We start from the raw sequence: 72,089 nt of genomic DNA on the forward strand, positions 1-72,089 counted from the left end.
TTTCATTTTATTCTATTCATGTACCAATTAATCCTGGTCCAGAAAAAATTGATATTCATTGTCAATATTTAACCCTCTCTCAACCCCTCTCAATTTCATCATCCAAATTACTTCTCTTCATCTCAGTTTCAATAATCTATTGCCACCCCTTGGGTCTTGAGTCACATGATCTATCCCATAAAAACTGAATTGATGTTCATATTTATTGTCTAAATTTTGTATATGATGGGCAGCGATTGAGTATCTAGTATCCCCATCCTCTTTGCGGACTATAATACACTTCTATTTCGGTGTGCTTTAATTTGTCACACTACTAATCCAAAACAACATGTAAGATGTTATGACTGATAGGATATATATATTTGGTTACAGCCCTGAGAAAGTCATAGTGTTGTATAACTACACGACGAAACACGTGTTGTCTGATGTACCGTGAACCCATGTTGTGGAAGAATATGGAAATAAACAAAGAAGAACTTTAAATCTGGAGAGTTCTGGACTGATTGTTCATAGAAATTGGGACTGTGACATATGCCAATTGATTTGTGTCAAAACTGTTATCGATCATCCTCGACTCCTCCCTCTCCATGAACCGCCAGTTTAACACAGTCACTTCCACGAGCTTCAACTGCCTGCGCGTCCTCCGCAAGACCTTCAAATGGATCGCCCCTGAGGGCAGAAGGACCGTCCCCCACCCACTCATAACCAGCAGACTGGACTATGGCAGCACCCTATACGCTGGAATAAACAGAACTCTTGTACACAAACTCCAAACCATCCAGAACGCCACAGCCAGACTCATCCTCGGGATACCAAGCCACAAGCACATGACCCAACACCTACGAGACCTCCACTGACTCCCCGTCAAGAAGAGGGTCACCTTCAAGCTCCTCATCCACACCTACAAATCCCTCAACAACATCATACCAAAGTACCTCAACGAGTGAGTCTCCTTCCACGTACCCAAAAGGAACCTCTGCTCCGCCGGCCTCGCCCTGGCAGAAGTCCCCCGCATCCACAGAAACAGAGCTGACGGGAGGGCTTTCTCCTACATCGCAGCCAAGACCTTGAACAAGCTCCCTGTGAACATCAGACGCTCCCCGACCCTACACACATTCAGGAAGTACCTCAAGACCTGGCTCTTCGATTGATCCTGAGCTGCCTCCCCCCCAGCGCCTTGAGACCCCCACTGGTGATTAGTGCTCTTTACAAAGCCCAGATTGATTGAATCATTGGCTCCCAGAACTCCAACAAGGAAAAGGAAGGGTATTACTCCACCATCTCAAGCAACACTTCTGATGATGATGATAGGGACATGGAGTGGACCCGGCAGAGTGAGGGAGATGCCAGGAAAGGCAAGGGAAAAGAAAAGTTCCTGAAAGCCTTAAAATTATGGAAGGGTATGATGAGTAGGATGACAACAACAAGCTAATCATTGTGGAACCTTGTTCAGAGGAGTCCGACATCACTATTCAACAAGCTCCGAGGGATGCGGCACAGGTACCACTCCCAGCTCCCATATTTACAAAACCCCAGTTGAGACCTGCACCAATGCCTACCACAGTAGAAGTATGCATTGCAGAAAGCAACTTATGAAACTTTGACCTACCACCAGTTCTTCTTCAAGCATTGGCGTTGGCAGAGTTATGAGTACTTCTCCCTATTTTGGGACTTTTTTTTACGATTAGCAAAGATCAGGCCAACATTGCAATATGCACCATTTGCCAAACGTGTGTTTGTCGAGGTACGTCTGGTTCACATTGGCACTGGAGGCCAAATAACCCATATGAAAAAACATCATGCAATCCGGAGGGAGGGGAACCTTGAAAAAGTTGCTGAATGTGGTTGTGCTGGTGAAGTTGAGCAGAGCTACAAGCCCAATCATGGTGAGTGGTGATGAGGAAGAAAAAGGTGACATCCTTACGCAAAGCAGCCCTGTCCTCAGCAGTGTACCAGCAAAATCACCCACTTCAGCGACTTTACATGGCACAAGAAGACTCAGAGTCACATGGAGACACCACGGCATACAGTGACTGCCCCACCACAACGCACAATGAGACTACTACCACCTACTTCTTAAAAGTCACCTGTGTCAGTGGCCCCAGAAACCTCCCAATTGCACTTTGGTACAATGGGAAGCTGGCAAAAATGTTAGCGCTGTACCTTCTCCCTTTTTATTTTGAGGAAGGAGTGGATTTCTTGGAATTTGTGGCAGCCAACTGCCTGAAATGGCGACTGATTACATGTGCATCACTGCACACTGGATCTCTTTTGTGGGGGTGCAGCAAAAGCCATCTTTGGGTCTTGGCCTTGAGGAAAGTTTTAAGGGCGTTCAGCGGCATGCTACAGTAGCCATGGAGAAATCACACACAGCTGCAAACATTTTAGAAAACTACAACAACAAGGTGATTCAATGGATCTGACCCAGAGGTCTCAGAATTGAAGTTGTTGCCGCAAACAATGGCAATAACATATTTAAGGCCATGGTGACTATTTCAGGGTCCTGTGTTTGGTGCATTGCATTAACCTGGTTGTGCAGGACTTTCTAAAAAAAAAGACATAGTCAGCAACATGCTGACCACCTGCAGAAGAATCTGCACTCATTTCAGTCATTCTTTTAAATCCCAGAAGCAGTTGCAGATTATTCAGCGTGCTAATAGAGAACCAGCTAAAGTTGTGATACAGGAGGTGCCAACATATTTAGAACTCAGCCTATTACAGGTTGCAATGTCTGTGTGAGCAGTACAGACAGTTCAATGACTATGTATTTCAAAGAGGAGGGGATGCAATTGGGAAAGCTATGGCCATGGATGCATATGAATGGGGCCTAGTTTACTGCCTGACACATACGCTACTCCCTTTTGAGGTTTTCTCATGGGAAATTGGCAATGGGGACAGTACAATTGGCCAAGCTATCCCGTTGTTGCATCTGCTACAGGACCAGCTAAAGACGGTGTCTGAAAGGGTCACACTCAGAGGTGTGAACGAAAACACAGCAGCACATGCCTTGGTTCAGAGCTTAATATTTTGACTTGGCTTGTAATTCAAGGCTGCAAAATGACATAATCTCATCCAAAGAGTACAGCTGTGCAACACTATTTGATCCATGGTGCAATCAATTCTGCCCACTTTCATTCCTTTTTTTAATGTTTTTTAAATAAAAGAGATGGAATGTTGAGCAAGCCAGAGACCTGGAAGAAGAACGACTGGAACTTAGAGACCCTCTCTGCAGTTCCGCGGTACCACCTTCAACTTCTAGAGAGGGCAGTCTTGTCTCACAGCAGCCAACACCAGCCACTAGAACTCCGGCAACAACAGCACCAGAAGAATAGGACCCAACCTCTGCATTGACTTGATTTCAAGTGGCATGTCTTAAGTCCAGTGCAGAGGTTAAGGCAAAAGAGGTCAAGCAAGTGGCAGCATCAATGACCATCATAGGATATTCCAGGAGTATCTTGATGCAAAAGAGGTCTATTTGGATCAAACCCCATTGATGTAATGGTATGAGACAATCCGCCAATGGCCAGAGCTCTGCAGGCAGCAATAAAATATCTGGTTTGTCCTGTAGCCATTTATGTCTGCTGAGCACGTGTTCAGTGCAGCTATCACAGTTGTTACAGTGATAAGACTAGTCCATCACCTCAAAATGTAAAGAGATTGACCATGATCAAAATGAAACCACAATTTCATACCACACAACTATACCATTTTTAAAATAGCACAGGATGAGGAGGAGGATGAATGGTCAGAATTAAATGTGTTAGCTAACCAATGTCTGGGTTAACCACCTGGATTTGAGAACAAACTCTACTTCCCGGACTGAGTATGCCAGTGCCACCATAGAAATTTTGCATTATTTCTTGTTGAACTTCCTTCTTTGCAAAGCAAATGGAACATTATGTCTGTGTCAGATTTATGCTGCTCCACCATTTTTAGTCACATATATGGCCAGGTAGGAGTTGAACCAGTGTGCTGCGAAGAAGCCTCCAAACTTCCTCCATGACATTGGAGATAATGCCTGCCTGCCTCACATGACTATCCTTTTTTTACATCTGTTAACAGGGCTGCCTCAGAAGATCATTCCTTTACAAGAGTGCCATAACCAAATTCCAATATGTTGCCTGCGACAGAGATACAATTGTGTACCTACTACCTAACCTGGCCGTGCTTGGATTGGAAGAGGTAACTGCAGCTATTGCCACAATGAGTGGGTAATTGTGAGTGATGATTGGTGAATTATGTGGTGGCAGACACTGAGGAAAGGTGTACAATTAATAGTAAACTTGATTTTGATGAATTCCAACATTTTGTGCCTAGTAGGTAATCATTTTGTATTAAGATGATTGGCCTTTACAAACTTACTTAGCAAAAATGTGCCTGTACGGTCCACTCCTTTTTTGGGGTTCTTCAGAGACCAGACCAGTCAATTTAGTTAACAAACCTATACAAAAAATGTATTTCTCTTTCTCTACTTGTTCTTCCACAGCTGTGCACTACATGTCTATCTTGCTCAGGTCGGGACTCGGATAGAGTTACTCGGGTCAGGAGTATGGAAGGACTCAAGGCGGGACTACATCATCAACAGCTAGAAGAAAGACGTTACTGACTTCAAAGAGAAACCATGACTCTGAGGCCTAGTACTCAGCTATGTGGAAAGGAGAGAGGTGCGCGATTTGGAAAATGCTGCTGAGTGTGTGTATGTTGCACTGGTGGCAAAAGTGAAACTTCGAGTCCTCTTGTTTTTGCTCTGCATCTTCTTGGTACACTACTCATGAAGCTTGCCTTCTTTCTGTCCTTCTTGACTCTACAATACAGTTTCTGTTTTACAATCCACAGGCCTTCTCCCTTGCAGGAACAAAAGGTGAAAGCTAAGCTCCAGAGGCGTAGCTAGAGCTTGTGGCACCTGGGACTATCTTTCAGATTGCCGCCCCCCTTGGGGGTGCTGGGGAAAAAGGATGGCGAGCACCTGAAAGAGGTCCGAGAGACACATAGTATCACTGCTAATAGTTACTTTGATCATGCAAGTTACATGCACATACATGACTCGGTCCAGGGCTAGACAGCCCCCGCCACCACCTAGCTACACCACTGAAGGAAAAGCAGAAGGAAATCCAAAACTTACATCAGTTATTCCTACCCTGTTTGTCACATCTCAGTCATAACATCACAGCTTGTGCAGGACCCTTGTCTGCCCTGTGCATGACCTCAGCAATGTCTGCAGACCGGTCCACCACACTGTGTTTGACCATGATTCCCCTGGCAGCACCTTCAGGATACTACAGGTGAGTCCAATACACCTGATCACTGGACTAACTTGAGTTCTGCAGTTGAGGCAGTACCAGCCCTACAGTGGAAGCCTTCTCACTCCACCCATGCCCCCATGAGAGCTCAGTAGAAGCCATCCCACGTGCCCATCTCACTACCCACCACCCCGCCTGCAGCACAGTAGGACACTTCAAGGAAATAGGTCCTATCCAGGGGTGTCAGGCACCATAGCTGATTCACCCACCGTCATCAGGGAGTGGTGGTAGGGGTGCCAACAATCCGTGCATTTTCATCACATTCTGCAGCATGCCAACCAAGTGCGTGCAGAGACAGACACATAACTACATACCTTACAGCTGGCTATCACATCACGTCATACTTGTAAACAAAAGGCAACACATAAAGTACATTACAGTGAGCATCCCTCATAAAGATACACTGTGTAGCTGGCTATGAGGGGTGACTAAACCAGTATGAACCAAAGCATGTTACATAAAACATCACTGAGCCTGACTCTGCCTTAGATGTTGAAACCAAGGACGTCACCCTGGGCCTCAACGCTGGACCGAGTTCAAAACCAGAACACTTTTATTGGAAGTCCGAAACTCAATTCGCACCCCACAGCCCTTCACAAGGTCATACACAGCACATCTTTATTCTTTTTTGGAATCTGAAACCTCCCAAACACCTGCTGATACTGACAATGATGAAGAACCCTATGATGGAGAGACCATTGTTTTGGATTTATTTGATGCTAATGGCCTGGACAACTCTTGAGATACTGTCCTTTCTTCGCCCAACCAGGCTATGGTATAGAATAGTCCATCTTCTTTGTCACAGTGATTAGGAGGACGACAGAAGTTTCAGACTTAACCCTTCCCATGGCAGAAGTAAAAACAAAATGTTCTGACCGAGGTGCTCAATTCAGGCCAAACAAGCCAATAACCTCCTCTTCTGTTTAATGAGGCCCTTGGACACATTCTGGTGTGCACCTGGCCCATGCCAGGATCTTTCCTTGTGGTAAATTGATTAATGGCAAAACGGCATGGACCTGCTCCTGGAAGTCCAGACTTTCAGTTCAAACACCCAACTACAGAGGGCTTTGTGGCACAGGCATCTTCTCGTCGACATAACACTAATGCATTCCTCACAACCCTTCCCCCCTCCAAAAGACCATCAAAGTGCATGGAGATATTTGCAAGGGTATGGTTTCTACCAACAGCCTTGCCCTCAGGTTCAGCAATACTAATTGCCTCCGGGCAGGTACGTGCTTGCCCTGTGGGACAGAGTGATGCATAGCTGCCAAGGTTTCAGATTGCCAAGTGTGATATTTTCATAATTTCTGTGAAATTATGAGTGACATTTCAGCGACTATGAGTGACACTTTCTTGCGAGCAAAAATCATGCAATGAAGATGAGGGAAACTTCTAAATATTAGAAATTACAGCCGTTTGAGAAACAAGAAACTCCATGAAGTTCTTAAAAACTACTGCAGAGCACCAGAAATAGAAGGGTGCTGACCCTAGTGCTCCCTCCTGTAACCTGTCTGTACTGTAAAGGACTGCGTAACCATGAGATTAAATAACATGACACTTAGGCCGTAACAACATGCTACAGTCTCAATGACAGCAGGCTGACTCACACAGTGGCCAGAGAATTACGGTAGTAGTACTTACTGTTTCTGTGTGACTTCAACCAGACTGTACTACTATCCGTCGAGTCCAGTGACTGTAGCTGCAGCTGGCACTTCACTGGCTGTGGCAGGCGCCGCCCTGTCTGTGAGCCAAGCACCAGGGGTCATGGGTCAGCAGCCGTGCAGTGAGCCCTGCCTGAGCCGCGGCACTGGGGGTCCGTCGGCGGCCATACAGCATTGCATGCAGCAGTGTGTCTCCCCGCACACAGCGCTGCCATGATGAATTATGCAAGACTCACTCTCACGTCGAATCGATGCTGCCAGTCAATGATGCCAGCTGTCCCAGAAGAAATACGGCCAACTCTACAATCTTAGATGGTCAGGACGCAGCAAACTACTCTACCTGTACTGACCTGGATATGACTGACTGTATGGCTAGGGCAGTTCGAATAAGTGTAGTGCTTTGGCACCATGCCTGTATTCGCTCCACGGCAGCACGCCCTCTCCGTGGCTGCACAGAAAGTAGTGGGCTGCTCAGACGTCACACGCTGGAGCGTTTTGCAAGCAGGTCACGTCACGTGCGCAGGGCTTGCACGTCAAACGACGGCCGGGCGACCCTGGCCTTTTGCGGCCGCCTTAATAATTTATTTGGGTACACTATCTGGCAGTAGTGTCAGTGAGTGTCCCCAAATAGATTATAAAGGCCGCTGCAACGGGCCAGTGCCACACGGCCGCCACCCTCAAAGTAGTGCCGCCTGGGGTAGACCGCCCCCACGGTACCCCCCTAGATACGCCGCTGCTAAGCTCAACACTCCTGCTTACCTACCGGACCAGTCTAGACAGGCACCCAAGAGTGACGGACGTCTCCGAGGAAAATGCAAATGCATCACCCAATTTGGCAATGCAGTATCATTTTTCATTTCACAATCATATTTGTAGTACTGGGTGGGTTCAAGTCACTCCTCCATAATTAGATTTTTTTCAAACCTAGAAGACAGAACATTTAGATATCTGATAACTTGAATCTCTGGGGCAGGACTGGTTGCAATGCATTTAAACTGTACTCTTTTCCTTCATTTCCTTCCACAACAGATTGATGATGATGATGTGCTGCTCATTGCCCGATTGAATATTGTTTTCGTGTTGTGTTTGTCACTACTTTCCCATCCATTCATCAAACCTCCAACCCTCTTTCCCTGGGCTGATTTTTTGGGAGGTTTGTCTTAATATACCCCAAAAAGACCACACACTTGGTGGGGCGGATGTGGTTAAATGCAACACCAACTCACTGCGGGATCTTCTATTACCTGAGCAATAGTCAACCAGCCCCACTTACTCAACAACGCATAACTATGAACATTATTCCTCAACATCAACACCATCTTTAAGGCCTTTGTTATGTGTAAATAAAAGGCTTAACCTTGTCGACAACAGAGTACAGACTTTGAGTAAATTTTCCCTGACTTGAGGATTTCATAACTTTGGTTTACAAATTCCATGCTCATCATTGCTCAAAATAATTTACTATGGCTAGTTTTTGCTATACTATGTAGGAATTGGCATAATCCATAAAGAAGAGATAAAATGTGAGGTCCAACAAAGTGACCTAGATAGCTGCAAGGCACTCTTCTTCACGCTATCAATAACAGAAGAAAACACCATAACAGGCTTCCTTATCTACCACCCACCCGGTCACACTACAACTTTTATGACAAGTCTGGAGGATAAAATAGTCCATCCAGCACTGAGATATAACAAGTTTTTGGTATTTGGGGACCTAAATATACATTTCGACGATACAAACATTAAAGAAGTAAATGCTATCTGCAAAGACCTTCTTGCACTTAACCTTGTACAAAAAGTGGAGTCACAAACACATCAAGGAGGGCACATTCTAGATCCGATATTTACCAATTGCACTGAAATTGAAATAGGAACGCCATGGCCAATTCCGTGGTCCGATCACTATTTAGTCCCTTTTTCCTTACCCTATCAGAGAATGAAGTCACAACATCATAGAGAACCAATCACTACTAAAAAGTGGGCTAAATTTAACTCCGCCTCTTTCTCACATTCTCTTGAGACTCAGAAGCCAATGTTGGACCCTGGCACTAACAAAGCCAACAACCAGATAGAGGCCTGGATCACCGATGCTCTAGATGAAGTGGCACCCTGGAGCACAAGAATACCAAAAAGACCTAAGACAACTACCCCTTGGTACAACGAGGAGCTAAGAAAGGCTAGGAAAACATCAACAAAAGCAGAACGAACCTGGAGGAAAGATTACTGTAATAAATCTAAGGAAGATTATAAAAAGGAACTGAAAGCCTATCACTCAATGATTAAGAAAACCAGGTGTGAATTCTTCACACATAAAATAGAGACAGCCAACAATTCACATAAAGAAATGTTCATCATCCTAAAATCTCTTAAAACTCAAAAAGAAAAAACAGCCGATATCCCAGGCACCAAAGAAAGCTGCAACAAGATAGCTGAATTCTTTTCAAACAAAGTTACTAAAATATATGAGACCTTTCCGGAAGAGGCACGGCTAGGGACTACCAAGCACGCTGGCGAAACAACAACCTCAGTTAAAGTAACAATAACAGAAAGCACAGAACTACAAACCATAATAAAAGGAATAAAATCAGGTTCACCCAGAGTCCCGGCGCAACCTGATAAAATGATGGAGGGGATGGAAACAATCCTACCTTACATTAAGGATCTCATTCTGCGTTCCTTCCAGACGGGTATAGTCCCTAGGAAATGGAAGCAAGCGATTTTTAGACCACTTAAGAAAAACCCCCTCTAGATTTCACCAGACTAGACAAACTGCGCCCAATCTCTCTTCTCCCATTCGTGGCTAAAATTGCAGAAAAAATCACGAATAAACAGCTAGTGGACCACATCAACATGAACGACCTATTACACCCCTCACAATCAGGTTTTAGAATGGCACACTCAACAGAATCAGCACTATTAATGGTGGCAGAGGCTCTGAGGAAACATGTGGATGAGGGACAAACAGCCGCGCTGATCCTATTGGACCTCAGCGTGGCATTTGACACTGTCTCACATCCACTATTACTTCAGAGATTAGAGACCTGCGCCATTGGGAGTACAGCCTTGAAGTGGCTGACTTCGTTCCTAGAGGAACGGAGCTTCCAAGTGGCCCAAGGTACACACCTGTCTGATAGCTACCCTCTGCCTCAAGGAGTACCACAGGGATCAATATTAAGCCCCACACTCTTTAATCTGTATGTGGGACAATTGGTAGACTGTGTAGAGAAACACGAGGTGCCAATAGTATCTTATGCTGACGACACACAACTAATTGTAAAGCTATCCCAAAACAAAGACCAGGCAGCGACTCGCTTTGCTAATTGTCTTAAAGAAGTGGCTGACTGGATGTCTAATCACTGCCTCCGGTTAAATGGCAACAAAACTGAGGTATAAGTGGTAGGGAAGACACCCACCATTTGGTCATCTGCGTGGTGGCCAGAGATACTGGGCCAAGTCCCCTTTCCCAAGGCTGAGGTGAAAAATCTTGGAATTTGGTTAGACCACAAACTATCCTTCGACAATCAAATCCAGAAGGTAACGGGGAAATGCTATGGTGCCATTAAAACCTTCAGGAAAGTTATAGATCTACTTCCAGCCAAAACTAGAAAGACCATAGTCCACGCAGTCATCACCTCACAACTGGACTATGGGTATGTATTGTACCTAGGAGCCTCAAAAAAAGGCCTAGCCAAACTACAACGGGTACAAAATGCTGCAGCATGTTTGGTTCTCAGTCTCCCAAGGAGAACAAACACTAGGAAGGCCCTTGACACCCTACACTGGCTGCCAGTGGAGAAAAGAGCCATGTTTAAGGCAATGTGCTATTGCCACCGCATCCTCTCTCACAAGGGACCTAGATACCTACAACCAGTGCTGACTAAATATATTCCTGGTCGTAACCTAAGGTCCATGGACTTGGCGTTAGTAAAAGTCCCCAGAATCTTCAAAGCCCGCACGGAAGCCCGTTCTTTCAGGTACCTGGCGGCCAAAATCTGGAACACCCTACCAATTTCGCCAAGGTTGGAACCCAGCGAAAGAGTTTTCAGGAAACAGCGGAAGACTTGGCTGTTCTCCAATACTTTTGCGGGAAGACTGTAGGACACACTCAGTAACAGCAGTCACTCATCTGATTATGTATTAGTGCGGGGACACACCGCTGGTGTAACCATGCGCTCTACAAATGAATAAAAAAAAAAAAAAAAAAAAATATTCTTTGATGTGTTGTGGTAGTAGTCTTTCTTCAGGATTTTTAAAGCTATATTATAAAAGTATATATATATATATAACCTTTTTGAATAATTCTGCAGTTGGTGATCACCAAGGTGGGAGCAGGACTTCACTGTGATGCCTTCCCTGTTAGCACATAACCACTACCATAATGAAGGTATCTTGGGAAACCCTCCAGTAAGGTGTTGGAAGATTGACAGAGGTAGCAGCCATGAGGTGAAGTGAACCACTTCACTCAGTACATAACTATCTTGTTCTGCAGATGAGATAACTTAATTGTTTATCTATGTTTCCATAAGCAATATAAAATGAATGTCAGCACATCTCCTTACTGGCATACATTTAAGAAATAGTAAAGACATGCTGCGCAAAACGGCATCAGTGCAAAGTTGAATTAAAACACACAAAAATGTCAGACATAAAGTGGATTATAAAAGATTTTCCCTTTACTAACATATATGTAATAACATATCAAACCCACCCTCTGCACCCACAACAGGCCCACCCCTCTCACACATTTTTTCCCCAACAAATGTCCAAAATAAATCTAAATCGTGTTCAAATTGTCCCAAAAATGCCCTGCCCAAATGCCCACCCTCTCCACCCACAGCTCCCACCAAAACAAAAATATTTAAAAAGCTGATAGAGGGCATTCTCTACGAGAGTCTCCAGATGTTGGAAGCGGTCCTCAAGGCGTGCCATCAAAAGGCCAAGCATGGCAGCTTGTGCAGCACTTATTTTATTTTATTTATTGCATTTGTAAAGCGCATCTATCACCTAAAAGGCATCCTGGCGCTTGCAGACTCAAGGCAGCATAGGAAAGGAGGGCGATATCGTACTAGAGTTTAGGGAAGAGAAGTGTTTTCAATCTCCTCCTAAACAGGGGGAGATCAGAAATGTGTCTATGCTCAGCCGGGAGAGCATTCCACAGCTTCGCCGTGGCTTCGCCAAACGATCTTCCTCCTGCTTTGATTTTCTTAAACCGAGGTATTGTCACCAGCCTAGCAGAGGAGGAGCGTAGGCTGCGGACTGGAACATACCATCTAAATTTCCTTTGTAGGCTAACAGGGCCTAGATCATGGAGGGCCTTAAAGGTCAGACAGAGAGACTTGAATTGTACCCTCTCTCTCACCGGGAGCCAGTGTAGCTGGGCCAAGGCCGTAGAGGAGGAGGCTCTCGTCGGCCACCCCAGAGCTAGTTTAGCCGCCGCAGACTGGACTCTCTGAAGTCTATCCATAAGAAAGCTTGGAGAGTCCAGCAGCAAGGAGTTACAATAATCTACAAAGCAAAGCTCTCGCAACTACAGTAAGATGGCATAGATAAAGTACAGTGACTGTTGAGAATTAATGGACAGAAGCAGATTCTTTTGTGTGTAAACACACAAAAGAATCTGCTTCTGTCCATTAATTCTCAACAGTCACTGTACTTTATCTATGCCATCTTACTGTAGTTGCGAGAGCTTTGCTTTGTACAATTGTTGGTCTGTTGACTTGTTTAGACGGTTAAGGGTGTTGTCCGTCTGCTCTTCACGCACTACACAGCAACAATCCTCATCACACACTGTAACGTACTAACTTAGGCAGTGCGCCCTTCAGCTTATAATTTCCTAAAAACACCTTTCCAGTTACAATAATCTAGCCTACTGAGCACAGTGCAGCGTACCACCTCAACCCGGGCAGGGGGCAGGAGTAGGGGAAGAATTTTTCTCAGAAGTCTGATGACAGCTAGACAGCCAGCTACTAGTTTTGATACCTGCGCCTCCAGAGAAATCTACGTATTGAACATCAAACCTGAGTTACGCACTACCTTCACTGGCTGTACCACTTAGGAGAAATCCCCAGGCCAGAAGTTACAGGGTAGAAGAGTTTGCACCCTAGGCCTAGGGCAGTTTAGCACCTCTGTTTTCTCCGCAATAAATTGCAGTGAGTTGGCTTTCAACCACCCCGCCGCATTTCGCAGACAGCAGGTGGTGATGGTTGAGGCAGTCTGAAAGGAGGGCAGCACAGGGACTGACAAAGGCAGCTCAAAGCTGCTGGCGATGCTGGTGTGGCCTGGAGGTTGGCAGCACAGGCGAATAGCCAGTGGGACTGGGCCCATGAGCTGGGGCATGTGCTGACCCCCCTTGTTCACTAGCCACTGACAGTGGTTCCTGGTGGCCTCCAGTCTTTGCTGCTGGAGCCAGGCTGTGATCTCCTGCTAAGTCGGTGGTGGTGGACCAGCAGGAGTAGCTATATCAGGAAAGAAGAAAAAAACAGACAAATTGTGTAAAGAATGCTCTATATAAACACTTTAAAAAATATATATATAGTGGCACAGTATAAGTACATTTGCTGGTCCCCTGGGGCCATTGGAATTTTTGATGTGAACAATCCATGCCTCACACAAAAGAACTGACCAGCGGAAGAGGCTTCATAATTTTTTTTTTTAGAAAAAGGATTTCCTAAAAAAAGTAAACCACACAGACACTTTGGGGCTTGTTTACAAGAAACTGACATATCTATATAGATGCGCCGTATTTACAATACAGCTCACCATGGAGCAAGGATTGACAGATGTGTCCGAAATTCGGGCGCATCTGTTGTCACAAAATTCACGCAAGCATGCATGACACAACTCCAGCAATGCATTGGGAGGCCTGTTCCTGACATATTGCATCACTCCTTATGCCTGCTCCAAGCAGGAGTAGGGTTTTGATGCAGTGATGTCCTAGAAGTGGTGCAGTGAAATCTTGTCGATTTCACTGCGTCACTTCTATGAGGGTTTCCCACGTGGTAATGCCCACCCTGCATACATTATACCTGACGCTGGTATAATGTGACGTAGGGCTGTGTAATGTGATGCACCTCCCTACATGTGCCACGTTGTAAATGGGCCGCAATGTGGCGCATTGTTAACGCCGCCCCTGAGCCACAAAAAGTAACACAATGGCGGCGCAAAAGTGTTGCATGGGGCTTGTAAATCTGGCCCTATGTGTATAAAAAAAGAAAATTAACTCTGTTTAATGAATATGGCATTACCCGCAATGGAGTACAAGTATTATATTCTTATTATGCTAAATGACTGGAAGTATGCTAGCTAGCACATTGGGTACAAATGTGCTACTCTCTGCAGTCTGCAGCTGGAGCAGATGCAATAGACAAAACTTATCTTTGATTCCAACGGCCTTGCTCTCCTCCAAAAGCTGTTCAGTTCTACCCGGACTACAAAGAGGCAGATGATTATTTCTATGTCACACACGTCATGTATAACATGCAGATAATAGGTATCATGTCTACCATAAGTAGATGTGTGGAAAAAACTATGCACTTCAGTACAGGGAAAGGAGCGGGATGTATAGATTTTATTGGGCATGTTTGTCACAGAGTACCCCATCCGCAAAATACGAAATGACAGAAACGTAATCCCACATTACTTCCTGGCCTCACCCTCAAAACCAATTCATTAAAACCAAGTACATTTGCTTGTCAGTATGGGAATGAAATGTGACTTAGGGACGGATTTAGACTAGAGTTTGGAGACAGGTTACTCCGTCACTATCGTGACAGATATACTATACACCGCATTATGATTTGTAATACAACGGACAGGATATACTTTACGTTCGTGACGGAGTAACTCCCTCCGCTTAACTCGAACATCAGGCCCTTAGTCTGCTGGAGCAGGGTATGGTACAAGGAAAAGTCTTAGTAGGTATGGTAGAAGTTTTGCTATAGAATAGATTGGGGTTGTTCACTGTTGATGTAGCTTCAGCTTAGTCAGTCATGAAGATGGCCGCCTGGTAAGAGCTCTCCCCTGCAGCACCCGGGTCAGGGATTACCAAATCGGTAATAATTCCCTCTGCATACCCGACTAACCACATCAAATCTACAAACAACCTAACTCCTCTAGCATCGGACTACTACTGCAGAGTATCTTACCGCCGGAGATGACCCCTGGTGGCCCGACACTCCCTCCCCGCTCCTCGCCAGGACTGGGCCCTCTCAGCCGTCCTCAGGTGACCTGACGCTCCTGCCTCTTCACTCCGGAGTACGACTGCCTAATCCCCTGATGCACAGAGACAAGACGATTTTCCTTGGTCGGACACACCTCCCTATCACTGGTCGAGCTCTCCCTTGGGCTGGGACATGCTCCCTCTCGTGCCATTCCTGCTAACATCGCGGGGGCATCAGAGTGAGGTCCTCCCTGGTTGCCCCCACTTGCAGGGCTGCCAATGCCTATGTTTTTCCTCTTCTGCTGGCCATCTACAAAGGCCATTTCAACTCGCACCACCACTGGCAGGGCTGAGTATGCGAGCGTCTCTGATTGCCGTGAGGAGCCTTTTGGCATCGACCTCTGCCAGAACTCCGGGGCCTGAGCTGAGGCTCCCCTATGCACAGCTATCTCCCTCTTCCTTCCCTCTCATTGGGCACAGCTCCCCGCTCATCTCCGCTGCCAGGACTTCCTCCTCCTTGCCTTTTCACCAAATTTCCCTGGCAACCAATGCTCAGCGGATCCCGTCGCAACACTGCCGATGCCTCTGTATTTACTCCCCATTGGCCGCAGAGGAGCCGAGCTGAGGCTCTCTCCCCCTGACCCTCCCCCCACCTCTGGACTTGACTGCAGCTGCTTTTTTCCTACTGCTAGCCCGCATACCTCTCCTCCCTTAAGACGTCTGGGACTATTTGGAGGTGTATTTATTTTAATTGATTTGAGAACTACTCTGTTGAACTTTTGGACTAGGACTCATATGCACCCCGCCATTTTGGGACCATCTCCTAAAGACACTCTTTTCCTATTACCCATCTTAGTGACCTTGGCCTGTACATTCGGTCCCGCCGGTCAACAGCTGGTCAACCTTTCGATCGTCTCTCTTGTCCATGGACCTGCCTCGCGTTTGAGAATATTGCTGATTCCCTTGATCCAATCACTCATTTTACATCATGTCTACCTTCCTCAAGTATTCTCATGTTTTAATACCATGATTCTTACTGTGCAACATGGTATTTATTCACTGTAACTCTGTATAACACTCTGTTACCTCCGAGTCTGGCCAATATCCCCAGTGACATTGCCTGTACCTGCCTGACCTTAAAATGGCAGCCGAAATTTCCCCCTGTCCGCATCTTCCCTTTTCTCACCCCAACATTTGTTTCCAATGTTACTGGGGACTCCATAGTCTGCCAACGCTCTCTCCACTCTATGGCCCTTAAACCGTCTTTAATCTACTCACTCACCCTTTTTAGTTCGTGAGTGTAGCTGTTTCTGAATAAGCTACGATCAAAATGGCATCCAACACATATTAATTTATTGGTTTTTTTCCTGTTTCCACCAGCATTGGCTGTATTGGGGCAGCAGTCTCCCAGGCTACTGAACCAGCGTCCCAACTCTCAATTCCCCCAATCTGCAGTGAAGGTCTTTCTCTACCAGCCAGACTGTCCCTAAAATTGCCTCCATGAATGTGCCCCTTGCCAAAGCACTCCTTCTCCCCTTGTTGGGGAGGGATCCAACATTTATGCCCTGGAGTCTCAAAGACCCCTCTGAGAGCATCCACAGCAAAAAGGCAGTCACACATAGCGGCGTTTTGGGAATGTTTCCATTACCGCTGGGAGCACAGCATCGCAAACCGTAACCGGAACCCTCAATGGAACTTTTTGATGATGCCCCCCTAGGTCGAACCTTCTGTATGTACTTCGGTGCCTGAGCAACCTTTGACCGATAACCGGTGGAGCTGCCCTATGCAGCTATAGAGGAGTTTGGCTTTTGGTCCCCCCTCGGCCGTCACCTATCCAGCAGGATGTCGGACACTCGTGGCCCCATTGTGTTCCCTACTTCCTCCCCCTCCTCTTCCCTCCCTCACTCTTTATCTACCTCCCCTATTCCTTTCCTCTCTCCCCTGAATTTCTCTCCCCTTGCCTGCTTTTTTCCCTATGCCTGAGCCATGCTTCAGTAACTCATGTATCTCATGTAACTAAGCTCCAGAAACTGATGTAACTTTGTAACTATGCTTTAAAACAATTGTCCTTCCTCGTGTAAAGTGCTCTGATCCCTCTGTGTCTAGCCAGCTCTATATAAAACCTTTCAATAAAAATGAAATAGTTCAAACTGAAATCTGATGAATGTCAAATTTGTATAGGCATAAATCCATTATGGAAGCCACATGAATCACTTGTCCCGTAACATGTGACGCATGCCATAAATGTTTTTTTTCAATGTTTCTGTTAGGGTGGGACGGAATTTAGTAAGGAATAATGGAATGCCATACTAGGAGGTGAGTGACTGAGTGGGCACTGGGAGGGAAGAGAAAGACACCTTGTTTTTGTTTTGATTTGCAATCCATTGAAAGCTTTGTAAATGCTGCATTAACAGAAGCAGAAGCACATTGCACAGCCAACACTGCAGTGCTGATTGAACCATGCTGCAGTTAGAAATGTGGTCATGGCCATGGGTTGCTACACGTGAAGTGCCATGTGCAGGGAGGTCATGGATGAATGATGATGGGTGGGGTATGCCTCACTTAACAAATACAGTTGTCATACTAGAAATTGTCAATAACTGAGCAATGTGACTTACCACCACCCATCTCTGCCACAACAGAGGCTTCCCCTTCAGCTTCTGCTGACGCACTGGTGTAGCTGGCCCATGACTGGTGGCCTGTGTGGCTAAAATAAATTACACATTATAGATGCCAGAGCACATCTTCATTTCATTTTTAAACAAAATACAACAGCAAGGCATGACCACAGTTCAGTTGCTTTGTAATCAAAACTGCTGAGATACTAAATAATAATACATACAACCCAGCATTGGGGGGAGGGGGGCGGGCCACCATAACCATGGCCACTCTCACATCATTTGAGCCTGAGCGAGAAATAGAAAGTCTTCTCAACAAAGAAGCATAGAAGAGCCTGCTTGGGTCTGCCAACTCTGCAATCTTTACAGTAGACCACCTTAATCTGGTTTCTAGAAAGCTTAAGCTACAAATTAAACAGGAGGAAGTCTGCTACAGAAAGATCGAACAAGAGATAATGCAGGGCGGAAAAACAAGAATAAACATTAAATAGAACAAAGAGCTTTTAAAAAAAGTCACAGTATAAAAGAAAGAAGGAAAAAATGATCTAATGGGGAGAGGTAAAAGTTAGAGAAATAAATAATATTAACGAGAACTTCCTGGGGCCAGCAGAGCCATCTGCCACGGCTCTGGTGGTGGTGGTGGAACTTTCACCCACTGTAGCACTGGTGGCCCCCTCCTCAGCCTGACTCTCTGGTGCCCTCTTCTTGCCCAAAGGTGCTGATGTTAGAAATAAACAAGATAACAAAAATAGATGAGTGATACAGTTAATCTCCTAGAAAATATTTTGACAGTCAAAGGCAAATGCTGGAGCAAGATGGCGGCCGTGACCTCGGCTGAGTAGGCTGGTGCGGAGCTCTCCCGGAACCCTACCACCTCCTGCTCTGGCTGTCCCATCCCGGGCTGCCCGAAGCAACAAGCAATAAGTGAACTTCCATAGAACTACGTGCTTGGCTCTTCTCTTCTGCCGTTTATGGCGCTTACCTCCCGCCTGGAGCATCCGAGAGTGAGACTCTCTTCCAAGCTGCTGTGGAGCTGGTGTGTCGTTCTTCATTCTACCGCGCTGTTCCCGTCAGGATACATCTGGCTGTGCTATCGTCCGGCGAGTCGCGGCAGCAAGAGCCAAACGGCAGGAATGCCGCCGAAAATTGCAGCGAAAGGCGCAGCGACTGCATCGAAGCCTCGCAGCTCCACGCGGAATGCAGCTGAAGGGGAGCCGAAAAACTTGGCGTCTGGTTTGGCTGTTATCTCCAAGAAGCGGAGTGCTCCGAAATCCTTCCTCTATCGGTATACCCTCACTTCCAGCATCAAAGAAAGGGCAGAACATGGACACTCCCGGACCTGTTTAACTTTTCTCTACAAAAACAGAAGACCTCTTCTAAAGGAAAACAAACAATGAAGTCTTCTGCCTGTAAGGAGTCGAACATTGAGACTGATACTTTGTTTCAAGTACCACAGCCACATTCACTGTAATTAATTTCGGATTTAGCGCCTGCAAGCGCCATTGAAATCCCTGACTCTGATTCACAGCCTTATTCCCAGCAGGTTAATTTACTGTTATCCCAGCATTTAACTAACAATGTTTCAAATAAGGGGGCGCAGGCACCGGCTCACACGCTGGGCGATATTAATTCAGCTGCTGCTCTTATACAAATATTAAGTGATATGTCTGGTATTGCACCCATACCTCCAGCTCAATGCATGCTGGGAACTGCAGTTCAGCCATGTATTCAATCTAATGTCCATTCGGTTTCTTTTATGGAGCAAGGTCCTAATCTGTCATCTACGAATGGTACAGTCATTACTCCAGAGTCTGGTCTCGATTCAAGGGGGTCAGAGAGCACTGAGGCCACGGATACATTTTATTCAGTCTCGGATCATTCATCAGCGGAGGAGGATCTAGAGTCTGATGCTGAACTTGAATGGTCTGACTATGATAGTGAATCAGGTGATTGGCGCCTTAGTGAGGCTTCCAAGGATGTCAATGCTGTGAGCGCTGTTAATACAGTTCGCAAAGCCCCCTACCCTAAGGGACTGATAAATACTTACTGTCTACAGAATATAGTGCTAAACCAATCTGTAATTAACAGTGGAGCCACACCTGTTAACCCCTCTAGTTCGTCAACAGAAGCCTCTGAGGAAGTTACCCTCTCAGCAATTTACCAAACTATTATCTCCCATAGAGAGGCTACAAGACAGGAGAATATCCGTACACAGGGGGCCTGCCGCAGAATGCAGAAATCCTTGCGCCGAGTGGTGAAAACATGTACTGACTGCTTCCAGGGTTGGGGAAGCTGAGGAACGGATTTCAGCGTTAGAGGATGCAGTGGTGGCCCAGAAAGAACTTACAACAGAGATTAAGGAACAGCGTACTGATATTCTATGGAAGCTCACGGACTTAGAAAATCGAGCGAGAAGAAATAATTTAAGAGTTTTAGGAATTGAAGAAAATATAGAAGGCAAAGATCCTAGGCAGTTCATAGTCGAGCTTTTTTCAGAGGTGTTCCCAGAAGTTACACAATGGGATTGGAATCTAGAAATACAGCGGGCACACCAGTTTCCATTTCAGCAGCGGCAGATCTCAGCTTCTGGTACCAGTAAAACCTTCCCTCGCGCCATCCTGATATGTTTTAATAATTTTCTTGCACGTGAGAAAATATTTGATCTTGCTAGACCTGATAAAAAGCGGACTGCGAAGGGATGTCAATTTTTTGTGCGGTCTGATTTCTGCCCAGCTACAGTTGAGAGACGATGGCACCTTCGCCAGCTGATGCCCCTGTTTCAGGCTAAGGGTGCTCAAGCCTTTCTACTCTTTCATTCTAAGTTGAAAGTGATATGTAAAGGAAAGACTAAATACTTTACTTCAGAGATATTGGCCAAGGAGTTTTTGGGGACTATATAGCTTGAAATGCCTTACATAATTTATCTTGTTGCACTAAATTCGGACTGATTCAAGATGGGATACTTGTTTACTTTAAAGATTACTGACTTTAGATGACCTGACAGATAGTTTGCTAGGGTGGTTTTTTTGTGGCTTTTTTGTTCATCTGGCGGTCAGGTCTTCCATAGTGCTTCAACGGGGGGGGGGGTCTCGAGTTCCGGGCAGTAGTGGGTCTCACCAAGCTGACCATCAAAAGGACCATTGTCCTGTTGCTCTATATAGGGGGTGGGGGGCAGGGGTATTCGGAAGGTGGGGGTGACCTCAGGGGGGGGTTTGGGGGTTTCAGGGGGGGGTGTTTTGGTGGCGGGGGCTCAGGAGGCTGTTTTTGTTTCTACTATTTTTTTGTGTTTAGGAAACATGATTGATGGGCTAATGACTCAAATATTCTCTGCACTATCTATATTGCTGCTCAGAGATCCAGTAATTTTTGTGTACAGTACTATTAGTAAATCGAGCTTTGCTGGCTAATGGTTTTTCCCTTTTTTGAATGGGGGGGTAGGCTACGCTGTATTACATGGAATATTTGTGGTTTGAACGATCCCAAGAAGCGTAGGATATTTTACAAGATTCTCCAAATTCTACAAGCTGATTTAATTTGCTTACAGGAGACCCATATCCCGTGGACTAAACGTAGCTAGTTAAGATTTCCTGGATACGAGTTGGTCGCCTGCTCTAGACAAACATCTACAATCAGGGGTGTAGCTATTCTCCTTAAGAATGGGGTTGGATCTTTTAAAAGGGTGAAATTGGAAAATTTTGGAAGATGGGCAATTATTGAACTTTTGGTGAATAGATCTCCATTATCAGTCTGCTCAATATACGCTTCTAATCTAGATTATTCGCACGTTTTCAGAAGCCTAAATCTGGAATTATTGGGATGGCCCCATCCAATATTATTCCTTTTTTTGTTATATGTATTGTGTTAATAATTTACTTTTGCTATATGGATTTTGTGATTTAGCTTTATGTGGTGTTCTCAAATAATGAATTTTGTATCGTATCTGTGAAAGCAATGCTAATACTTCAAAGTATAAAGATAATAAATGATATATATTTTTGAAAAAAATGAGAAAAAAATGTGGTTGGTGCAATTCTGTCACTTTTATATGAAGAATTTGATAAATACAGATCTGGAATAACTGAGGCCTAGGAGGGAATTTTTTCTCTTACTGTTTATTTTCTCCCCTCCGTTCCCTGGCCTATACTTAACCTTTTTGAGGGGGTCCCATCATTTTCGCTTCCCCCATCCAATATTATTTAATAGCGACCCTAATATTAATCTCTCTAGTCAAATCAATCTCCTAACTTGTCGTAAATATGTGGGCCGAAAGCCTCAAGAATTCAAGGCTCTCCAAATTCCTGTGTTGGACCATGGTCTTATTGATCTATGGCACTTTCATCATCATGATTTGGATGGATATACATTCTATTCTGCCCCACACAATAAAATGGTACGCCTTGACTATGCTCTTCTTTCGGACCAAAATGCCTCTTCAGCACACATTGAAGTTGCCCCCAGGACCATATCTGATCATAATCCCATAATTATTGATCTCTCATGGGACCGTCCTACTAATCAGATCAGGCCCTGGACTTTCAAAAGAAAGCTCCTTATAGATCAGCAATATCAGGAGCGTATGGCTACTTGGATCCAAGAATTCTTTAATATTAATAGGGGCACTTCTTACGATTCTATCGTCTGGGATACATTTAAAGCGGCCTTACGTGGGGAAACTAAAAACTTTGCCTCTCACCGCTGGAAACAAGCGCAGCAACTCACTAAAGATAGACTCAAAGAGCTGCAGCAAGCTGAACTGGAATTGTGTAACAATATCCATCTGGACCATGATGTATCAAATAGTCAGAAGGCTGTCACTTTAGCTAAATCTAATCTGTTAAAAACTTTGTATCAAGACTTAGCATCCAAATATGTTCAATTTCGTACGCTAATGTATGAGGTTGGGGAAAACTCAGGCAAGGTACTTGCAAAAAGACTACAGCAGAGGGCCATGGCGAACCGAATTGTCAGAATTACAGACCAACAGGGCTGCTTGCAAGACACCCCGGCAGGGGTCCTTGATACCTTTGTGAGCTTTTACACTAAATTATATACAGAAGACCGTGGCATGGTTCAAAACCAAGTTGGTCTAGATGACTTCTTTTACCCCTTAGACACCTTGCGGGTAACAATAGAACAGAATGAAGTCCTTTCGGAACCCATCAGGAGGGATAAGGTAGAAACCACGATTAAATCTTTCTGTAACGGTAAGACTGCCGGCCCTGGCCTTATCTATATTGAGTTTTATAAGACCTTCTCACGATTGTTCAGACAAGAAATGTTAGCGGTTTTTAGAGTTGCCCAACTTGGGGTTATTCCTGATTCTTGGCGCCGGGCCACCATTGTGTTGTTTTTAAAAAAAAGGGCAAAGATGAGCTAAATCCTGCCTCATATCGTCCCTGTTCCCCCCTACTGTTTGCTCTGTTCATTGATCCCTTCCTGAGTATCATTGAAAATTGCCAGGGGATTGCTCCAGCCAGGGTTTGCGGGGTGGACTACAAGGCATTGGCGTATGCCAATGATATTGTTGTATTAACTGACAGTGTTGGCTCATCTTTTACAGCATTAGAGAGTCTTGCGGCTCAATTTGGTGCTTTGTCTGGGTATAAGCTTCATCAACAGAACAGAGGGGGGAGGGTCCAAGGGACAGTTTAACGACCCTGAAGTGCTACTATCCCTATAAACAGTTAAACCAACAAAAAATAGCAAGGGGTCAATTACTATGCAATCCAAATTTCATTACTAAGAAATGACAACCTCATTCCTATGAAGTGAAAAACTAATGGTGTGCTGCTTCAGTCACACATAGGGTCTCCCTCTTTGTGAAAAGATTCCCATCAGTCACCACTCGAATCCGCCCTTCATCATCTGGGATCCTTCACACATAAAGGTAGAATGGTATACCCACTGCGGACTGGCAGATGTTGAAGCCTAGACCTACAAGTGGGACCCAGTGATGGAATTGTAACTGATGAGGGTGACTGAAAGCAGTGCTCTAAGTGTAAAATGAAGAGTGAGAGTACATGAGTGTGAATAACTATAAAATTAGGTAGAGAAGAGAAAAGAATTTTAATATGTTTCTCTTCAATCCTAACGTAATAAAAAGTGCGTAGTGGACTAAACAAATAACCACTATTAAAGATGGAAGGTCGACATGTTTCTGCAGACTAATTTGACCCAAACTGTGTCATGCTGCTTCCTCAGGACCATTTAATGCTACTGCTTTGTGAAAAATTTAAAAAGACAAAATATCACCTGACATGCAGTGATAGCATCTTTCTCCTGACTTCAAAGTTCAACAGGATATGGATCCATTCCCAAAAGGACACACACATAGAAGAAAACGTGGAATGCATATGATTAAACATAGGTCACGGAATTGAGTATTATTTCATATAGACAGTGTTCCAAAATCAGACTAATGTGCTATATTTTAACATCAATCTACTACACATCTATTGTAGATGCTCACTTACCCCTGTTGCAGGAGAGAAAAACCCCACCTCACCTGGCTGCAGCTCAGGTAAAACGGAGCACCGCTCTATAATACGAGATTGGATAAAAAAAGCGAGTTTAGGACACATAGAAGTGTCACTTCATTTAACAGTACAGCTATAAAGCACTCAGCCACCTCACACAGTACCACTATTAATTTATCAAAGCATCATTCCACTCGTATCTAGTGGAGATGGGTTCATACATTCTATCTGGTTACTCAGCATACGTACGAGCGGCAGATTAGTTCAGAAAAAGTGTTTAAGTATATTTGTATTCCAGACACTTCATTTGGATGAATGATTTCATGTGGCCACAGCTCAAACTTGCCCGCATTCATAGGACATCGAGCCACCCCCCAATCTAAGGAGACATTTTAATATATGCAACTGCAAAAGTCGGAAATCGATATGTGAGGAGCCGGCATCCAGTATTGTGGCAGGGTTACGCTGATACCTACATCCGGTATTCTTACAGTTGCTACAACTAATTGCGGCAACAGCGAGCACTTCAAAAAAATTAAGTCGTAAAGAGCGAGCCCCGTTCCGACTCAAACGGACGGAACCAGAAATTATAGTATACCCGCTCACAGCGCTCACCTGTCCGTCGGTACCCCGGGCGTCCCTCTGGGCTGTCATGGGAGGTACCGACACGGCGCAGGAAGCCTCGTTATCTACCCACTCCCTCTCGGCGCGTGTGGTACGTCAGACGTCCGCGACTCCACCAAGGGAATTTGGGAAGTGTAGTTCAACGGACTTATTCAACTTCAATATGGCCTGTCATACAAATACGACTTTACCGAAACCCAGGGAATTGTAGTTTCTAGATATACTAAGTGTTTCTGATAATGATTTATAGATATATCTAATTTTGTTTCCGTTTGCACAGCAAACCTCGTTGTTTGGCCCCTCCCTATCGGCCCATGAATGACATACGACGCCCGCAACTTCTTCAGGAAGACTTGGGACATGTAGTTTGTGGGCTTATCTATATCTTTACTATAAAGCTTGTCATTCAGATGCAATTGTGCAGCGCCCTAGGGAAATGTAGTTTTTAGGAATTCCAAGAGTTTCCGATTGACAACTGTGTGGCTCGGTCTAATTTATCTGAAGTATTTTAATTGATTTATGAGTAAAGAGCAAACCCATATCTGTGGGAAATATCATGAATATAGGGAAAAACGCCCATATGCCAGCTAAATAGACATTAAGAAGTAGCTGAGCCTTACGTCACAATTATGTGTCGACAATAGCTAAAGTCCACTTTGTGAGCAAGATATAGCAACATGATTGTACTAGACTCATATTTCCAGCATAATTTCACCCTGAATTCTTTTCTCATATTAGAGTCAATCAATCAATCAAGACATTTATAGAGCGCACTACTTACCCGGAGGGTCTCAAGGCGCTTGGGGGGGAGGGGGGGGGGGGCTGCTACTGCTCGAACAGCCAGGTCTTGAGCTTCTTCCTGAAGGAGAGGTGGTCTTGGGTCAGGCGCAGGTCGGGAGGGAGTTCCAGGTCTTGGCGGCCAGGTAGGAGAAGGACCTTCCTCCTGTAGTCGTTCTTCGGATGCGGGGGAAGGCGGCGAGGGCGTGACTGGCTGATCGGAGGTGGGGTTTGGGAGCGTAGAAGTTGATGCGGTTGTTGAGGTAGCTCGGGCCTTGATCGTGTAGGGCTTTGTGTGCGTGGGTGAGGAGACGGAAGGTGATTCTTTTGTTGACGGGGAGCCAATGCAGGTCTCTCAGATGTCCGGAGATGTGGCTGTGTCATGGGATGTCGAGGATGAGTCTGGCTGAGGTGTTCTGGATCCGCTGGAGTCTCTTCTGGAGCTTGGCGGTGGTTCCGGCGTAGAGGGCGTTGCCGTAGTCCAGTCGGCTGGTGACGAGGGCCTGGGTGACCGTCTTCCTGGTCTCTGTGGGGATCCACCGGAAGATCTTCTGTAGCATGCGCAGGATGTTGAAGCACGACGAGGAGACGGAGTTGACTTGTCTGGTCATGGAGAGGGAGGAGTCCAGGATGAAGCCCAGGTTGCGTGCGTGGTCTGTCGGTTTGGGTGCGGTGCCCAGGGCGGGGGGCCACCTGGAGTCGGCCCAAGTGGAGGGCGAGGAGCCCAGGATGAGGACTTCCGTCTTGTCTGAGTTCAGTTTCAGGCGGCTGGTCGTCATCCACTCGGCTACGTCTTTCATCCCTTCGTGGAGGTTGGCTCTGGCGGCGGCGGGGTCGTTGGTCAGGGAGAGGATCAGCTGGGTGTCGTCGGCGTAGGAGATGATGTTGAGGTTGTGTTGGCGTGCGATGGCCGCGAGGGGGCTCATGTAGACGTTGAAGAGGGTGGGGCTCAGCGAGGATCCTTGAAGGACGCCGCAGATGACTTCAGTGGCCTCTGACTTGTACGGTGGTAGACGGACTCTCTGTGTTCTTCCGTCGAGGAAGTAGATGATCCATTCCAGTGCTCTCTCCTGGATTCCGACGTTGCTGAGGCGCTGCACTAGGGTGCGGTGGCAGACAGTGTTGAATGCCGTGGAGAGGTCTAGGAGGATGAGGGCCGCTGTTTCTCCGTTATCCATCAGGGCTCGGATGTCATCGGTGGCAGCGATGAGGGCGGTCTCGGTGCTGTGGTTGGCTCGGAAGCCAGACTGTGAGGGGTCGAGGGATCCATTCGTCTCGAGGAAGGCAGCCAGCTGTTTGTTGACGGTCTTTTCGATGACTTTGGCTGGAAACGGGAGGAGCGAGATGGGGCGGTAATTCTTGAGTTCGGTGGGGTCCGCAGTTGGTTTCTTTAGTAGAGCGCTGAGTTCGGCGTGCTTCCAGCTCTCCGGGAAGGTGGCGGTGTCGAAGGAGGTGTTGATGATGTCCCGCAGGTGGGGTGCGATGACAGCGTCGGCCTTGTTGAAGACGTGGTGAGGGCAGGGGTCGGTCAGAGATCCGGAGTGGATGGAGTTCATCATGCGGACGGTGTCTTCGGTGCTGATCGGAGTCCAGGCGCGGAGGGTGGTGGTGGGGGGCGTTGGTGCGGTCGTGGCGTGCGTCGGTTGAGTGCTGAAGCTGTTGTGTATGTCCGTGACCTTGTTGTGGAAGTAGGAGGCGAGGGAGTTGCAGAGGTCTTGCGATGGGGTGATGTCGTTGTTTCCGGCGTTGGGGTTGGAGAGCTCTTTCACGATGTTGAAGAGTTCCTTGCAGTTGTGTGCGTTGTTGTCCAGCCGGTCCTTGAATGCAGTTTTCTTGGTGGCGCAGATCAGTTGGTGGTGCTTCCGGGTGGCAAGCTTGAAGGTGGTCATGTTGTCCGGTGTTGGTTCCCTTCTCCAGACTTTCTCGAGGGCTCGGCAGTTCTTCTTGGAGCTCTTGAGTTCGTCGGTGAACCATGGGGCTTTCTTGCTGCCGGGTCTGCTGGGCGGGGTCCTCAGTGGGGCGAGTTCGTCCGCGCAGTTGCTGATCCACTTCGTGAGGTTGTCGGCGGCCTGGCCGGGGTTCGCTGAGCTGGCGGGAGGGTGCTGGCTCAGGGAAGCGGCAAGCTGGTCGGCTGTGATCTTGTTCCAGCTTCTTCGGGCAACCTGTTGCTGGTGGTGGTGGATCGTCGTTCTTCTGAAGGTGAAGTGGACGCAGCTGTGGTACGTCCAGTGGAGTCCTGTGGCGTGGCTGAAGGCAATGTCTTTGCTGGATGAGAAGACGGCGTAGAGTGTGTGTCCGGCGAGGTGGGTGGGGGTGGACACCAGCTGCTTGAGTCCGAGGTTGGCGAGGTTGTCTAGCAGGGTGATGGTGTTGCGGTCGTTGTTGTTCTCCAGGTGGAAGTTGATGTCCCCCAGGAGGATGTAGTCAGCGGAGGGGAGGGCATGCGGGCTGACGAAGTCGGCGATGTCCTCGCTGAATTGTGTGCGTGGTCCAGGGGGTCGGTAGATCAGGGTGCCTCTGAGGGTGGTCTTCGGGTCGGTGTGGATCTGGAGTGACATCCACGGGATATCTTCATTCAACCCCAGCTTATTGGACCTGAGTTTACGGACCCATCTCTGTTCCTTTTTAAATAAAAAATTACTGATATCAGACACATGGGGAGGAATCAGTGGTTGTTCAATGATAGTCCATTTCAACTCTGTGGGTGAATGTCCCACCTCAATAAAATGATTAGTAAGTTTAGTTGCTGGTCTGGAACATCTAATTGAAATTTTGTGCTCTGAAATCCGGACTTTCGCTTTACGCGTTGTCATCCCTTCGTATTGCTTGTTACAGGGGCAAGTGATCAAATAGATCAAGTTTTGGCTAATACAATTTGTAAAGCGACGTTGTTCCCACGGACGATCAGTGCCAATGTCAATTTGTGTGGACTTAGTAGTTTACGGGCAAGCTGCACAGTTACCACATGGGTGGTGGCCAGTAACTGCAGGCATGTCCCATAGTGTTCCTATAGTTCGAGGAATGCTGCTCTTTGGTCTAGTATGGACCAGCTGGTCCTTCACGTTACGACCACGCTTGAAAGCGAACAGAGGAGGTGGTAAATTCTCAGTGTCATTCCCTGTGTTGAGCATGGCCCAGTGTTTTTTACAATTCTTTTAATATGGTTAGACTGGGTACTGTAAGTGTTGACACATGTTATCCTTTTCTGTTCTGGTTTAGGGGGTAATAGTTCTAATAAACCTTCCCTATTGTTATTTGAGGCTCGTTTCTTGGAAGACCTAATCAATCGTTTTGGATACTTTTTTTCAGTCAGATGTTTTTCAAGGGTCTTCGCATGATCCTCAAATGCAGATTTAGTAGAGCAATTCCTTTGAATTCGAAGGAATGACCCATAGGGCAGGTTGTCACGAAGTGCTTTCGGATGAAAGCTTTCGTAGCTTAGAAGTGAATTTCTGGCTGTTGGTTTATGGTAGATCTCTGTTTGTAAACCAGTAGATGTTGAAGTGACCAGCAGGTCCAAGAAGGCTAATTGTTGTTTGCTGTATTCAATAGTAAATTTCAGAAACCGATTCCTGTTGTTTAACAACTCATGAAATTTCTTAAGATCATCAATCGATCCTCGCCAAACCAGCAGGATATCGTCTATATATTGTTTCCATAGATGTACACATCCAAGGAAGGGGTTGATTTTGTTGAGCACCTGTTGTTGCTCAAACATGTGTACGTACAGATTAGAGAGGCTAGGGGCAAAAACGCTGCCCATGGTAGTCCCGCTAATCTGCAAGTACACAGTCTCCTCGAACATGGAAAAATTCTCTGTCATAGCCAAAGTCACCAGCGTCATGATTAATCTGACAGGCGTGATGGAGTTAAGGTCTCTGGCTTTCAACAAACCCTCTATCACTTCTAAGGTTTCAGTCTGGGGTATGGAAGTATACAAACTTTCCACGTCGAAGGAAACCAGGAAGTCTTGTTCCGTGTCAAATTCCACATTCGGTAGGATCCTCAGCACATCTTTTGTATCTTTTAGATAGGTAGGCATCACACGTACCATCGGTTGTAGGAAGCAATCCACAAACGTGGATAGAGGTTCCAAAAGTGAGCCTATGCCCTATATACTAGGGGGCGCCCAGGCGGTGGTCTCTGGGGTTTGTGTATCTTTGGCAATACGTAGAAGTATGGCATTACTGGGTTAGTGGCACATAGATATTGTGCCTCTTTAGTTGTCACGCATCCTTCTGCTAAAGCCTCTTCCACGATCATGCCAATATTGGTTACCAATCTTGGTGTTGGATCACTTGTCAATTTCTGATAAGCTTTCTTATCATTCAACTGGTGCAGGCATTCCTCCCGATAGGTACTCGAGTTCAACAAATCTATGGCTCCCCCTTTATCTGCGGGTTTGATTATCACAGATGTATTGTTTGCCAAGCCATTCAAAGCCTCTTGTTCCCTTTTACTTAGATTGACAAAGGGTTTGTGATGTTGTTGGAATAATGTCTGAATGTCATGATCCACTGCCTCCTCAAAAGCCATGACTTTCGCCGGTAAGCCTAGAGAGGGAGAGCACAGAGGTGTTGGCGGAGGACCCAACAAGAAACGAGCAACGGGCGACCGGGCTGCCAAGCAAGCGGCAGTAAATTGAGGATAAATACGAACAAACCGCGGAGCTAACAGCGGAGCCGCCGCCCCTTGTTAGAACTGCGGCAGTGGAGCGGCAGTGGAGCGGCAGTGGAGCAGAGCGTGGAGAAGAGAGAACGTCTCCCCCCCGGCAGCCAGGCACGTCCAGCCAAGCTTCTCCTTCAGCTGCGGTCAGAGCCGCAGCGAGAGTTTTCTCGGCGGATTAAACATCCAAACCGAAAGAACTCAGCCGCCCCCCCGTGCCCTGGTTCACTGGCCTGTTTTTACTGGAGGTGGGTCGTGAAGATCAACAACCACAAAGGGCACAAGGATACGAACAGCGAGAGTGCAAGGCGGTCATAGCCCGGCAGGGACCAGAGAGTAAAGCCCCCTACTGGCGGCCGGTGTCACGGCCAGTGCCACGAGGGGTTATTTGGCATCTCTTTGGCATCTTTTGGGGTCTTCAGCAGGGGGAGAGTAAGGCGAAAATCCAGTATAGCCTTCGCAAAGACCCCATTGAGACGTTATTGTTGGCAGGAGCTGCAGAGGCAGAGGCAGGAGCAGGCAGGAGCCACAGAAGCCTCCTTTCAGCAAACTGTATCTAACAGCTGCACATAACAGCTGCACATCACATCACAGGTGACCGGGTGATCAGGTGAGAGGGCAAGGGGGGCTGCGCAGCACGGCACTTAGAAAGCCACTGAACACCTTAAGGATTTTAAGGACCAGGCAGCTGCAGCAGGAGCAGACAGTTGTCTAGAGAATAAAGGGCACAGAACATATACAGAGCATATACAAACATAAACATTCAAAACCCTTCTTTTTAAATTAGGCTGAGTTGCAGTTTTGGAATATTCGCTTCAACTGTGCTGAGCCTTGTATCCACACTGACCCAAGAAAAAGAAAATATCACTATAGTATTAACATTGCAGCCCTACTGCCAGATCTAACTCTCGCCCCCGCCCCCTTCCCGACGGCAGCTGCCCTACACTTGGGGTAGACGGGCTTGGGAGGGCAAGGGTGAGCTGAAGGGGAGGACCAATGACAGAAGACTGAAGGCTGTACAAAGGCTGAAGAGGGATTATCTGAACTCTATCACTTTTTACCTCACTTTTGGCCACCACTAATCATTTTCTTAAATTTGGGAGCGCAGACCCAAGTGATATATTGGCATCAAAGCAATCAGGGATGCGTTCTGGGAAGATAAGATCATCAGGCACCCAGACCAAAAAGGCATGCAAAACCCAAGCACTCAAGGTACAAAAAAATATTAAAGCACAGACAAAGGGATTAAACCAAACCCAAACTCTAATCTCACCAATTGCACGGATGTTTGAAAAGTCAACAAAAATACCACAGAAATTTGACTTCCTGACTGACCCTACTGGGGTTTTAATGTCAATGGAATCAGACACATCCAAACATCAATTACAAACCCCAATTGAACCATCAAGACTCCCTGAGGAAAAAGGTATTGACATAGAAGATTCAGCGAATGGAAAAATTTTAAACAAAGAAATGAAACTAAAGAGCGCAGCAAGTGAAACATTGAACCTAGATAGAGACCCAATATATCATACTACAATGCACGAATTACAGCTAAACAACGCAGAGCCAACGGGCATGGTTAAAAGAGAGATCTGTGAGCCAATACTAACTACTCCTATGCGTCAACAACCCATAGACTTGAAAAGGCCAATACCATTAGAGATTAATGTGGACATTACAACTAAGAGGAAACTCCATGAAACAAGTAATAAGGTCACTGACAGTACGACAGCACTGGCAGTAGATTCTTCACATTCAAACAAGCTTGAATGGTAACCCAGAAATATTGTACGGGAAACGTTACTACAATCATCTGCGGAGGTCGAAGTTGGTAAAACTAAAAAACGGAAATTTCTTGAATTAAGAAACCACGACTTGGATATATCAAAAAACCATGTGGTAGAATCTACACCAATAAAAATTCTTGAAAGCAATAACTCAACTCACAGGGAAAGAGAGCAAATCTGTGCGACCCCGAAAAACTGGGACTTGACTTATCCAATTAAAGATTATAACCCCACAAGAGAGGCAAAGGAAAAAAGTGATTCTGGAGCTACATGGGACATATTTTACCAAACGTCTACTCTAATACTAGAAGCACTGACATATCAGTCAAACAAAATGGATACACAAATTGATATTCTCGGAGTAATGGCTAATGCAGTTTCCGGAATAGACAGAAAGTTGTCGGCGCTGAACTGCTTAATAACTAAAGCCCAAGAACACGCAGTGACTAACTATTTTGAGTGTCCCTGTGAACCAATCATAAATAAACTTTCAACCATACCCGATGTAGTAAACACCATATTGGAAGATGTAAAAGATCTAATTCTCAATAAAAACATAGGCAAAGTAGCCGGAGCAGGTCAAATCACAGAGCCCGCTGAAGATCATAACATTATTCAAGCAACAAAAAAAAGTAATTTTGAAGAGGTAAATAAACCAAAACATCAAGGAAAAACAATAGGGCAGAATGTGGAAACTGAATCACCACCCGCAGGCACGCAAAAGCTTTATGGACAAACAATTGCAGAAAAGGAAAAAGTAAATTGCCAAGGATATAAACTCTCAAAGAGATAACGGAAAAAAATCCGTAAGGCTAGAAATAAGTTAAGAAATCAAAACACAGTAAATGTATACCCTCCATCAGAAGAATCCCAGGATTCCGATCCGGAAGACTTAATCGAAGAAGAACCAGCTCTGACAAAAAGTGAGATGGAGGAGATCCAGCTTGATACCGTGGGCAAGAGCGTAAAAGGTGAAAAATATTATGATATCTTTAATAATCAGACCGATAAACAGACTGAAAATAAGACAAATACCCACGCCGAAACTAAACAGAATGATAATGCGGCCAAAATAATCGGTGGAAATTTACCCCTTGGGAAAAAATGCAGACACATGATAACCAGAATGCATCTCAGGACCCTATAGTAAGAAATACTCAAAATGGAAAGGGATGTATAGCCTGGAATTATCCATGCAATATACAAAGTGACTCTAGTGATACTCAAATTGCGCTATCTGAAGTAGAGCCTAACACCTCATTAAACGGAGGAAACAACCGCTCAGGTTTAAGGATACGGAGAACAATTTGTCAAGAAAAAATCAACTCACTGAATGATCCTACAAATTCCCTCCAAAGGGAAGATTACCGACCTGGTATTGGAAATCAGCCAGAAGACACTGCAACTGGTGCAGAAACAACAAGCTAAAAGAGGTATATTGGAGATTATCACAGTAACCATGAGGAATTAACAGTTACAAGGACTGGAGAAGATAAACAAATTATCTGTAAAACTATGCAAAAAAAAAGCGAAAGCAAGATGGTATCAATGAATTCAAAGAAATTGGCACAAATAATATTGACACCAGTATACAACTCAAGAGGTTCTAGTGACATTCTGAATAGAGGGAATATCTTACAACTATTCAAATTGATTCCCGAGCTAGAAAAAATAACATCAAAAGACATTGAGTCGGTGGGATTTGCACATAATATGGACGGCTCTCAGCCACACACAGTCCTAACGGTCAACACCCCTCGTCTAGCGGAGCATATTATACAACAGCAAGAAATTTTCTATGGTTGGGGGATCAAAATTGCTCATCCACCTCCCAAACCTTACCCGAGTCCGTTTAAAAAAGATCTCCCAAAAAACGCCCTTAAGGAAGTAACGGGCATCCCAGTATATTCAATATTACCAAACCGACAGGGTAGATCACATCAGATTAACAAGGAGAGCCCGGAAGAAATAAAACTGGTAGAACCTCGGCAAATAAATGAAAGTTGGATACAGAATGCTCTGCACGATCTCTGACCGGGTAATAACCATAACAAATTGAAGGAACGGAGAGATCATCGGCAGCCGGTAACCATATGTTCATGGAACATCAATGGACTGGGAAAAAAATCCAAAACGCTGGAATAGAATCCCTGTCAAATATTTATCAAATCATATGTTTGCAAGAGACATGGAATACAGAAGCTTTCTTCTTACAAGGTTATAAAGGGTTCTATGTACCAGCCATCAAATATACCAAGTTTGGACGCCCATGTGAGGGTCTGGCAATATTTATTGGGATGGACCTGAAAATCAACCACGAACAGCTGGATACCAATAACGCAAGCATACAAGCTGTTAAGATAACAATGGGGCATGATGAGCTAAAAAAACAGGAATAACTTACTAATACTTAATATTTATATTCCACCAAACCAGACATCACGCAAGAACACAAGTTTTGAACTAGTAACATTCCTGCTGGAACAACTAATAATTGATCCGACTGTCAGTATTCTAGCCACAGGGGATTTTAATTTAAACTTGCTGATTAATATGACACGGAATGATTTGGTTCACTCTCAAAACTATGAATGGTCCATCCCCGAACAACCAATGGATCAAAGTCCAATTCGCAAGGGAAATTCAATTGGGAAAAACCTACTGATGGATTTGGAGGCAATAGGACTACGTGCTCTAAAGGGAAGGTTCCCAACGAATCAACCACCTGGCTGGTCATTTCACAACCACGAATCCAAATCAAGAATTGACTTTACATTAATGTCACTAGACACGTTTGATAAAAATTGGTTCCTATCGACTCAATAAGCGAATCGACAGTGATCACAGCCAGCAAATAGTGGAATTGTGTTTTGATTTCTCCAGACACCAAAGTTATTTAACCACACGGGGACAGATTACGTCAATTAATCATAAGAAACTCATCTGGAAACCGGATAAAAAATATGTTGTGGAAAAAAGGGCCCAAAAATTGGCAGTTGAATGTTTTGAGAAGCATGCAACGCAGTCAGCAATACTATGTTGGGAACAATTCACCGAAAAGGCAGTAGAGTTGGATAACGAAAACACGACTAGTAAGAAATCGAAATTTAGGAAAAAATAAATAAAAAGTGATAACAAAATCAATCTTCCCTACACAATTAAAAAGGTGAGGCGGACCCGTAACAAATTGAGGAAACAACTTACCAAGATGCCGGATAACGTAGATGTCAGGATACAACTCAGAAATACGAATAGTAATTTGAGGAAATTAATAGGGTCTGAAAAAAACAAAACCCAACAAGAGCTATGGACAAAAATCTTCCACGCTAGTAACCAACCAAATTCCAGAGAATTTTGGAAAATTATTAACAAAATAAACAGACCAAACAAGCATGTAATAGCCTCGCCAATAACAGAAGAGGACTGGGTAAGGTTTCTAAAAAAAACCCTATTCGTCGAAATAGAATTATGTACCAATGGTGGGGGCCAAAAAGAGCCCACTGAAAGACCAACTGAAACGGATCAGGTGATAAATTTCACAATCACTGAGGTAGCAAACTTAATAAAGAGACAAAAGGACGGAGCTCCGGGTCCCAACGGTATCCCTTTTGCCCTCTACAAAGAGAACACCCTATTATGGGCCACCTATCTGACAAAGGTTTTCAATGAAATTATCCATACAGGGCAAATACCACAATCCTGGAGAGGATCACTTATATCGCCAGTGTTCAAAAAGGGTAATTGGCAACTACCGGAGAATTACCGTCTGATCACCCTGCAAGATATGGACGCCAAGTTATTTGCAGGTCTCTTATTATCAATTTTGACAGATTGGGTCAAGGAAAAGTCAATACTACCCCCAAACCAAACCGGCTTCATTAAGGGCTTAGGCACCACAACCAATTTGTTAATTTTATCAGTTTTAATGGATAAGACACTTTTTTCTAAACAGTCACTTTACTTTTGTTTTGTCGATTTCAGATCGGCCTTTGATTTAGTAAATAGGTCCCTCCTATGGAAAAAACTTGAGGGCTACGGAATCCCAGGCTCACTACTGACTCTTATTAAGCTATTATACTCTGATAATTGGGTCAAGGTGAGGATAGGTGACGGCCGAGCTTTGACCAATAAAATACTGGTGACTCGTGGCCTTAAGCAGGGATGCGTGCTTGCACCTTTACTTTTCAACTTAAACTCACATCCACCTAGGGTAGCCGGAAAACAAATGTCTAACTTGCTATATGCAGATTACGTGGTGTTGCTGAGCCACACAAAAGTGGGACTGCAAAGACTGATCGATCGTACACTTAAATATGCAAAGGATAACCAAATGACAATAAATGAGACAAAAACAAAAATAATGGCTGTGACAGGAAGAAAAAGACAAAAGATGAAATGGTTGCTGGGACAAACACAACTAGAGCAAGTGGAGAGTTATCGATATCTCAGTGTCCTTTTCAATGAGACCAGAAGTTTTGTACCACAAAGGGAAGATATTGTAAGGAAGGCGAATAGTTTATTGCGGCATTTAGAACCCTACAATAGAATCGTTCTGCATTGTCATACGGGCCACTGTTAAAAATCATAGCTGCCAAACTATTACCATCCTTAACATACGGTGCTGAAGTGCTAAACGGGAAGGATGCTGGGCTTATCAACAATGCTGTGGCAAAAACCTATAAAATATTATTCACCCTACCATGTAATGCCTCACAAGCGCAAATAAGGATGGAATTCGGTACGAACAATCAGCTATATGCCCGGCAAGGCCAAATATTAAAAGTTTGGAATAGAGTAAAAAATGATCAGGACAATCAATTGTCTATAGCTTTGTGGAGAGAGGTTAAAGACAACCAGAAACTGCAAGCGTGGAAATACCAAACAACGCAAAAGAAGAATTTGGAATATCAGCAATCTGGGAAAACACAATAACGCAGGAAAGCTTTAAAAAAACAATCAATAAGCTGGTTACTCACCTATCGCTGCTAAAAGACAAAGCTCTATTAGTAAAATGTAAGCACTCATAACCAATCATAAAGGGCTACAAAAAAAACCAAGTCCAAGCTTACCTTCATACTGCATGGTCAGTCCAAAGTAAGCGAGCATTTATAGGAGCACGCTTTGGTCTATGGTCAGGTTTGTGTCATCTCCCACCCTGGAAGTCAAACGAGGGCCATACGTTATGTAGACTTTATAAGGGGGGAAAAGAAGACATTGTGCACTTGGTATGTCTGCGCCCTGCCATAGACTCAGAAAGGAGACTAATCCTCAGGAGGTTGTTTAATGCACGAGATATAAGAACCTGTAGACAAGCAATAATGGTGTGCTTAATCCCGAATGACCTACCAATGAATGTTGCTTTTGTAAAAAATGTTAAATGTGATTGCCAAAGGTCTTAAGGAAAATTTTATCTAGTTTTTTTTAATTTTTGTTATGACATTTACTATTTGCACGATGTTTTAAATGTGTATTGATGCTGATATTTTCTCTAAAGTCACATTTTTGTAAGATTTTAATTAGTCAAACAAATAAACTTGAACTTGAAACTTGAAACTTGTAAGCCTAGAGTGGTCGGGTTGAATGCAGAAGGCCTCTTTAAACCAGTGTTTACATTGTCGTTGGTAGCATCAACTGTTTGTCCCTCTTTCTTAGCGAACAGGTAATGTAACCGGATTTTTCTGAAAAACTTGTGTATCTCAATGTTAGTGAGGAAAGGGTCAGCAGTGTTTGTGGCAACAAACCCAAGCCCTCTGTTCAGTACCTGTTCTTCAGTCTCAGTCATTATGTGGGAACTGAGGTTGATTACGAGGGAGGCCTTGCTGACGTCCCTGGTAGTTCCTGGGGGATCTTCTTCCCATTCCTCAGATCCATCGTTTGGGGGAGTAGATTCCACTGAACCTGGCCCTGTTGTTGAGACCTGCACCTGCCTCTGGTTCTCCCCTGGCCATAGCCTAAAAAAGGCTGCTGATTGTATTCAGGATAGAAAGGTTGAGGGCCGAAGGGGCCCTCTTGTAGGTGGAAAAGTGGGAGCACCCCAGGGTGTAGGTTGCCACCAGGGAGGGAAAGATGGTTGGCCGAAGCCATGATTGTGTCCTCTCCAATTCTGCTTGTTATTCCCTCTGCCTCTCTTATTATTCTGTGTATTGCCACAGTTGGACGCGTCGGAATCACTCAACTCTGCTTCTGAACCTGAGGTACCATAAGTTGAACCTCCTTTTCGCCCGTTTTTGTTGAAAGGCGTAGGTGTGTACGAGTTGGTAGTGTGGGGATATACTTTCACCATGGAGAATTTTGCAAGCTCTTTTTAACATTTTTCAAGTTTAGTAAACAAGATCGAATCTCTAAACATAATAAAATTCTTTTCTCTTCTCTACCTAATTTTATAGTTATTCACACTCACGTACTCTCACTCTTCATTTTACACTTAGAGCACTGCTTTCAGTCACCCTCATCAGTTACAATTCCATCACTGGGTCCCACTTGTAGGTCTAGGCTTCAACATCTGCCAGTCCGCAGTGGGTACACCATTCTAACTTCATGTGTGAAGGATCCCAGATGATGAAGGGCGGATTCGAGTGTTGACTGATGGGAATCTTTTCACAAAGAGGGAGACCCTATGCGTGACTGAAGCAGCACACCATTAGTTTTTCACTTCATAGGAATGAGGTTGTCATTTCTTAGTAATGAAATTTGGATTGCATAGTAATTGACCCCTTGCTATTTGTTGTTGGTTTAACTATTTATAGGGATAGTAGCACTGCAGGGTCGTTAAACTGTCCCTTGGACCCTCCCCCCTCTGTTCTGTTGATGTTCTTGAGCAGCCGCATGGCTGCGGGTTCTTTTTAGCTTTCTCGTCCTAGTTAGGACTTTTTCTTGACGAAAAGGGGTTGTATGACCTGTGCGGTGTGGTTCGTTTAAGTACAGTAGTCTTGTTGAAACTACTTCGCATCATGGCCACTATTTTAGGCTTGGCTTTTGATGAAGCGGAAATTCAGTCTATTTTGTCTGAGCATCCCAGCATCTTGGGTATGCTACCATCAGCTCAAACCAACAGTGATGAAGGTTGGGCGAAAATTCTACTGCTGAAGAAGAGTCAGGCAAGGATCTGTGTGCATGGAATATCCATGGCAGAGTATTTACGTGGCAACTGTGCCCCGAGTGGGCTAATTGTAACCAATGCCCCTCGTCTTTTCCTGGATGACAAAGATTTCCTACGCGATTGGTCACTGATCGCTTGGAAGTGTACCCGGGATTGGCTGGTACTTATTATCAAAACAGCCAAAAAAGCAGCTGAAAAGATCCTAATGGAAATCCAGGTACTAGAAGGTCAAATAAAAATGACTATCACATCAAAGGCATTCACCAAAAGCCAAGATGAGGGCAACAAAGCCAGCAAGGAGTTTAGAGATTTGATCTTGTTTACTAAACCTGAAAATTTTAAAAAAGATCTTGCAAAATTCTCCATGGAGAAAGTATATCCCTACACTAGCGACTCGTATACACCTACGCCTTTCAACAAAAATGGGCGAAAAGGAGGTTCAACTTATGGTACCTCAGGTTCAGACGCAGAGTCGAGTGATTCCGACGCGTCCAACTCTGGCAATACACAGAATAATAAGGGAGGCAGAGGGAATAACAGGCAGAATTGGAGAGGACACAATCATGGCTTCGGCCAACCATCTTTCCCTCCCTGGTGGCAACCTACACCCTGGGGTGCTCCCACTTTTCCACCTACAGGGGGCCCCTTCGGCCCTCAACTTTTCTATCCTGAATACAATCAGCAGCCTTTTTTAGGCTATGGCCAGGGGAGAACCAGAGGCAGGCGCAGGTCTCAACAACAGGGCCAGGTTCAGTGGAATCTACTCTCCCAAACGATGGATCTGAGGAATGCCAAGAAGATCCCCCAGGAACTACCAGGGACGTCAGCAGGGCCTCCCTCGTAATCAACCTCAGTTCCCACATAATGACTGAGACTGAAGAACAGGTACTGAACAGAGGGCTTGGGTTTGTTGCCACAAACACTGCTGACCCTTTCCTCACTAACATTGAGATACACAAGTTTTTCCGAAAAATCCGGTTACATTACCTGTTCGCTAAGAAAGAGGGATAAACAGTTGATGCTACCAACGACAAAGTAAACCCTGGTTTAAAGAGGCCTTCTACATTCAACCCGACCACTTTAGGCTTACCGGCAAAAGTCATGGCTTTTGAGGAGGCAGTGGATCATGACATTCAGACATTATTCCAACAACATCATAAACCCTTTGTCAATCTAAGTAAAAGGGAACAAGAGGCTTTGAATGGCTTGGCAAACAATACATCTGTGATAATCAAACCCGCAGATAAAGGGGGAGCCATAGTTTTGTTGGACTCAAGTACCTATCGGGAGGAATGCCTGCGCCAGTTGAATGATAAGAAAGCTTATCAGAAATTGACAAGTGATCCAACACCAAGATTGGTAACCATTATTGGCACGATCGTGGAAGAGGCTTTAGCAGAAGGATGGGTGACAACTAAAGAGGCACAATATCTATGTGCCACTAACCCAGTCTTGCCATACTTCTACGTATTGCCAAAGATACACAAACCCCAGAGACCACCGCCTGGGCGCCCCCTAATATCGGGCATAGGCTCACTTTTGGAACCTCTATCCACGTTTGTGGATTGCTTCCCACAACAGATGGTACGTGAGAAGCCTACCTATCTAAAAGATACAAAAGTTGTGCTGAGGATCCTACCGGATGTGGAATTTGACACGGAACAAGACTTCCTGGTTTCCTTCGACGTGGAAAGTTTGTATACTTCCATACCCCAAACTGAAACCTTAGAAGTGATAGAGGGTTTGTTGGAAGCCAGAGACCTTAACTCCATCACACCTGTCAGATTAATCATGACGCTGGCCACTTTGGCTATGACAGAGAATTTTTTCATGTTCGAGGAGACTGTGTACTTGCAGATTAGCGGGAATAGCATGGGCAGCGTTTTTGCCCCTCGCCTCGCTAATCTGTACGTACACATGTTTGAGCAACAACAGGTGCTCAACGAAAGCAACCCCTTCCTTGGATGTGTACGTCTATGGAAACCATATATAGACGATATCCTGGTAGTTTGGCGAGGATCGATTGATGATCTTAAGAACTTTCATGAGTGGTTAAACAACAGGAATCGGTTTCTGAAATTTGCTATTGAATACAGCAAACAACAATTAGCCTTCTTGGACCTGCTGGTCACTTCAACATCTACTGGTTTACAAACAGAGATCTACCATAAACCAACGGCCAGAAATTCACTTCTAAGCTACGAAAGCTTTCATCCGAAAGCACTTCGTGACAACCTGCCCTATGGGCAATTCCTTCGAATTCAAAGGAATTGCTCTGCTAAATCTGCATTTGAGGAGCATGCGAAGACCCTTGAAAAACATCTGACTGAAAAAAAGTATCCAAAACGATTGATTAGGTCTTCCAAGAAACGAGCCTCAAATAACAATAGGGAAGGTTTATTAGAACTATTACCCCCTAAACCAGAACAGAAAAGGATAACATGTGTCAACACTTACAGTACCCAGTCTAACCATATTAAAAGAATTGTAAAAAAACACTGGGCCATCCTCAACACAGGGAATGACACTGAGAATTTACCACCTCCTCTGTTCGCTTTCAAGCGTGGTCGTAATGTCAAGGACCAGCTGGTCCATACTAGAACAAAGAGCAGCATTCCTCGAACTATAGGAACACTATGGGACATGCCTGCAGTTACTGGCCACCACCCATGTGGTAACTGTGCAGCTTGCCCGCAAACTACTAAGTCCACACAAATTGACATTGGCACTGATCATCCGTGGGAACAACGTCGCTTTACGAATTGTAATAGCCAAAACTTGATCTATTTGATCGCTTGCCCCTGTAACAAGCAATACGTAGGGATGACGACGCGTAAAGCGAAAGTCCGGATTTCAGAGCACAAAAGTTCAATTAGATGTTCCAGACAAGCAACTAAACTTACTAATCATTTTATTGAGGTGGGACATTCACCCACAGAGTTGAAATGGACCATCATTGAACAACCACTGATTCCTCCCCATGTGACTGATATCAGTAATTTTTTATTTAAAAAGGAACAGAGATGGATCCATAAACTCAGGTCCAATAAGCTGGGGTTGAATGAAGATATCCCATGGATGTCACTCTAATATGAGAAAAGAATTCAGGGTGAAATTATGCTGGAAATATGAGTCGAGTACAATCTGGTGTAGAGACATGTTGCTATATCTTGCTCACAAAGTGGACTTTAGCGATTGTCGACACATAATTGTGACGTAGGGCTCAGCTACTTCTTAATGTCTATTTAGCTGTCATATGGGTGTTTTCCCCTATATTTATGGTATTTCCCACAGATATGGGTTTGTTCTTTACTCATAAATCGATTAAAATACTTCAGAAAAATTAGACCGAGCCAACACAGTTGTCAATCGAAAACTCTTGGAATTCCTAGAAGCTACATTTCCCTAGGTCGCTGCACAATTGCATCTGAATGACAAGCTTTATAGTAAAGATATAGATAAGCCCACGTACTACATGTCCCAAGTCTTCCTGAGGGAGTCGCAGGCGTCATATGTCATTCATGGGCCGATAGGGAGGGGCCAAACAACGAGGTTTGCTGTGCAAACGGAAACAAAATTAGATATATCTATAAATCATTATCAGAAACACTTAGTTTATCCAGAAACCACAATTCCCTGGGTTTCGGTAAAGTCGTATTTGTATGACAGGCAATATTGAAGTTGAATAAGTCCGTTGAACTATACTTCCCAAGTTCCCTTGGGGGAGTCGCAGACGTCTGACGTACCACACGCGCCGAGAGGGAGTGGGTAGATAACGAGGCTTCCTGCGCCGCGTCGGTACCTCCCATGACAGCCCAAAGGGATGCCCGGGATACCGACGGACAGGTGAGCGCTGTGAGCGGGTATACTATCATTTCTGGTTCCGTCCGTTTGAGTCGAAACGGGGCTCGCTCTTTACGCATTAATTCTTTTGAAGTGCTCGCTGTTGCCGTAATTAGTTGTAGCAACTGTAAGAATACCGGATGTAGGTATCAGCGTAACCCTGCCACGATACAGGATGCCGGATCCTCACCTATCGATTTCCGACTTTTGCAGTTACATATATTAAAATGTCTCCTTAGATTGGGGGGTGGCTTGATGTCCTATGAATGCGGGCAAGTTTGAGCTGTGGCCACATGAAATCATTCATCCAAATTAAGTGTCTGGAATACGCATATACTTAAACACTTTTTCTGAACTAATCTGCCGCTCGTACGTATGCTGAGTAACCGGATCGAATGTATGAAACCATCTCCACTAGATACGAGTGGAATGATGCTTTGATAAATTAATAGTGGTACTGTGTGAATGGCTGAGTGCTTGATAGCTGTACTGTTGAATGAAGTGACACTTCTATGTGTCGTAAACTCCCTTTTTTTATCCAATCTCATAATATAGAGCGGTGCTCCATTTTACCTAAGCTGCAGCCAGGTTAGGTGGGGTTTTTCTCTCCTGTCACAGGGGTAAGTGAGCATCTACAATAGATGTGTAGTAGATTGATGTTAAAATATAACACATTAGTCTGTTGTTGGAACACTGTCTATATGAAATAATATTCAATTCCGTTACCTATATTTAATCATATGCATTCCACGTTTTCTTCTATGTGTGTGTCCTTTTGGGAATGGATCCATATCCCGTTGAACTTTTAAGTCATGAGAAGGATGCTATCACTGCATGTCAGGTGATATTTTGTCTTTTTAAATTTTTCACAAAGCAGTAGCGTTAAATGGTCCTGAGGAATCAGGATGACACCGTTTGGCTCAAATTAGTCTGCTGAAACATGTCGACCATCCATCTTTAATAGTGGTTATTTGTTTAGTCCACCACACACTTTTTATTACCTTAGGATTGAAGAGAAACATAGTAAAATTCTTTTCTCTTCTCTACCTAATTTTATAGTTATTCACACTCACGTACTCTCACTCTTCATTTTACACTTAGAGCACTGCTTTCAGTCAGCCTCATCAGTTACAATTCCATCACTGGGTCCCACTTGTAGGTCTAGGCTTCAACATCTGCCAGTCAGCAGTTGGTATACCATTCTACCTTCATGTGTGAAGGATCCCAGATGATGAAGGGCGGATTCGAGTGGTGACTGATGGGAATCTTTTCACAAAGAGGGAGACCCTATGCGTGACTGAAGCAGCATAGCATTAGTTTTTCACTTCATAGGAATGAGGTTGTCATTTCTTAGTAATGAAATTTGGATTGCATAGTAATTGACCCCTTGCTATTTGTTGTTGGTTTAACTGGGTATAAGCTTAACATCTCAAAGACCCAAATAATTCAATCCTCAGCTATGCCCCTCTCGCATGTTTCTATAATCAAAGAGGCCACATACCTCGGGGTTCAAATCTCCGCCGATGTTGATCAGATCCCAGACCTAAATTATCTCCCGGTAATCGATTCGCTACATAGGAAACTTGAGATAATGGACCATCTGCATCTTTCTCTATATGGACGCTGCAATATCCTGAAAATGCTTGCTCTCCCAAAATTTTTATATCTCTTTAGGTCCATCCAACTCCTAATCCCTAATTCAACATTAGGGAGAGCTGATAGAATATGTCAACGGTTTCTCTGGGGGTATCGCAGGCCGAGAAGGGCCGCTAAATGGACATGTCTCCCGCAGGAGCGAGGTGGCAGGGCCGTTCCAAATTTATTATACTACTATTGGGCCGCCCTGATTCAGCACTTTGGCCTCCCCCTTCTTGGGGATAACGTTGAGATTCCAATTTGTATGTCTCCATCCATTTATGAAATAGCACTTGGTGATGCCGCTAAGGGGGTATTAATACGTGTACTGGAACCCAGTTATTTAAAAAAAACTAAATTTAAGATTTGTTGGGCCTTATTTTCTGTATGGCGGAAAATTCGCTCTCGTCTGGCTATTCCAAAACTTAATTATTATACCCCATTAGATGCCTCTGCCTTGCTTCCTCCAATATTTTATGATGGTCTGATGATGAAATGGAGGTCTTTAGGGTTGAAGGGAATTGGTGATTTAGTCCACTCCGATCAATTGGCCTCTTTCTCTTTTTTGAAGGAGAAATTTCATTTACAATCTAGCTATTTTGTAAATATTTACAGATTATTATTATTATTATTATTAGGGGCATTTGTAGAGCGCCTGGTGTACGCCTACAGGCGTGTCTCCGCGCTGTAAAGGTGGGGTAAGCTGTTAGACAGCCAGCCCAACCGACTACCGTCTGAAAAGGTAGGTCTTAAGTTTAGTTCTAAACAGAGGTTCTGATGCCTCCAGGCGTATCTCAGATGGAAGGTCATTCCAATGCTTCAGTGCCAAAAATCTGAACGATCTTCCCCCCATACGTGCTTTCCTGATTTTAGGAATTTTCAGGAGGCCTGTACAGGAGGAGCGCAGAGTCCTAGTGGGCTCACCTGGTCACCAGGCTCTGTAGCGGGGCAGGGGCTTTGCCACCTAGAATCCGGTGACATGTAGCAAGGGCTTTGAATTCCACCCTGCTCCACACAGGCAGCCAGTGCAGAGCCTGAAGTGCTGCCCTGGAGGAAGATCTTCTAGGAAGCCTCAGAGTAAGGCGAGCGGCGGCATTTTGCAGCACCTGTAGGCGGTTGAGAGCCTTTCCCGTGGCCCATAGATACAGCAAATTACCGTAATCTAGGCGTGAGGTGACTAAGGCATGCACCAACGTCCGACGAGCGGAAGTGGGCAGGAAATCCAAGACCTTTCTCAGAGTTCTTAGGACTCCAAAGCATGTCCCTACCACACGACCAATCTGGGATTTGAAGGCAAGGTTGGTGTCCAACCACATCCCAAGATTCCTGGCTTCCTGGCAAGGAACCGGTGTCTCTCCAAGGCAAGGAGGCCACCATGCCGACGTCCAAACAGATGGACATCCCCCCACCATGCGCACCTCGGTTTTGCTGCCATTAAGTTTCAGGCAGTTGGCCACCAAACCGGGCGCGCGCGAAAGGGAGATGACCAGCTGCGTGTCGTCGGCGTAGGACACTAGACGAAGTCCATAGCTTTCCACTATGGCCGCCAGCGGGGAGACATACAGATTGAACAGGGTCGGGCTCAGGGACGAGCCTTGTGGCACACCCTGTCCCAACCCAATCTCCCTGGAGTAACACTCTCCCTGGCGGACCTGGAAGCATCTGCCTGTTAGGAAAGATTGGATCCACCCAAGCGCAGCCCCTGATACTCCTCCATCATTCAGACACTGTAGCAAGATGGAATGAGCTACAGTGTCGAATGCTGCGCTTAGGTCCAAGAGGATCAGAGCCATAGTCTGGCCCTCATCCACTCCTTGCCGTAGAGACTCAACTGCCATCAGCAGTGCTGACTCGGTTGAATGCCGCGGACGGAATCCAAACTGCGAGTCGTGAAGCAGGGAGGCTTCCTCCACAAAGCTCATTAGCTGAAGGCTAGCGATTTTCTCAGCAACCTTCGCCATATATGGCAAAAGAGAAATAGGGCGAAGGTTGTCCAGCCTGTCATAGCTAATATTGGGCTTTTTTTGTAGCGGAAGGACTACCGCCTGCTTCCAGGCCTCAGGGACAGAGTGAGTCCCAAAAGAGATGTTCAAAAGATGTCGAATGTACGGCTCGAAAGTGGGCAGACTGCCCATCAGCCGCCTAGGGGTGGTAGGATCTTTCGGGGAGCCTGATTTTATCGAGCCACAGATCTGAATGAGTTTTTCAGTGGGTGGTGTGACAAATGTGGTTAGCATCTTATGCCCCACCCTTATCCCACAATCCTCTGCTTTCTTAGAGGAAATGATGGTTTGACTAGGAAAGGCCGAGTAGATAGTAGCCACTTTATTAGCAAAGAACTCTGCTACTCGGTTGCAGCTGTCCACCGTGCAAAATTCCTCAGGGACTGCTGCGGGCTTTCCGACCGAGAGAGATTTATAAATTAAAAACAGTTCCTTCGAGGAATTTTCTGCCTCCTTAATCCTAGTATTGAAGTACAGCTTTTTAGCCTTTCTAATCAGTCTGTGATAGTTACGCCTGCTTACAAGATAATTCATCCTGGATTCAACGGCATAGTCCAATCTCCACTGTCTTTCTGCGCGCTTGCATGCGCTCTTAGCCATATGCACCTCATCTGTGTACCAAGATGCTGATTTCAGGGCACGTCCCTCTGATCTAGCCGGGGCAAGCGGGGCAACCTGATCTAAGGCAGCCGTGATGCATTTGTTCAAATTCTTATTGGCTGTCTCTGCATCCTCGCCCCCCGGGTCACCTCCCCTCATGAGTGCCTCATTGAATCTATCTTGGGAGAAGTTAGCCCATCTCCGCCTAGGATGATGTAGTGCTACCTGTTCCGGCGTTCTAGTTCCCGGGATATAGATCGAAAAGGGCACCAGGAAGTGATCGGACCAGAGAATGGGTACGGGGGTGACAACCTCCACTTGTTCCCAGTTAGCAAAGACTGGATCCAATAGATGACCCTGTGAGTGAGTGGGAAGTTTACCTAACAGCTCAAGTTGAAGCGCACTCATGGCTTTGCAAAGATCCCCAGCTAACTTATCCACGGGGTCATCCAGGTGCAGGTTGAGGTCACCCAACACCAGGAGCTTGTCCGTGCGTAGGGCAAGCTCTGTGACGCCCTTGACTAGGCTATCAACAAACCCTGTAGCAGGGCCAGGGGGTCTGTAAATCAGAAGGCCCTTTACACAGAGCCCCCCATTGACCTGGATGGAAAACTCACCCGCCTCACTATTGTTAATAGCCGTCGGCTCAAAATAGCAGTGCAGTCCCTGGTGGGCAACAATGGCAATTCCTCCACCTCTATCCTTCGGTCTATCTTGCCTTATCAGGGTATAGCCCTCCGGAATGGCCTCGAGGGCCTCTGGGGTGGAGTCACAGTCCAACCACGTCTCTGTGAGAAAAACAAGAGCCCATTGCTTTTCACTAAGGAGATCGTAAATGTCCAGTCTATGAGCACGCATTGACCGGACATTTAGTAGACCACAAACCAGCTTTTGATGCTCTTTCTTAGCCGGCAAAAATCGGCAAAAAGAAAACTGGCAATGTTTGCAACCCGTGCTCTTGTCAGCTGATACACTATGCGGACAAGCTGTACTAATGCATAGGTTGCGGAGGGATAGTAGGTCATCTCTACTCCAGCATACATGGTCTATCTTTGGTGTGAGGGGCGCAGGGGGCATCGCCGTAGCCCGCAACCGGCCGCGGACGGGCGCAGACGGGCTTGACTTAAGCGCGACTTCGGCGCGCCCGCTGCGCTCGCCCGCTGCGCGTCCGAGGTTGCATCCGCCTTTTAATCCCCACAGGGTGAGTGCCTCAGGAGCACTAGAGCGCTAACCGCCCCCCCCCGCACACTGGAAGTGGGAGTCTCGACCTTCCTCGCCCTCCGCGCAACGGTGGTAGGCACCGTGTCGGACTAGGGCGGGAAGGAGGGGAGAGATCAGCCCTCGGCGTCGGAATCTATCAGGTAAGCCAGCAGAACTATTCCGGCAAGCGCGTTTCACAGGGAAGCCTTAATCGCTATCCCGTGAATGCCTCTGTGCAATGGTTATTCCAGCAGCCAGGTTAAAATAAAGTGAAAATGCATCCGATTAAAACAAGTTAAGAGCTGCCTCAGCGCCGAGCACAGTGGCTGTAGACACTGCCACTGCCTACTCACCACAACGCGGCCGGCTTCTTCGGTGCCTTTTAATCCCCACAGCGTGAGTGCCTCAGGAGCACTAGAGCGCTAACCGGCCCCCCCGCACACCGGAGGTGGGAGTCTCAACCTTCCTCACCCTCCGCGCAACGGTGCTAGCCACCGCGTCGGACCAGGGCGGGAAGGAGGGGAGAGATCAGCCCTCGGCATCGGAATCTATCAGGTAAGCCAGCAGAACTATTCCGGCAAGCGCGTTTCACAGGGAAGCCTTAATCGCTATCCCGTGAATGCCTCTGTGCAATGGTTATTCCAGCAGCCAGTTTAAAATAAAGTGAAAATGCATCCGATTAAAACAAGTTAAGAGCTGCCTCAGCGCCGAGCACAGATTAGAAGTTTTTTCGACAAGAACCTCTCCAGGAACCCCAATCTGTATGTTAGTATCAATGTAATTGAACTAATTCGGAAGGAGTCTAGAATTAGCTTTCTGTACCAAAGTCTTTTGTCCGAACTTCCGGATGACCTATCTGCTCAGAATGCAAAGTGGGCTGCTAAATTTGGTGTTCCAACACTAGACCTGGAATTGCCTCTCGAATTAGCTAGATCTATTCTTGTCTCTGGCTCACTGCGCACTCAAAGCTATATGGCCATGTTCAACCTGTATCATACCCCTGCAAAGATAGCGAGTTGGGGGACTTCCAGATCAATTAGCGGGGGCTCCTGTCCTAGATGTAAAATGGGCTCTGCTGATGCCATACATATGTTCTACTCATGTCCTAATTTAAGCCCCTTTTTAAACGAAGTGGAAGTTTTTCTCAATCAATCACTTCTAATACCGGTTAAGATCTCACAGGAACTAATAATAATTGGATATAAATATTCAACTGGCTCTCAAAGAACACACCATCTATCAGCGTTCTTGTTCATTGCAATGGCTATGATCAGACTGTGTATCACATCGCAATGGCTAAATCCTGAAACTCCTACCTTCATCCATGGGAAAGCTAGGATTCTTGCATGGTACAAATTGGAGTCTTCGGTGTTGTTGTTGAGGGGGAGGAGAAGGCGTTTATTGGCATCTAAGAACTGGGCTCCTCTTGCAGATTGGCTCTCTCAGTAACTGTGTTATTCTATATTTAACTGTGTTGTGTACCTATTTGGTTATGTGTATATATGTTTTTTCTGTATCAACATGTGCTCCTAAACTATGTACTTTGTTTTATTGTCTCCTGATGCCCTGGTTTTTATTTGCAATTTAAATAAAGCAAAAAAAAAAGCAAAGGCAAATGCAGTAACATTTTGGCATTATACTTTTCTAAATCAGATTGCCTATATTATCGAGTTGACCTATTGCTAATTTCCGAAACCTTACCTAAAACCTATTCTGAATTTCCGAACTGCTTTTGAAATTACTTGATTTTTGTTTTACAAATCGCACCACCTTTGATGGCCCAACTCAGTCAGTTTCCCTTTTCAATGTGTAGATAAATATTTTGCATACTGCTTCACTGGAAGATTGCTTGGAACTGCACAGAAAAAAAGACACAGAGAACACTAACGCACCAATAATATATTTCTGATACTTCCAAAGTACCACTATCTTAGTGACAAGAGGAGAGAGGGGTCAGTATAACCTCTTACATAATCAAGCATGGGCATATAGCAAGAAGAAGAACTGGGTAGCACCAAGCATCTGGCTCGCTCAAATTGGAATACATACTATTCGTAATGTTACATTATGTAAACTTAACTTACCTCGGACTGTGAGCAGCATGCTATTTGCAAAGCAAAACCAACATTATAGGATAGGACACAACAAATTGATAATAATTAATTTCTAGTACTCACCAAGCCCCTCAACCTTGACCCCCAGCAGGTTGAGCTGGTCCCTCTCCCAGTTAAGGATGTCAGCCCAGCATTGCATCAGTTGCTACTGGGTGCACTGAACCCCAATGCATTGGCAAACAAAACGGCACACCCTCCCCCACAGCAACCGATGCTCCTGCAGGCTGTACCCTCTCCCGGGCCTGCTGCCTGCTGCTAGCATGGAGGGTAGGGGGCGCTGCACAAAAAACAGAGTGTGGCCACCTTCTCCTCACTACAAATGGCACAAGGCTCCACTCTCTGGTGGTGCTGGCACCGACAGGGTGTGCGGTTTGCTGCAGAACCTTCACTGGTGCCCCCTCTCCCATGCTCTGCCATGGTGCTGGGTATATATGAAAAAAGCGAAAGACAGGAACAAGAGAAGGAATAGACTAGAAAAGGAGAAAATAGAAGGTTAGGGAAAAACTCATAAAGGGACAAAAATGTCCCAGAAAATAAACGAAATGCAAAAACTTAAAATACACCGATACAAAAACACACACTAAGGAAATAAATATAAAACAGGGGAGGATGTGTTGGATAATGCAAGGATGACAACTATATAGTTAGATCTAGGGGTAGGGTTTTTAGTGTAACCAGGAAGATTGACGCTCAGGCTAGTATGTGTTGTGTGAATTATGCTCTGAATATGTACAGTGCTGCCAGGTCAGGAGAATTACCCAATAACCCCCATTGGTGTGTGAGTCAAGAGCCCACAACAATCTTGTAAGCACAGTCCCGGGCACATGTGGTGGTGATATGATGATGGTATGAAAGTCTCTTTTAGATCAAAATTGCTGTAGTCGACACTACACATTATCACGTATGCCCACATTTTGTTTTTTGTTTTTACTATGTCACACCACTTGTTTACCATGCTTTTCCTGCGCTTTTATCATGATGTTCAAACCATGAAAGTGGCACACGCACTAAAGACACAATTTATTAATGAGTTTCTCATAACACAGGTTACACGTACACCAACGGTGATCCCCTTCCCGTGTTCCATCAGGGGTCATTCAAACATTCAATCTTGATTTTCCACATGTTTTCGAACTTCCCACACCACATGTTTTGTATCCACCCCAACCCTGAAGAGTCATGGGACAGTTTCCCTGTGACGAAACACTTGTTGGCTGGTTGTTTGATTCCATTCTGTTGTTGCTTCATTAAATAACTTTGAACATTACACTGGTGTCGACCACTGCAATTTTGATCTAAACAAGACTTTCATACCATCATCATATCCCCACCACGTGGCCCCGGGACTGTGCTTATAACTATATAGTTAGGATTGAGAAGTAGGCCCAGTACCATGCACAAAGTAATGAGTTAATCAAATACCACCTTAATTGACTAATTGATGGGCAGTGATATGCCATTTTGTGAAATTTTCTATCCTTAACGTTAAATGTATAAAGGGCCACAGGGTACTTTTAGAAACTTGTTCGTACTTGTTTCAGTCTTAAATAACATTAACTAAACTTTTTTATTTTGATCAACAGTATACTTATTTTATTTCTTTGCTCAAATGAGCTTAACTATCCTTTATGAGAAATATATGTATTGATGCCTGACTCTCCCAAAAAACTCTACACCCATTGCCTTGGCTTAAAATGTACAGCAGCGGAGGTTGCACCTACAGGGACTTTCCTTTGCCCTTCAATCTCAAGAAAGCCTAAAAATATATCTATTTCACTCAGCCTATGACTTTATCACTTGATTAGGAAAAAACAAACCTTTTGATCGTGACCATGGCTTCAATACAGTCCCCATCCAATTCTACTGCTCATGCAACTGATAGTCAAAGGCTGAAGGCCAGTTTTAAAAATTCTAAAATCCACTACTCAACATTTTGATATTGGTGATTGCAATCCAAATATGTTATTCAATAATGCTAACATCTCTCTTTAACCCCAATGCTGTCTTGGCATAAATGACCTAACCACCAGGTTTAGGAACAATTCTTGCCTTTTTTCCAGTAACTTCTATTCCTCTTGCTCTAAGGCAATTGAAATCAGTTTGCAGGCCTTCACAAGATCATTTAAATAATTAAATAGGTCAGTATTTAAAAACCCACATTCATAGGCTCAAAAAAGTGACATAAAAGGCTCAAAGCACAGGTTTAATTGAAGGGAGTCTCGGAGCCTTGAGGCTTAGGAGTAGAAAGCATAGCCCATACTCTGGCTTGTACATTTTGTGAACAAAGACATACAAGATGAGTACAAGTCTGGAAATTTGAGATGACTGTATATGGTGAAATGTTTAGTCAGAAAGTCTCAAAGTATGCTTATTGGATCAACTACAACAAATTGAGTTTGATTTTGAGACCAATGGTTGGCTGGAGAGTGATTATTTGGTGATAAAATAGAAATAGCATGGTGGAGGGACTCTGGACAAATTGATCGATTTTACACTAGTGAGTAATCCCTCAGTAGAGAATTAGTTATTTTCTTCACAAACCGATGGATTTTCCTTTATCGCCCACTATAAATCAGGTCCTAACTTTGGCCCTAAAGGAAGTCATTATATTATCATTGCTTTTGTGAAGAATCAGTTTCAAGCCTTAATGTCCATTCCTCAGCTGTATTACTAGCTGTTCAGGTGTCATTAATGGGAACAATGTCACTGCTACTGATCACATCACTGATCACATCACATTCATAACGCATTTCGGTATTATTTGTTTTCCTTTATTTCAGTCATATTTTCTCCAAACATACAGTCAGATAAACTGTGCCTAAAAAGAGGGGGCGTGGCTACGGCGCATAGCAGAATGGCTGCTGGTAGGGGAGCTCCGCGCGCTGGAACCATATACTGGGAAAATACTATTCTTTTGAAGCTGCTGTGGTCCGAAAAAAAAAGAAATAGGAGGGGCCCGGGATGCCCGTGGCATGATCTGAAGAGTAGTGGAGGGCTTTTGTCCCGCGCTTCCTACCCGAACTGAATGAGGCGGTGGACTGCGTAGTGAACGGGAAAATGGTGCCGGCGAGAATAGTGGTCTGAGAGCTCTCAAACTGTGAGGCTTCCCGGCATGGTTGCTGCGTGGGGACAGGACCAGAGTGACCGGCGGACCTCTGCTGACGGCTCTGAGGCTGGGGCCTGCTCACTGCTGATGACTTGCAGCCTGGTGGAGTGAGGAGGCCCGGCTATGGAGGTGGGCCTCGGCCGGCGGTGGGCGCAACCCCAGTGACAGTGCCTGTGCTGGTTCGCGGGTGCCTGCCCTGAGTGCTGTGCGGCTGGGGTGAGAGGAGTGGTCGACCAGGGTCTGGTTGACCTAGTGTATTGTGAGAGGCGGTGACCTTGCTGTGAGGAGCGGCGGTGCTACAAGGAGGGGCGCTCAGGCAGCGCAATATGAGAATCTGGCCTACTGGTGGATTGCGTGACATTGGATCATAAGGCCGTCCTGCTGGGCCCGCGGGAGCGCACCACGCGACAGGGCAGCTGCTTGGATTGCTGTGTGGCAGGACTATATTGCTGATTGTTCTCCAGATGGCTTGCTGGTAATACCGGGCTGCCGGTCCAAATAACAGATTGCCATGGGCAAGTCGGAGCCTAAACAAGTGAAGCTGAGCTTTGAGAATTAAAGGCTGGCGCGCACAACAGATAGCTTAGGTGAGCAAGGTGATTTGCGGGGTGCCTCGAGTCTAATGGACGACGTAGAAGATGACACAAGGACAATACTCTTGGAGTTGCGTGCGGGGATGAAATCCATAGACAGCAAAATTGACGCCTTGGCGACTGGACTGGATGTCGTTAAAAAGAAAGTGGACAAGCATGAACACAGCTTGGATGTTCTTGAAAATCGGGTGGCTGATGGTCACGATGAACAGGTTGGGGCACGCACACAGATCCTACAACTGGAAAAGATACTCGAGGTGATCAGTGCAAAGAATGAGGATTTAGAAGCACACTCCAGGCGTAATAACATACGCATTCTTGGACTTTTGGAAACCACGCCCATACCCAAAATGGAGCCCTTCATTGATGGCATGCTGCGTGAACTCTTTGGGTCCGTTCTCTCTAAAGTAATGATGGTGGAAAGAGTGCATAGATCCTTGGGACCAAGACCTAAGCCAGAGACAGCACCACGCCCGATTATTGCACGCCTGCTTAATTATGCAGATAGAGACGCTATGCTGAGAGAGGCAAGGGCAAAAGAGCCAGTGGTGTATAAGGGAGACCCATTATCCTTCTTTCCAGACTACACGCCGGCTGTGCAGTCAGCGCAGCGGGAGTTTGTGCGGGTAAAGAAGTTGTTGAGGGAGGCAGCTGTGCCTTATGCCATGTTATACCCGGCAAAGCTGAAGATAACCCATGAAGAACAGTCCCACTTCTTCACAGATGCGAAATCTGCGTTAAAGTTCACAAAACATATTTGCAAGGCGAAACCGCGACGGAAACAGACGGAAAATGAGCAGACAGTGTCGGGACTTGAAGATGCAGACTAATGACAGGATAATATATGACCATCTATGTGCCTTTTCTGAATATACCTGCACTGGTCTTGTTTAAGGTAGTGTGTCCTATGTCAGATGTAATGCTGGGGGTGGCGGGGGTAGGGGTCTTTGTCCTCCTTGATGCTTCCTCGGGTGCTTTGGGGGGGCTGCAGTATGTTATTCCTTGTATTCCTTGATTGTGGCATGGCAGGTGCGATATTGCTATAGTTTCGGCGGCCGCACTTCGGTGCGTGTACACACTGCCGAGCCTCTTCCCCAAGAGGGTATTACCCACATGGCTGTTGTTTTGAGGGTGGGAGGGGGGGACTGGTCTTGACCTGATTGGGAAGTTGGAGTGGGAGGTGGGAGGGGGGGGTTGGGATTGTGAAGTTTTTGTATGTTTTGTATTCTTTTTGTACTGAATTTAGTCAACTGTGCGAGCTGTGATGCAATGCTATTGTAGTGCTTGTATTGTGTTACAGCTGCTTATGCCATGCCCCTCTGGGTCCTGTGCTGCAGGCTATAGATAATCGGATTTCTACTGTTTGATGGCAGATAAATGTGCAATGCTAACCTGGAATGTCTGGGGCCTATATTCTCCTAAAAAGGTGAGGCAGGTGCTCGCATACTTAAATAGACATGAGATACAACTAGCGTTGTTGCAAGAAATGCATCTGACTCCGTTAGCAGCGCGTGGAGTGATGGACAGATGGGAAGGCTTTCGGTTAGCTGCTTCCTATTCCTCATATGCGAGAGGTGTGATGATATTGGTCAAGAAAGTTGTGGACTTTCAGGCGTTACACATTTATACAGATGAAGACGGGAGGTGTGCAATGGTGTGTGGGAAATTGCGAGGCACGCTGGTCATCATTATAAATATGTATGGGCCAATAGCGGATGACCCAGTGTGTGTTGACCGCATTTCCGGAAAGTTGAGAGATTGGCCGACTGCCCCTATTATCTGGGGCGGGACCTGAACACCTACTTGAATGCAGAGTTAGATAAATCGAATCCTGCATCGCATCGCACCCCTAGAGTTGCTGGGAGAGTGATACAGGCTATGGAAGAATTTGGGCTGTGTGATGCCTGGAGAGTACGGAACCCGCAGAGGCGAGAGGAAACGCATGCGACAACTATGCACGGAAGTTGGCCTAAGCTTGATTACTGGTTGATTGGTAAGGAGTTGATGGAATGGATTGAGGAGGTTGTGCCACTTGCTCGCACATTGTCAGATCATAACCCGGTGAGATTAGTCCTGAGGAATCCGAAGGGGGTGCATCACCCGTATACATGGAGGTTGCGTTCGGAGGCACTTCTGGATCCCGTATATGAGAAGACAATACATGAGGCCATAGTTCAATATTTCGCATTGAATAAAGGAACTGTCGAACAGGCAGCGATACTCTGGGAGGCCTTTAATGTCACCATTAGAGGGGTGAGCATCGGGACAGCTGCGGGCATACTTCGAGATATACGGACACAGCTCCAGAGAATTGAAAACGAATTGCGTGGCTTGGAAAGTGATTACGCGAGTAAGCCTGGGATAACTAAGCTGGCTCGGATACAAGAACTGATAGGGGAATATGATTCGTTCGCTGAGGCGGAGATTAAGAATTTGTAACGTAGACATACAGCTAGACGATATGGAGAGGCGGGCAGGTCGAGTCGCACGCTGGCATTTAATATTAGGGAGCGTCTCGAGCAGCAGTGCATGGATAGGATAGTGGATGACGCAGGAATCAAACCTTATACTCCGGAGGCTATCACGGAGCAGGTCTGTGTGTTCTATGCGGATTTGTATAGCACGAGGGGTACACCATCGGTTGCAGATTTTGACACATATTTGGAAGATATAGCCTGTGCTTGGCTGTCTGACGTGCAGTGTAAATATCTCTGTCTTCCCATATATGAGCAGGACATTAAACTGGCGATAGCGGCGCTGCCTAATGGTGAAGCACCCGGCCCAGACAGGCTTATGGTTGAATTTTATAAGAAATACGCAGATCTGCTCACGCCGCATCTTTTGGAAGTATATGCGGAAGCGTATGATAAGGGGATGCTGCCCCCGTCATTACGGGAGGCACTAATCGTTACCTTGCTCAAGAAAGACAAACCGGCGGACCGATGTGAGTCGTATCACCCGCTGTCATTAACCAATATAGACGCCAAGATTCTGGCAAAGATCCTCGCCACCAAACTGTAACCACTGCTGCAGGGACTGATATTACCTGATCAGTTGAGATTCGTGCCGGAGCGGTCCACCTCACATAATCTTCGTACACTATTCTCTATGTTCCATGTCTTACAACCCACTCTGGAAGCGGCGGCGGTGTTATTGGACGCCGCCAAGGCGTTTGACTCGGTGGAATGGCATTATATGAACCAGGTGCTGCAGCGTATGGGGTTTCCCCCATTGTTTATCCAATGAGTAACGGTACGCTACACGGCACCGTCGGCGAGAATACGGGTAGGGGACTGACATCAGATCCATTGCGTATTGAGAGAGGCACTCGGCAGGGATGCCCTCTCTCGCCACTGATGTTTGCGGTCCTCTTGGAACCTCTGGCCTGTGTCATCCGTCAGCGTCATAGGGAGACCACACTTAATTTTTGCCATCGGCCCGTATCAATATCACTGTACGCTGATGACATGGTACTTTTTGTGCGTGAGCCATCTAGGTATCTGGCGCAGTTGCTACCGGAGTATGTCAGATTTGGACTTATCTCCGGCCTACACATCAATTGGGAGAAGTCATTTATAATTCCAGTAACAGCTGGAACTCGACAGCCAAGTCTGTAATTCCCGCTGGTGTGGTCTGCAGACCCAGTTAAATATTTGGGTGTTTGAGTGCACCGTTACCCCACAGTGGTGATCAGGGAGAACTATGGCAGGGCATACTCGAAACTGGAGAATATGGTTGATGCCTGGCTTTTATTACCGTTGTCGCTGGCGGACCGTATTGCCCTTATTAAAATGGTTGTATTACCTAGATTTCTCTATTTGTTGGCGATCGTGCTGATCGTGCTCAATATGGAGTTTTTTAAGACTCTCCGTAGTCAATTGCTCAGGCTGGTGTGGGGTGGCAGATTGCGCGAGTTCAGTGGTCGGTCCTCACCAAAGGATATGAGAAGAGGGGATTGGCGGCGCCGGATTTTTATGCATATTATCTCAGTGCGCCCGGGTGCATTATACCACATTTCCGACTGAACCTCCTGCTCTGTTGTCTCTGCAATTTGTTCTCACCATACCCACTATTAAGAGGCTGATATTTAAATTATATAAACTTATTAAAGATGAAACGGTGGATGTAGCCGATAAGAGCTGGATCAAATGGAATGAATGTTTGCCTGACGCTATTTCAGAAGATAATTGGAGGCATGTCTGCGGATTAACAGGGAAACTCTGTATGAACAGTAATCTTAAGATTATCCATTTTAAATACATACACCAAGTGTCCTACACCCCGGCACGATTGTATAGGTATGGGCTGCGCGAGTCTGCATGCTGTGACAGGTGCGGGCAAGATGATGCAGACTTTATGCATTTGGCGTGGAGTTGCAGGAAAGTGGCAGAATTCTGGACTGTGGTGGTGGATTGCTTGAGAGAAATGGTGGCTGTGGACCTCTCCTGTACTCCCCTGGTGTTCCTCCTGTGTTGTGTGTCACATGTGAGAGGGGTGAATGGCACTCTTGTGTGACTGGCGTTGCTGATGGCGGTGCCTAGGGTGGCGATCATGTGGCGGGAAAGGCGCCGGCCTGTACTCAAGGCGTGGCTGTCTGATCTGGTATACTGCAGAGATAACCTTAACACTTTTGCGGAGGAACTGCCCTTTAGCTCCAGACCAAGGGACATCTGGGAGCCGTTACGAGTATATCTGATTAATAAGGCTGAGTAAGGAATTGGTTAGCGTGGGGCTCGGGGGGGCGTGGTATGTGGAGAGAGCGGCTGTGGGAATCCTACAAAAAGAAAGGAAAGAGAAACAAAAGAGAAGGGAAAGGAAAAAAAAAAAAGAAAAAAACTGTGTGGACGGCCTGCACAGTGACTGCGATTTGTAATTGACACTGATTTGTGATTGTCAATGTATTTTCTTTTTTAGTTTTATTTTGTATTTTCTTTTGATCTTCATCTGTGGAACATTTTGCTCGACTGTTTAACACTATGGCTGCTAAGGCAATTCCCCTCCTGTGCTGGGAATTGCCATTTTGCTGGTGTCATGACGAGCTCAGCTCGTCATGAGCACAGCTCCAGGCTACCTCATGACGAGCTGAGCTTGTCATGAGCATGGAAGGGGTTAATATGTGGGAGAATTTCGCTACGGCTTATGGAGGTATTGTAAGATTTATGCGATAGAAGTTGATGATGTCTTTATCATTGTACCATATAAGAGTATCTTAAAACTCATCTTAACCCAAACCAACTGGCTCTGATGCAACCCAATGTCGACAGTTCTGTAACAAAGATCTGCAAAGAAGGAGATAGTGAGATAATTATAACAAACAGTCAAGTGGCAAGCTTGATAAAAAAAACAAAAGGATGGTGCCCCTGGTCCGAATGGCATTCCTTTTGCACTCTTTAAAGAAGCGCCCGACTTTTGGTCAGTTCACCTTACAGATGTTTTTAGCGATGTGGTTGAGAGAGGAGAAATCCCAAACTCATGGAAAGTATTGCTTATAATACCCATATTTAAGAAAGGCAACTGGCAACAGCCAGAAAATTACTGTTTAATCACTTTACAGGATACAGATGCAAAGCTGTTCGCCGGTATTCTCCTGATGAACTTAACAGACTGGGCAAAAGAAGAGCAGGTAATACCCCCAAACCAAACAGGCTTTGTCAAAGGCCTTGGTACGACAACAAATCTTTTAATCTTAGCAATACTAATAGAAAAAGCAATACTAGCTAAATTACCTTTATATTTGTGTTTCGGAGATTTTAAATCTGCCTTTGACTGTGTCGATCGAGAGCTTCTATGGGTCAAGCTTGCAAAACAAGGAATTCCAGTAAACCTGTTAAAGTTGGTTAAGCTCTTGCACTCTGAAACTTGGGTTAGGGTGAGGACGGGTAGCGGCTTAAGGTTACCCAAAATAATTCCAACATCGAGTGGGCTCAAACATGGTTCTGTGTTGGCTCCCTTACTTTTTAATCTATTTTTAGCTGATCTTACTTTCGAACTAAACGCCATTAACGCCCACCCACCAAGGTTAGCTCAAACTCAGATACCCAGCTTACTATATGCGGATAATGTTATACTTATGAGTTATACAAAGGTGGGAATGCAACAACTGATTGACGGCATCTCTAAGTACTCAGAGGAAAATGGTATGCATATAAACGATGCCAAGACCAAAGTGATGGTAATTAAAAAAAACGTACGACTAAAGCACGCACATACATGGTTTCTGCAAAACGGGAACAAGTAAATGGGCCCGATTCACAGAATGAACTTAAGACTAAATCCTAAACTTACTACTATTTGGTATTCACAGAATGCACTTACTACTTTCAGGATTCACAAAGTGAACTTACTACTTTCGGGATTCACAGAATGAACTTACTACTTTCGGTATTCACAGAATAGATTTAAGACTACTAACTTTACGTCCGCACTCGGGCCGTAAATTCCGGCCCGGAGGCGGAGTTTCCGGCTTGGGGGCAGAGCTTCTGGCCCGGAGGTGGAGCTTGCGGCTTGGAGGCGGAGCTTCCAGACCAGAGGTGGAGAACCAACCATGAAACCATGAAAGTGGCACACACACTAAAGACACAATTTATTAATGAGTTTCTCATAACACAGGTTACACGTACACCAATGGTGATCCCCTTCTCGTGTTCCATCAGGGGTCATTCAAACATTCAATCTTGATTTTCCACATGTTTTCGAACTTGCCTCACCACATGTTTTGTATCCACCCCAACTCTGAAGAGTCATGGGACAGTTTCCCTGTGACGAAACACTTGTCGGCTGGTTGTTTGATTCCATTCTGTTGTTGCTTCATTAAATAACTTTGAACATTACACTGGTGTCGACCACAGCAATTTTGATCTAAACAAGACTTTCATACCATCATCATATCCCCGCCACGTGGCCCCGGGACTGTGCTTATAACTATATAGTTAGGATTGAGAAGTAGGCCCAGTACCATGCACAAAGTAATGAGTTAATCAAATACCACCTTAATTGACTAGTTGATGGGCAGTGATATGCCATTTTGTGAAATTTTCTATCCTTAACGTTAAATGTATAAAGAGCCACAGGGTACTTTTAGAAACTTGTTCGTACTTGTTTCAATATTAAATAACATTAACTAAACTTTTTTATTTTGATCAACAGTATACTTATTTTATTTTTTTGCTCAAATGAGCTTAACTATCCTTTATGAGAAATATATGTATTGATGCCTGACTCTCCCAAAAAACTCTACACCCATTGCCTTGGCTTAAAATGTACAGCAGCGGAGGTTGCACCTACAGGGACTTTCCTTTGCCCTTCAATCTCAAGAAAGCCTAAAAATATATCTATTTCACTCAGCCTATGGCCTAATCACTTGATTAAGAAAAAACAAACCTTTTGATCGTGACCATGGCTTCAATACAGTCCCCATCCAATTCTACTGCTCATGCAACTGATAGTCAAAGGCTGAAGGCCAGTTTTAAAATTTCTAAAATCCAGTACTCAACATTTTGATATTGGTGATTGCAATCCAAATATGTTATTCAATAATGCTAACATCTCTCTTTAACCCCAATGCTGTCTTGGCAGAAATGACCTAACCATCAGGTTTAGGAACAATTCTTGCCTTTTTTCCAGTAACTTCTATTCCTCTCGCTCTAAGGCAATTGAAATCAGTGTGCAGGACTTAACAAGATCATTTAAATATTTAAATAGGTCAGTATTTGAAAACCCACATTCATAGACTCAAAAAAGTGACATAAAAGGCTCAAAGCACAGGTTTAATTGAAGGGAGTCTCGGAGCCTTGAGGCTTAGGAGTAGAAAGCATAGCCCATACTCTGGCTTGTACATTTTGTGAACAAAGACAGACAAGATGAGTACAGGTGTGGAAATTTGAGATGACTGTATATGGTGAAATGTTTAGTCAGAAAGTCTCAAAGTATGCTTATTGGATCAACTACAACAAATTGAGTTTGATTTTGAGACCAATGGTTGGCTGGAGAGTGATTATTTGGTGATAAAATAGAAATAGCATGGTAGAGGGACTCTGGACAAATTGATCGATTTTACACTAGTGAGTAATCCCTCAGTAGAGAATTAGTTATTTTCTTCACAAACCGATGGTTTTTCCTTTATATCCCACTTTAAATCAGGTCCTAACTTTGGCACTAAAGGAAGTCATTATATTATCATTGCTTTTGTGAAGATTCAGTTTCAAGCCTTAATGTCCATTCCTCAGCAGTATTACTTGCTGTTCAGGTGTCATTAATGGGAACAATGTCACTGGTACTGATCACATCACTGTAAACATCACATTCATAACGCATTTCGGTATTATTTGTTTTCCTTTATTTCAGTCATATTTTCTCCAAACATACAGTCAGATAAACTGTGCCTAAAAAGAGGGGGCGTGGCTACGGCGCGTAGCAGAATGGCTGCCTGGTAGGGGAGCTCCGCACGCTGAAACCATATACTGGGCAAATACCATTCTTTTGAAGCTGCTGTGGTCCAAAAAAAAAAGAAATAGGAGGGCTCCGGGATGCCCGTGGCATGATCTGAAGAGTAGTGGAGGGCTTTTGTCCCGCGCTTCCTACCCGAACTGAATGAGGCGGTGGACTGCGTAGTGAATGGGAAAATGGCGCCAGCGAGAATAGTGGTCTGAGAGCTCTCAAACTGTGAGGCTTCCCGGCGTGGTTGCTGCGTGGGGACAGGACTGGAGTGACCGGCGGACCTATGCTGACGGCTCTGAAACTGGGGCCTGCTCACTGCTGACGACTTGCAGCCTGGTGGAGTGAGGAGGCCCGGCTACGGAGATGGGCCTCGGCCGGCGGTGGGCGCAACCCCATTCCACTGGTGGACTACGACCCGCACTGTCCTATGTGGGGCTGACTGGCTGCTGCTGTAAGCCGAGGCCAGAGGAGAGACGCTGCCCTGCTGAAAGTCGCTAGTGGCTGCAGAAAGAAGGCATGGAGACGGGACCTGCATGGGAGACGCAGGTGTGGTGAGTGAGGCGCCGTGAGCGGTCGCTCCTGACGGGCCAGGCGGGGTGTTGTGCCTCCTCGGTATGGCGGTGCCTTGCGGGGCCTGCGGGTGGGGCTATGGGGAATTGTGGCTGGAGCGGCGCTACTCACTGCGACTGGTTAGGTGCTGGGCAATCTCTCGGGGCCTGGGGGGTGCTACCTGTCAGCCATCTTGACTCGCTGCTGGGCCGGGAACGGTCGCAATCTGAGGGGCTGCGGGGGACCCTGAGGTGGCGAGGGACAGTGACAGTGCCTGTGCTGGTTCGCGGGTGCCTGCCCTGAGTGCTGTGCGGCTGAGGTGCAAGTAAGCGAAGTGGTCGGCCAGGGTCTGGTTGACCTAGTATATTCTGAGAGGTGGTGACCTGGCCGTGAGGAGCGGCGGTGCTACAAGGAGGGGCGCTCAGGCAGCGCAATATGAGAATCTGGCCTACTGTTGGATTGCGTGACATTGGATCATAAGGCCGTCCTGCTGGGCCCACGGGAGCGCACCACGCGACAGGGCAGCTGCTTGGATTGCTGTGTGGCAGGACTATATTGCTGATTGTTCTCCAGATGGCTTGCTGGTAATACCGGGCTCCCGGTCCAAATAACAGATTGCCATGGGCAAGTCGGAGCTTAAACAAGTGAAGCTGAGCTTTGAGAATTAACGGCTGACGCGCACAACAGATGGCTTGGGTGAGCAAGGTGATTTGCGGGGTGCGTCGAGTCTAATGGACGACGTAGAAGATGACACCAGGACAATACTCTTGGAGTTGCGTGCGGGGATGAAATCCATAGACAGTAAAATTGACGCCTTGGCGACTGGACTGGATGTCGTTAAAAAGAAAGTGGACAAGCATGAACACAGCTTGGATGTTCTTGAAAATCAGGTGTCTGATGGTCACGATGAACAGGTTGGGGCACGCACACAGATCCTACAACTGGAATAGATACTCGAGGTGATCAGCTCAAAGAATGAGAATTTAGAAGCACGCTCCAGGAGCAATAACGTATGCATTCTTGGACTTTTGGAAACCACGCCCATACCCAAAATGGAGCCCTTCATTGATGGCATGCTGCGTGAACTCTTTGGGTCCGTTCTCTCTAAAGTAATGATAGTGGAAAGAGCGCATAGATCCTTGGGACCAAGACCTAAGCCAGGGACAGCACCACGCCCGATTATTGCACGCCTGCTTTATTATGCAGATAGAGACGCTATGCTGAGAGAGGCAAGGGCAAAAGAGCCGGTGGTGTATAAGGGAGACCCATTATCCTTCTTTCCAGACTACACACCGGCTGTGCAGTCAACGCGGCGGGAGTTTGTGCTGGTAAAGAAGTTGTTGAGGGAGGCAGCTGTTCCTTATGCCATGTTACACCCGGCGAAGCTGAAGATAACCCATGAAGAACAGTTCCACTTCTTCACAGATGCGAAATCTGCGTTAAAGTTCACAAAACATATTTGCAAGGCGAAACCGCGACGGAAACAGCCGGAAGATGAGCAGACAGTGTCAGGACTTGAAGATGCAGACTAATGACAGGATAATATATGACCATCTATGTGCCTTTTCTGAATATACCTGCACTGGTCTTGTTTAAGGTAGTGTGTCCTATGTCAGATGTAATGCTGGGGGTGGCGGGGGGCAGGGGTCTTTGTCCTCCTTGATGCTTCCTTGGGTGTTTCGGGGGGGCTTCAGTATGTTATTCCTTGTATTCCTTGATTGTGGCATGGCAGGTGCGATATTGCTATAGTTCCGGTGGCCGCACTTCGGTGCGTGTACACTCTGCCGAGCCTCTTCCCCAAGAGGGTATCACCCACATGGCTGTTGTTTTGAGGGTGGGAGGGGGGACTGGTCTTGACCTGATTGGGAGGTTGGAGTGGGAGATGGGAGGGGGGTTGGGATTGAGAAGTTTTTGTATAGTTTGTATTCTTTTTGTACTGAATTCAGTCAACTGTGCGGATTTCTATTGTTTGATGGCAGATAAATGTGCAATGCTAACCTGGAATGCCCGGGGCCTATATTCTCCTAAAAAGGTGAGGCAGGTGCTCGCATACTTAAATAGACATGAGATACAACTAGCGTTGTTGCAAGAAACGCATCTGACTCCGTTAGCAGCGCGCGGAGTGATGGGCAGATGGGAAGGCTTTCGGTTAGCTGCTTGGTATTCCTCATATGCGAGAGGTGTGATGATATTGGTCAAGAAAGGTGTGGACTTCCAGGCGTTACACACATATACGGATGAAGACGGGAGGTGTGCAATGGTGTGTTGGAAATTGCGAGGCATTCTGGTCATCATTATAAATATGTATGGGCCAATAGCGGATGACCCAGTGTGTGTTGACCGCATTTGTGGAAGGTTGAGAGATTGGCCGACTGCCCCTATTATCTGGGGGGGACCTGAACACCTACTTGAATGCAGAGTTAGATAAATTGAATCCTTCATCGCATCGCACCCCTAGAGTTGCTGGGAGAGTGATACAGGCTATGGAAGAATTTGGGCTGTGTGATGTCTGGAGAGTACGGAACCCGCAAAGGCGAGAGGGAACGGATGCGACAACTATGCACGGAAGTTGGTCTAGGCTTGATTACTGGTTGATTGGTAAGGAGTTGATGGAATGGATTGAGGAGGTTGTGCCTTGGTCGCACATTGTCAGATCATAACCCGGTGAGATTAGTCCTGAGGAATCCGAAGGGGGTGCATCGCCCGTTTACATGGAGGTTGCGTTCGGAGGCACTTCTGGATCTCGTATATGAGAAGACAATACATGAGGCCATAGTTCAATATTTCTCATTGAATAAAGGAACTGTCGAACAGGCAGCGACACTCTGGGAGGCCTATAAGGTCACCATTAGAGGGGTGAGCATCGGGACCGCTGCGGGCATACTTCGAGATATACGGACACAGCTCCAGAGAATTGAAAACGAATTGCGTGGCTTGGAAAGTGATTACGCGAGTAAGCCTGAGATGACTAAGCTGGCTCGGATACAAGAACTGATAGGAGAATATGATTTGTTCGCTGAGGCGGAGATTAAGCATTTGTCCCGTAGACATACAGCTGGACGATATGGAGAGGCGGGCAGGTCGAGTCGCACGCTGGCATTTAATATTAGGGAGCGTCTCGAGCAGCAGCGTGTGGATAGGATAGGCCGAATCCCAGGATGCCTCAACGCGGGCCGAATCCCAGGATGCTACCGAGCCACCCCGAGACACACCCACGGACCCTTCTGCTGCAACTCCTGCAAGTTCACCTGCATCAGGACCTGCACTACTCCAGCACCAACCAAGACCAAGATGAGCAACAGCAGCAGCCACCTGAAAAGCATCCTGCTCAACACCCGTCACGCCGTCGAGCTCTGGAACCTGCTCGACACCACAGCCCCAGACGTCGCCTTCCTCACGGAAACCAGGATGAACGCCTCTTCAGCGCCCGACATCGCCATCGCCATCCCAGACGGCTACAAGATCATCCGAAGGGACCGCATCAACCACACCGGAGGAGGCATCGCCATCATCCACAGGAACACCATCCGCATCACGACCAACACCGACGACACCCTCGCACCCGCCGAGCACCTGCACTTCCAGGTCCACATCAACCCCAAGACCACCCTCAGAGGCACCCTCATTTACAGAACCCCGGGACCACGCACACAATTCAGCGAAGACTTCATCAGCCCGCACGCCCTCCCCTCCGCTGACTACATCCTCCTCGGGGACCTCAACTTCCACCTGGAGAACAACAACGACCGCAACACCAACACTCTGCTGGACAACCTCACCTACCTCGGACTCAAGCAGCTGGTCACCAACCCCACCCACTACGCCGGACACACACTCGACTCCGTCTTCTCATCCAGCAAGGACATCGCCTTCAGCCACACCACCAGACTCAACTGGACGGACCACAGCTGCGTCCACTTCAGCTTCAGAAGGACCACGATCCACCACCACCAGCAACAGGTTGCACGCAGAAGTTGGAACAAGATCACAGCCGACCAGCTTATGACCGCCCTGAGCAAGAACCCACCCACCAGTGCAACGAACCCCAGCCAAGCGGCCACCAACCTCACGAAGTGGATCAGCGACTGCGCAGACGAACTCGCCCCTCTGAAGACCCCGCCTTGCAGACCCGGTAGCAAGAAAGCCCCATGGTTCACCGACGAACTCAAGAGCTCCAAGAACTGCCGAGCCCTCGAGAGAACCTGGCGCAGAGACCCAACACCGGACAACATGACTGCCCTCAAGCTCGCCACCCGAAAACACCACCAACTCATCCACGCCACCAAGAAAACCACATTCAAGGAACGACTGGACAACAACGCACACAACAGCAAGGAACTCTTCAACATCGTCAAAGAGCTCTCCAACCCTAGCGCCGGAAACAATGACATCACCCCTTCGCAAGACCTCTGCAACTCCCTCGCCTCCTACTTCCACAACAAGATCGCGGACATACACAACAGCTTCAGCACTCAACCGACGCACGCCACGACCGAACTACTGCCCCCCACCACCACCCTCCACGCCTGGACCCCGATCAGCACTGAAGACACCGGCCTCACAATGAACTCCATCCACTCCGGATCTCCTACCGACCCCTGCCCTCACCACGTCTTCAACAAGGCCGACGCTGTCATCGCACCCCACCTGCGGGACATCATCAACACCTCCTTTGACACCGCTACCTTCCAGGAGAGCTGGAAGCACGCCAAACTGAGTGCTCTACTAAAGAAGCCATCAGCCGACCCCACCGACCTCAAGAACTACCGCCCCATCTCGCTGCTCCCGTTTCCTGCAAAAGCCATCGAGAAGACCGTCAACAAGCAGCCTGCCCCCTTCCTCGAGACGAACGGATCCCTCGACCTCTCGCAGTCTGGCTTCCGGGCCAACCACAGCACCGGGACTGCCCTGATCGCAGCCACCGATGACATCCGAGCTCTGCTTGACAACGGAGAAACAGCTGCCCTCATCCTCCTAGACCTCTCCGCGGCCTTCGACACTGTCTGCCACCGTACACTAGTGCAGCGGCTCAGCAACGTCGGAATCCAGGAGAAGGCACTGGAGTGGATCATCTCCTTCCTCGCCGGAAGGACACAGAGAGTCCGCCTCCCCCCGTTCAGATCTGAAGCCACCGAAGTCATCTGCGGCGTTTCTCAAGGCTCCTCGCTCAGTCCAACCCTCTTCAACGTGTACATGAGCCCCCTCGTAGACATCGCACGCCAGCACAACCTCAACATCATCTCCTACGCCGACGACACCCAGCTGATTCTCTCCCTCGCCAACGACCCCGCCACCGCCAGAGCCAACCTCCACGAAGGGATGAAAGAGGTAGCCGAATGGATGAAGAACAGCCGCCTGAAACTGAACTCGTATTTACAACAAGGGGTGGTGAGGGACAGAGTCTCTGAATTAAGCAGAAAGCTCTCACCCAGTCAAGAGATCAGGGCTAGATCCAACACCGTTTTTTAGCTCACTGCACCATCCCAGTTTCAGAACCTGGCTGTATGCAAATTAGTCTGTTCCTGTCCCAGTGCATGATGGGAACAGGGCAAACCAAACTACAAAAGCCAATTCTTACACTGGGAAGGAAACAAGCTCCCGGGGACCGGTTTCTGGCATTACAGCCGTCTTCGGCCCGGTTTGCTTGAATCCTGATGGTGCAATGAGCAAGGGTCTCACATCTGAGAATACCCTTCCACGCTTAGGGTGGACAAAAATATTTACAACAAGGGGTGGTGAGGGACAGAGTCTCTGAACTCGGACAAGGCGAAAGTCCTCATCCTGGGATCCTCACCCTCCGCCTGGGACGACTCCTGGTGGCCCCCCGCCCTAGGCAGCGCACCCAAACTAACAGACCACGCACGCAACCTGGGCTTCATCCTGGACTCCACCCTCTCCATGACCAGACAAGTCAACGCCGTCTCCTCATCGTGCTTCAACATCCTGCGCATGCTACGAAAGATCTTCCGGTGGATCCCCACCGAGACCAGGAAGACGGTCACCCAGGCCCTCGTCACCAGCCGTCTGGACTACGGCAACTCCCTCTACGCCGGAACCACCGCCAAACTCCAGAAAAGACTTCAGCGGATCCAGAACGCCTCAGCACGACTCATCCTGGACGTCCCCGGTCGCAGCCACATCTCCGGACACCTGAGAGACCTGCACTGGCTCCCGGTCACCAAGAGAATCACCTTCCGACTCCTCACCCACGCACACAAAGCCCTACATAACCAAGGCCCAGGATACCTCAACAGCCGCCTCAACTTCTACGCTCCCAAACGCCAGCTTCGATCGACCGGCCACGCCCTTTCCACCGCCCCCGCATCCGAAGAGCCACCACAGGGGGACGGTCCTTTTCCTACCTCGCCGCCAAGACATGGAACTCCCTCCCGACCCACCTCCGCCTGACCCAGGACCACCTCGCCTTCAGGAGGCAACTCAAGACCTGGCTGTTCGAGCAGTAGCGGACCTCCCTCCCCTAGCGCCTTGAGATCCTCTGGGTGAGTAGTGCGCTATATAAATGCTTTGATTGATTGATTTGATTGGATGACGCGGGAGTCAAAGATTATACTCCGGAGGCTATCACGGACCAGTTCTGTGTGTTCTATGCAGATTTGTATAGCACGAGGGGTACACCATCGGTGGCAGATTTTGACACATATTTGGAGGATATAGCCTGTGCTTGGCTGTCGGACGTGCAGCGTAAATATCTCTGTCTTCCCATATATGAGCAGGACATTAAACTGGCGATAGCGGCGCTGCCTAATGGTGAAGCGCCCGGCCCGGACGGGCTTACAGTTGAATTTTATAAGAAATACGCAGATCTGCTCACGCCGCATCTTTTGGAAGAATACGCGGAAGCGTATGATACGGGGATGCTGCCCCCGTCATTACGGGAGGCACTAATCGTTACCTTTCTCAAGAAAGACAAACCGGCGGACCGATGTGAGTCGTATCGCCCGCTGTCATTAACCAATATAGACGCCAAGATTCTGGCAAAGATCCTCGCCACCAAACTGTAACCACTGCTGCAGGGACTGATATTACCTGATCAGTCGGGATTCGTGCCGGAGCGGTCCACCTCGCATAATCTTCGTACACTATTCTCTATGTTCCATGTCTTAGAACCCACTCTGGAAGCGGCGGCGGTGTTATTGGATGCCGCCAAGGCGTTTGACTCGGTCGAATGGCATTATATGAACCAGGTGCTGTGGCGTATGGGGTTTCCCCCATTGTTTATCCAATGGATAACGGTACGCTACACGGCACCGTCAGCGAGAATACGGGTAGGGGGACTGACATCAGATTCATTGCGTATTGAGAGAGGCACTCGGCAGGGATGCCCTCTTTTGTCACTGCTGTTTGCGATCCTCTTGGAACCTCTGGCCTGTGTCATCCGTCAGCGTCATAGGGAGACCACACTTAATTTTAGCCAGCGGCCGGTATCAATATCACTGTATGTTGACGACATGGTACTTTTTGTGCGTGAGCCGTCTAGGTATCTGGCACAGTTGCTACGGGAGTATGTCAGATTTGGACTTATCTCCGGCCTACACATCAATTGGGAGAAGTCATTTATAATTCCAGTAACAGCTGGAACTGGACAGCCAAGTCTGTAATTCCCGCTAGTGTGGTCTGCCGACCCAGTTAAATATTTGGGTGTTTGAGTGCACCGTGACCCCACAGTGGTGATCAGGGAGAACTATGGCAGGGCATACTCGAAACTGGAGAATATGGTTGATGCCTGACTTTTATTACCGCTGTCGCTGGCGGACCGTATTGCCCTTGTTAAAATGGTTGTATTACCTAGATTTCTCTATTTGTTGGTGATCGTGCCGATCGTGCTCAATATGGAGTTTTTTAAGACTCTCCGTAGTCAATTGCTCAGGCTGGTGTGGGGTGGCAGAGCTGCGCGAGTTCAGTGGTTGGTCCTCACCAAAGGATATGAGAAGGGGGGATTGGCGGCGCCGGATTTTTATGCATATTATCTCAGTGCGCAGGCTCAATATCTATATCACTGGTACAGACCGCATGCCTTTACACCGCACGTTGCAGTGGAGAAGGGAGATGTGGCTCCCATCCCGCTGCACAGCGTGGTCAGACTTTATGCATTTGGCGTGGAGTTGCAGGAAAGTGGCAGAAATCTGGACTGTGGTGGTGGATTGCTTGAGAGAAATGGTGGCTGTGGACCTCCCCTGTACTCCCCTGGTGTGCCTCCTGTGTTGTGTGCCACACGTGAGAGGGGTGAATGGCACTCTTGTGCGACTGGTGTTGCTGATGGCGGCGCCTAGGTTGGCGATCATGTGGCGGGAAAGGTGCCGGCCTGTACTCAAGGTGTGGCTGACTGATCTGGTATACTGCAGAGATAACCTTAACACTTTTGCGGAGGAACTGCCCTTTAGCTCGAGACCAAGGGACATCTGGGAGCCGTTACGAGTATATCTGATTAATAAGGCTGAGTAAGGAATTGGTTAGCGTGGGGCTCGGGGGGGCGTAGTATGTGGAGAGAGCGGCTGTGGGAATCCTACAAAAAGAAAGGAAAGAGAAACTAAAGGGAAAGGAAAAAAATAAAAAACTGTGTGGACGGCCTGCACAGTGACTGCGATTTGTAGTTGACACTGATTTGTGATTGTCAATGTATTTTCTTTTTTAGTTTTATTTTGTATTTTCTTTTGATCTTCATCTGTGGAATATTTTGCTCGACTGTTTAATATATGGGAGAATTTCGCTACGGCTTCTGAAGTTATTGTAAGATTTATGCGATGAAAGTTGATGATGTCTTTATCATTGTACCATATAAGAGTATCTTAAAACTCATCTTAACCCAAACCAACTGACTCTG

The sequence above is a fragment of the Lissotriton vulgaris genome, chromosome 3_1, assembly GCF_964263255.1.
Source record: "Lissotriton vulgaris chromosome 3_1, aLisVul1.2, whole genome shotgun sequence".
NCBI classification, from domain to species: domain Eukaryota; kingdom Metazoa; phylum Chordata; class Amphibia; order Caudata; family Salamandridae; genus Lissotriton; species Lissotriton vulgaris.